The sequence below is a fragment of the Xenia sp. Carnegie-2017 genome, unplaced genomic scaffold (genome assembly GCF_021976095.1).
Source record: "Xenia sp. Carnegie-2017 unplaced genomic scaffold, XeniaSp_v1 HiC_scaffold_24, whole genome shotgun sequence".
Taxonomy (NCBI): Eukaryota; Metazoa; Cnidaria; class Anthozoa; order Malacalcyonacea; family Xeniidae; genus Xenia; species Xenia sp. Carnegie-2017.
The window spans coordinates 4029553-4092336 of NW_025813487.1; the positions used below are offsets into that span (position 1 = coordinate 4029553).

Genomic DNA, 62784 nt, shown 5'->3' on the forward strand with positions numbered 1-62784 from the left:
GTCTACAAAGAGTAAATTGACACCACTAAAATTCAAAGTCATCAGCAAGGAGCAATGGAACCTTCTTTACCCATCAACTGGCTCACCTGACATTGAACACTTTGATATTTCATTATTAACTGTCTTATTGCGTAACATATGTTGTCTAACAGCGCCACATAGTGGATGGAATAATCTTCCTTCCTCTTCAGATACTTCAATCTCAGCAAACATTGCAAGAATAAAGTTTTATCGAAACGAGTGTACGGTCACATAACTACAACTAGTTTAAAGGACAGTGAGTTTGAGTACTTGTGGCAGGAAATTTCAAAAGCATTGGTTGGTCTGGGTATTCAACAAACTGAAATAGATGAATTGAAAGAAGCTCGTCTCAGTCGCGATGAAGCAAATTATATTGAAATGTTAAAAACTATGAAAAATAAAGTAGAAGAAATTAAAGAAAAGATGGCTACAATAGCTGATGTTGTTGGAGTAAAAGACATGTTGCAAGTCAAAATATGTTCTGATCTCAAGAAACTTGGCAAGTGCAATTTCAATGGTGTTATAAATGATCTGAACAAGAAATACCTTGAAGGCACTAGAGAATGGTTATTTGAAAAACTCGACACTTGGCTTAACGATAGAAGAAAAAATGCTTCTAATGTCATGATTTTGATTGCTGGTCCTGGCGTTGGTAAAAGTGTGTTTGCTGCTGAGGTGTGTCGACGATATTCTGAAAAGAAGAAACTTGCTGCTTCTCATTTCTGCAGATATAATAGATCAGATTATAGAAATCCTCGAGTGTTGATAGAATCATTAGCTAGTAGCATGTGTGATACAATATCAGATTTCAAATGTAAACTGAATGAAGAATTACAGAGAAACCATTCTAAAGAATCAATCGCCGATGCATTCCGTGTTTTATTAAATAATCCATTGCATTCATTAGAAGATCATGAACCAATGCTTTTGGTTATTGATGCCTTAGATGAAAGCCAAGTTGATGGCAAAAGTGAATTATTGGAATTGATTACTGATGAATTTGCCCGACTACCTAAATGGATTAAAATCTTCCTCACCAGTCGTCCAGAACGTCCTGTTCAAAAGGAGTTGAAAGACATGAATCCTGTGGAAATTACAACTCGTCATCGTGATGAAAACAACGAAGAAGACCTGTACAAGTATTTGAGACATCAATTGAATAATCGGGTGCAGGGATATCGCCACGTCCTATTGTCATTAGTTAGAAAATGTGAGGGATCATTTCTTTATGCGTATAACGCAACTGAGCTTGAAAGACGAAAATATTGAGCTTACTTACGAAAACATTCAAGAATTGGTCCCTAGTGGGTTAAGTGGTGTTTACACAAAGCAATTCAAAAGAGTAAAAGAATTGTTGACGAAGGAAAGTCCCAGAAATTCTGTTATCTCAGAAACTACTTTCATGCAATTTCTTGAGTTGTTAGCTGCCTGTCGGGAGTTTTTACCATTAACTTTACTGTTTAGCTATTTAGGTTTTTCTGGTGACATCAAGTTTGAAGTCCGCAGTAAAGTTATTGAACTTTTATCTCAAATTTTGCCTGTTTACGATGATTGTTTAACCGTGTATCACAAATCTCTACTTGATTGGTTGAAATCAGATGGTTACGAACAGCATGAGTTTACAGTTAATCCAAAAAATGGTCATAAGTTCTTATGGCATGCTTGTGAGAAAGTGTTTGAACAAATTAAGTCGATGAACATTTTTAAAGAAACGATGAACACTGCTATGATTAAATATGCTTTGAAGAATGGAATCTATCATATGTTAAAATGTGGCGAAAATGTTGACTTTAGCTGGGCAGTGGATGTTAAAGTGGTTTGTGCAATGTTAATGGGTGTGGAAGACGATTACTTGAATATCATTAGGTTTGAATTGCGTGAAATCATTGAGAAACGACGTACTTTCTTAAAAAAAGATGTACTTGAGGAACAACTATATCATTTGTTAATTACGTTAAAGAGAGTACAGAATGAGTCATATAAGTCTGATAATAGCTCAATTTATTTACAAATTATTGCAAACACAATTGATAGCAGAAACGAAAGAAGATTTTTGGCAAGGGATTTATTGAAACAAGGAAACTTTGTTTGGTTTGAGGATTTAGACTCAACATATTTAACAAACCATCATCATTCGTCTGTCTCCTTGCGTGCTAACGTTACATCTCTTTGCGTGTCGTCCAATGAAGAACTTCTTGCTGTAGGATATGAAAATGGTCAAATATCTATTTTTGAACTTCCAGAATTCGAACAACGATGCACTCTAGGCACTGCACTCGATGATTCAAGGTTGGATAAGTGGCATGATGTAGACGAACTTATGTCCCTATATGACATATATCACGCTCCATTATTAATAGAATTTTATTCTGTACCTGGAAACATCATCTGTTGTTGCTCCTTTTCACCTACTGGAAATAGACTGGTAACAAGTGATGGATCTACTGCAGTAAAGTTGTGGGACGTTAATAATGGACGTTTGTTGTTATGTTTACAATCAGATGTTGTCGTTAATCGTTGCTCTTTCTCAGATTCTGGTTTGTTTATTACAGCAAGATATGATGGAATTTGTTTTAAAGAAGTGTTCACAGTATGGAATTCATTAACTTTGCAAAGAATTGATCGACGCTGCGTTGTTGAATACCAAAAACTGCAATACACCGATAAATATTCAGAGTTCTTTGGTGCAGTCATTAACAGGACTTCGTATGTTTTTCAATTCCCAAAGGCAATCGATATTTTTGCAAGAGAAAATAAGTATTCACTATCTTCAAATTCAAAGACAACCCATCATTATCGAGATTGTATTTGTTATCATACTAACCAGGTTGTAAAGCTTTCTGAAATCACTCAGTTGACAAAATACAACGATCAAGGCGAAATCGAGTTTTATTTACCATGTGTTAGGTGTCCATGTGTTCGTAGGAATCCTAAAAAAGTCCATCCCATCTCGTTTAAGGAATTTTACGTTGTGCCGTATTTTTCCAAGCTTAAAATTTTCAAAACTGATCATCTTTGGAGACCTTCATTTATTTTTGAGAAATTTGAAATTAAATGTTGTTGTTTTTCACCGGATGGATCTTTTTTTGCTGTTTTCGCTGTTGGTGACCACGTTAACATTCATATTTGGAGCATTGAATGTTGCACTATTATTCAAGCTGTACCAATGCAATTGAAGGATGCATTAGGATGTTGGTGGTCAGATGGTTTACTGTGGATATGGGATGGTTCTGACCATCTTATGAAGATATCAACTTCGTCTAAAAATTTTGTAGATTCTACTCAAGCAAAGCATGTTAACATTGGATTTAAACCTAAGAAAATCTTTACATTTGGTGATATCTTAGTTTGTATTGACGAACTAGATTTTGTTCAAGTTGTTAGAATTACCAAGGGTGAGATACAATACAACGAAAGACTTCCTGTCGATGGTTCAAAATTTACAACAGCAGCTGTATCACCTGATTATTCTGTTATTTTAACTGTAAACAAAACGAAATACACATTATGGAAATGGAGAAATACCAACAATGAACTATACTTAGAATATTGGCATACTGCAGAAATACCCATAACGTCTTTTATTACAAAATTTGTTCTGGGACAGATAACTGTAAATGATCTGAATTTCAACTGCTGTATAAATGATAGTAAACAAGCAGTCATATCATTTTCTTTTTACAAGGACGATTTCGACCAGAGAACTGGCATTTATGTAATTAATGTGCATAAAAACAATGACGTGAGTGCGATTTTGCATAGTATCTTTGGATTTTTATGGCCCAGCCCGATCGTACATAAATCATATTTCATTGGTAAATATCTTAATTGTTTGGTTGCCGTAGATTTAAAGAATGGTGAAAAACTTGCTGATTTTTACGGATCAGATTATGATAATATAACTGAATTTTACAGATTATATTCTGTATCTAATATAACTATGTATTCCAACACAGATACTATAGCTCAAGTGTCACGTGAGGGGTACGAAATTCAATTTTTAAAACTCAATGTACCTGAATGAATCCACTAATTCAACCTTTGTAGTTATATTAACCTATTGTATTTACTGACATTACATATCACTTAAAACGAACATAAAAGTTCTTCATATCACAAAAGGACAGTTATTTATGGTATCAACAACGAACTCGAAAAGATTGCAGAAAAAATTGTCCATATACTTTGTTTTAACGGTGGAAAAACTGTCAGTATTTAACTATGTAAAAATATCACAGTCAGAGAGAGAGATTAGTGTTTTGTAATGTGAAGTAAAGCTCTTTTTCATCCTATGATTCCCGCCAACTTTCAAATTTATATTTCGGAATTGAACACTGTAACATTGTCAAAGTTGTGATGAAATTGAGAATATCACACACGAAGATGTTGATTGTCGTAAGGATGGTCGCTTGTTTTACACGTGAAAATTACCAAAAGTGAGAAACCTTTAATCTCTGAACGAACTTTATGTTGATGGTTTACTTTTTAATCCAATTTATGGTCAGATAATTTGGTTATCTTCATTATATATTAAACGTTCACTACATAGAAATGAAATAATGTCGACAATATGGTGTTGTTGTAGATGAAGATTTTTTTGTTCAAATTATAGAGTAACTTTCTTTGAATATTCTTTCAAAACTGAAAATAAAATTTACCTTACGCATGTTAATATCGTGGAAACAACTTTAGTATGATGTTAAAGATTCACATTTATAAAACACCATCATGTCATGTCATGCATGTCAATGGGCTTTATGGTCAGTAGTTGAAAATTGTGAGAGATAATTTTTGTACGTTTAATATGTACATATGACCTTGAAGACAGAAAATGTTATATACTGTCAACAACTCCCGTATGTAAAACATCTTGTGACGTTATGGAGTTCACTGATACTTCCTTATAGTCATGTGACTAAATGGAATGGAACATAGAAAGATGGCGGAATTCCAGTGGAATAGTAATTCATAGAGATGCCTTAGTAAGGGTTTATTTTCATTCTTTTTGAACTTTTTAAATCGTTCAGTCATGCAGAAGAACGTGAAAACGAAGAACGTGTTCCTATCTGGTGCTTTACAAAGAATTCTACTCGATAAAGAAACAAAAAAGTCTCATCATTCACAACTAAAGAAAGCTTGCAAAACGGCTTTAGGTATAAATCCATACGTAATGCTCAATGTATGATTTGTACTTTTTTATACGTGGCAAACAGTTATTTTTTAGTGTCAATCGCTTGTTCATGTTCTTCTGCTTGAGTTATATGTATATATGTTTATGGAGAAATGCATGTCAACGTATGCAATGAATATAATGTACTGCTGTGTTCAGGAATGTTGCTTTACAAAATGATCGCTTTATGATTTTGATCTATTCTAGAGGAAATAAACGCTGTTCAAGGAAGTGAAAAATCTACAGGGTAAGTTTTATTATGTAAAGTTGTTCAATTTTTTTTCCAATTTTTCAATTTTAACATGACCAAAATGAGTTATTAACCTTGAATCTTAATTAATTCACAGTTATATCCAGACTACGCATGCTCACAAATTTGCTAAGTTTTATTGTTCAATAGTTAGATTTATAAACGAAAATGTTGGTTTGATTTATTTATAATAAAATCTTCAGGAATGTTTCTTCTGCAACTCTACCTCCAATACCTGGTCAGCAGACATTCATTACAGCAGATCAATATTTTCTTCCTATTGAGTTGGCTTGTCAAACAAAATGTGCCAGGATTGTCACCATTGCAGTTGAATGTATACAAGTAAGTTGTTTTTTGTTTGATGTTCAAAATAAACGATTTTAAAATTGCTGCATAAAGATATTATATCTTTTCATTTTTTTAATTTTAATTACTTTTCTTACACTGAAACAATCATTACTGACTGATAATCACTTAAATAAAAACAAGCCATCATAGGCCCCGTTCACACGTATCCAGATTCGTTCGTTTCCACAAATATTTTGTTGCGGTTACACTTATCGTCCACACGTATCCAGCGAAAACGCCTACTATAACTGCAAACTTTTGAACGGTCTCCAGATTGGAAACTTTTGAAAACGCATCAAATCCGGACACGTGATGACACACTGTGACCGAAATGATTTAAAAATGCTGACGTACACTAGGTGCCAAAAAAATGAGTCCACTAAATATCGAATGCATATTTTTAGTTTTGAACCATATCACCACTCTGTCACAACAATGTTAGGTTTTAAGTTCTCGAAAAAGCAAAGTCAGTACATGGTATGTCCTCCCTTAGCTTTCAAAATGGCTTCAGCTCTTTTTGGCATTGATTTAACAAGATTTTGAAGTGTAGATGGTTCAATATTATGCCAACATGTAGAGATTACATCTCATAGCCTGTCCTGGCTTATTACGTCATGTTTCACTTTTTCTCTTTTTAACTCATCCCATAAGTGTTCAATTGGATTAACATCGGGCGATTGAGGCGGAAATGCCATGAGCTTCAATTCACCCTGATTTTCTTTCTTCCTTAAATGATTTGTGCACAAATTGGAGCTGTGTTTCGGATCGTTATCCTGAAGTAATGTAAATCCTCTCCCCATAATATTTTGCCAGATGGTACAGCATGCCTTTGGAGATTAGAATGGCATTGCCTTTTGTCAAGATTGCCTTTTATTCTGTAAAGACTCCCAACACCATTAAAGCTGAAACAGCCCCAGACTTGAATGTTTCCACCCCCATGCTTCACGGTGGACTTGAGGCACTGACTTGACAATCTTTAACCACATCTTCGTCTCACATAAACACGGCGATTATTTCCATGTATTTCAAACTTTGATTCGTCAGTAAAAAGTACTTTTTTCCAATTGTCTACGCTGTAATGCTTGTACTTTTTGGCCCATAAGAATCTCTTCCGCTTATTTATCAGGCGAAGCAACGGCTTGGAAGCTGCAACTCTTCCATTCAGACCACTTTCAGCCAATCTCCTTCTTACTGTTGTTTTGCTGATTGCTTTCTCTCGGGTGGCGTAAATTGACGATTGAATGTTGCTAGCAGTTGCTCGTCTGTTACGCAAAGAACTTAGCTTTATGAACAGATCTTCTTTTTTTGTTGTTATACGTGGTCTCTCAGGTTTTGGTAAGCTGGAATAACATTGCGTCTTTTTAAATCTTTCCACGGTTCGCTGCACAGCTCCTTTGGACACTCCCAGCTTTGCAGCAACATTTCGTTGTAAGTAACCTTCGTTAGTGAGAGCAAATATTTGTCCTCTAACTCCTTCATTTAAATCTTTAGCCATTTCCCAATGTACTGCCCATGCGCTTAGATATTGTAAAATATCTTGGAAACAATTGTGGGAGACAATTTCAGGTCTCACTGCGCATTTTCAAGTGGCTACTGTAACTATTTATTTCAAAATACACATTTTTTCCCACAATTTTTCCAATATTGGAACTGGACTCATTTTTTGGCACCTAGTGTATATCGATGAAATGTAATATCTACCTACGCACCGCTGTCCTAATCCAATCCACATTTATCATGCGTTATCCTATGGATTAAAATGGCACCTAAAGTCATTCTTTTGATTTTAACTGTGCTATTTTCGAGCAATGTTGTGTTTATGCGATTTATTTTTGCCGTCTTAAATTATCTAACGTATTATGGAAAGAGGCAAGCAGTTTTGATACGGCTCCTTTCAATGCCAGTTGTCAGAAATGTGTCCTTAAACATTTTTGTTATTTTATATTCTAAAACGGATCTCAGTAAAAGGTCCACTTCATCATCTGTCCACATAAAAGCTTCATTCTTACTACTTTTTTTTTAAAATCGTGATGCACTAGCTTTTGTCGGATAATTCGACATTTTATAGCCAGTTCATTATTCGTAAAAGCGCATGCTCTGTAAGCAATAATTGAGTATTTGTATCGTTTTCGCAGCTACGTGTGGACACACAAAACGCATCAAATTTGCATACATGTGGACGTGTAAAGTCTTGAATCCAGAAAAAATGTTTGCAGGTACAAATGAATCCGGGTACGTGTAGATAGGGCCTTAAATTCACTACCATAAATAATCCCTCGTGGCTTTGACTATGTTCTAAGACGGTTAGAGCTTAATCACTTGTGTCCTATGGGATTAAGAGACCCTCACATTAGATAAAATTCACTCTATCTAATCCTTGGGACTCTTAATCTCATAGAACACACGTGATCATGCTCTAACTCTTACCACAGTGTAAGAATATACAGAAAAGTCACTCGTGTCGGAACCTTTGATGTTTTTGTCCTCGCGCATGTCGTGCCGCGCATGGTGGCCGCCATAATTCCAGCCAGATGATTAAGGTTTTTGACTTTTTCCAAACCTTTAAATTGATCCGAACTTATTTCTTACGTCAAAACATACTTGAATTCATTACTCAGTATTGACGTCATTTAATTTTAATGGTTGGAAACAAGTGAGAAATTCTAATTATCTGGCTAAAATAATGGCCAACATGAGGACGTGTTGTACACCTGGGTGACCCTTCTGTATAATCATTACTCTGTAGCATTGTGCTGTTAGTAGTCACACGAATGTAAGCATTGTGAACAGATTTGGCCACTCTGTGCCCAAATCTTTCAATCTTTAGTTGTCACTATAAGAGACCACGTCTTGACCACGTTCAATGCGTTTAAATATAAAAATCGTTTTGAATCTTACGATTTCTTTTGCGTTTTAATGTCGTTATACAAAGTAACGATGCATGATGTTGTGGAGTAGGTTAGGATTCATAACACCTTAATCAATTTAGAAACTAGACTTTAATTTTGACCAAATCTTCATACAATCTTGCAGTCATATCTTGATAAGTTAAGGTTCTGAGAATGGTTTATAGGCGTTCTGATTGACGTCACCAACATCTTCAAGCCCAAAATCAATATTAGCACAGAATCATGACTATACAGAAGGGTCACTCAGGTAGCCAACGTCTCCTTACAACGGCCATTATTTCAGCCTGTTGATTAGAGTTTGTTACTGGTTTCCAACCATTAAAATTACATGACATCAATACTTAATAATGAATTCGAGAATATTTTGACTTTAGAAATGACTTTGGATCATTTTGAAGGTTGGGAAAAAGTCAAAAACCCTAATCAACTGGCTGTAATAATGGCGGCTACCATGCGCGGCGCAACATGCCAAAGAATAAAAACATCAAAGGTTCCGACACGAGTGACCTGTATATTCTTATTCTGTGATAATATACTGTGAGAATGGTTTAACTGCGTTCTCATTAACGTCACCAACATCTTCAAGCCAAATTTATAATATTAGCGTTATTTAATAGGCTAAATATGTTTAATTAATAAATAATTGACGTAGTATCACAGGAAAATAGTCAATTGTTACTAGCATTTCATATATATTAGTGTAGGGAGAGCATAGTTCTTTTGTTTGACAACAATAAGTTTCGTTTTTAAAAATTGGATTTGATAGATACCCAGTAATTTGTTCAAGTACAAACAATGAGTTTTAACCCTCTAGAGGCAGTTGATGCTCACAGGTAACAATCACCAAACGAGATGAGTAAGAACTTTTGAAATGGCACGGCTCCCAGAGGGTTAAACAATCCTGTTGAACAAATACATATAATGACATGCTTAACACTATTTATAAAAATACCATCCACTTCAAGCCACATATAAACCACGAGGCGTCATGGAAAGTAAATGTTGTTCATATGAGATGGAACAAGACTTTGCACATTAACGACAAGTGTAAACATTTGTGATTGTGCAATCAAAATAAAATTGTTGCCTTCAACTCTCCTCGATGACAAGTTATTTGAAAGCCACGATGTACAGATATATGCTATCAGTATCACATCCTAAATGTTGATAGCAGCAGCAAAATAAATTTGAGAAAAGAAAACCTCTATGAAATGTGTTACACACGTAGCTACTTGTTTCGATATCATTTATGAAAATAGATCCTACGGCTGTAAACTACAAATGTAAGTGACTATCTTGTGAAAATCTTACTTTATTGATGCTACTGATTTCTGGTTTGTTTCTTCAATGTCACATAAGCTATAACTGAATATATGCAATGAATATAAATACACTAACTTTGCTATCTGTCTCCAATGCACTATGTGGTTGAGTGCATAGAAGTGCAGTTTTCATAGATTAAGGTGTAGACATGCAATGAACGAGAACCGTAATTGTTTTCTTGCTCGTTTTTCTACGACTCTCGACTATATTTTTAGTAGTAGAATCTTGGGGAAAACAGAACGCCCTTAAATTCTCTCCTAACATTAACAACATGTGACTTCAAGATTCAATGAATATTTGGACAAAATTAAAGTCTAGTTTATAAATTCATTATCGTCTCATGTATCTTACCCTACATCATGCATATTTGCTTTGCATAACGACATTAAAACGCAAAAAAAAGTTGATTCTAATGAATTTTTTGTTAAAATACATAGAAGGATTACTTATCGTCTTTTGTGAAATGTGAATAGTTCCTAAGGGGCCAATTACAAGAAAAAATTTTAGTCATGACGTGATTAACCAAATGTTAACAAACAGAAACTTAGTCACTTTAACGTTGTAGAAAGAAAGGTGAATTCTGTCTCTTTTCTAACGAAGTACTGAAGTATGAGTTGCATGGAATAATCAACTAGTCTTAATGGTAGGCCTCGTAATATGAAAGCTTTCAATGTAAAATGCTTTGATAACGATGTAAAGCCTTTGATCGTTTGATCGACTAAAGCTATTCGTTCAATGTTGGTGAATGTTCTACCATTTGGATAGTCAAACAGAAAACAGAAAACAGAAAACAATTTCCTCATTCTCAATATACCTGATTAAGAATTTAAAAACGCAAAGTAACGTCATACCTGGAGTTATTTATCATGAAATGTCGTACATATGTTTCATATTTTCTTATATTGTTAATATGGTTAGAGTTGTGAAAGACCGTTACCACCTGTGCCATTCACTTCATTTACTCTTACTAGTTTGTCATTACTTATGTGTCATGGTGATTCATGGCCAAAAATGTTCATTTGTAGTTTGGATTTTTTGTGGATGTCAGTTGTTTGTTCATATAATGATGATGGGCCCCATTGTTATATGAGCCCACCTAAAGGTGGTCAGCTGATATTCATAGAAAATCAAATCTGCACTAAGCATTCTTTGAGTGACGATATAACTGGGGTATTGAAGTGATCCCTTTTCCTTCACTTGAAGTTACCATAAGAGTGCATTGTATACAGTAATCTATCGAGATGGTGATTCATAATACCAGTAGCCCCTTTATTGGTTACGTCGATTACTTTGTGTATGAAATGGTATAAACGTAGTGAATGGACATTGCATAACGGCATTTGTACGTGTGAACATTAATATTGAAATGATTGGACTATAATCTACGAAAATGGAAAACAAGCGAGTGGAAAACAATATCTATGTCTTGTGGTTTGTAAGTTGAGTAGATAAGTATTAAAATTAACTTATAGCTATGAGTAATTGCATGAGATATTCAAAAAGGATCCTGATGGTCTATTTTATAAGTTGAGCCATAATCATGAAAATCACCCATATTAGCTAAAAATGTCAGTAAAAGATGTCAATTGCTGTGAGAAATTAGCTGGCTTTCACTCACTACTTTTTACTAATTTTATTAAAGGTTTAGAAACAAAATTGCAATGCTGCAAGTAGGGCTTATTGAATTAATAAGATAAAAATGTTACATAAAATTTCTACGATATACACGTAAAAACTGCGCTGTGAAAAAAGTGAAAGAGACCTACTAAGACGCCTGGATTAGACGGACCAGGACAATGCTTGAAAATCAGTTATTAAAGTTTTGTTCTTTTCAAAATATATAATTTCTGATTTTATTCATTCATTATGTTGACATTTATGATGTGTTTTATTATAGAGGAGCTATGTCTATAGGGGTAATAACTAGACATTTAACGAACAATCAAGTTGGACAGAAGCACGAAGAAACAAGCGTCCTTATTGAAAGATTCCCACTTGCGTCTCTCGTTATGCATACTATTAATCAGTATAACGCATTTTAAAATTCAACCGTTAAAAATTTCCGTAAAACTGAATTTTCACAATTGTCAAATTTTCGGACAAAACACACGAGTGAAATCCAGCTATTAATGAAGGTCTTAAAAAAGCAACATAGAAATTTTGATCAAATGAAATCTAGTAGATATCAAAAATAATTTGTATGCAAGTCTCGACGTCACTTTGGTCATTTCATTTTTCATTGTTATTGGTAGGTGAATGATCAGGTCGAACGTACTGAATGAATTTTTCATATGATTTATGTATGAGCTGCTATTAGTTTGTATTTTTTGTCTATTTATTAAAATTTTTGTTAACACTCTGCACTTTTTTATTTTTTGTTCTCTACTAAAGTTTTCGTTTCTTTTGTTCAAACACAAAATATTTGCGGTGTCAATAAATAGGGTAGTCAGTCAACTTTTTGTCGCCGTTTTTTGTCGCTTTGCGAATTTAAGATACGAACGACGTAGCTACGATCTGACTACGGTGCATGTTAAAGTAGATCATCGGTATTATTAAAAACAACAAAAATATGAAACATCTTAAAACAACAAAATTTTAGGAAATTTTTTAAATTTTGATGTTTTTATTTATTCGAGGGTTTTTTACCGGATCCACCGGTTTTCCCTCCCATTTCGTTTTGTTTTGGAAAAAAAACAGTGTCCACATATGGGGCCAAGCGAAGTCATTTGTCATAACATTATTTATTTTAGCTATCATTAATATTCACATTTCTTTTTTATTTCTCGGCCTTTGGGTATATTTCCCAAAACACTTCGTTTAACCCAGTAAAGCCCCATATGACATATGTGTAACATTCCTTTCAGAGGACTTCTGTATTCCAGCTATTCTAGTTTTTTGATAAAATTTTGCACCAATACTCATCGTGACATTCTTGTAACACAAAATGAGTGAATTTGATTGGTTATTCCATATAGGGCGATCAGCATGCAATATACAAAATGGCCATCATCGACAAGAAGTCCATAAACACGCATCAAATATGTTTGATATAGTGTCCTTAAGTGTGACGTCACGTTACCATGGAGCTTAAAAATGCAGTTCTAAACAAAATATCTTATGCGAGCGCTTTGGACACGCTTCCTTTGTTTTGAATGTCTTTTTAATATGCCAAAAGCATTTTCTACTATTCTGCGAGCTCGGCTTAACCTGTAATTGAATATGCGTTGTTTCATTGTCATGCTGCGTTGACCATATGGTTTCATCAGATAAGGTTTGAGTGGAAAAGCATCATCTGCCACAATTACATATGGGATTTGAGTTACATCACCTGGCAAGGATGTCGGACTTGGCAGGTTTAGGCTGTTTGTTTTCAGTGCATTGCTTAGTGATGATTCTCTGAACACTCCACCATTTTTACCAATGTCAATATACAGAAATTTGTAGTCAGCATCAACCAATGCTAGAAGTACAATACTAAAGTTGTTTTTATAGTTAAAATAAAAGGAACCACTATTGTTGGGTGCCTTCAATAATATGTGCTTCCCATCCAAAGCACCCACGCAGTTAGGGAAGTTCCATCTCTCTGAAAAGGCTTGTTCTACTTTCCTCCAATCCTCTTCAGTTGTTGGAACCTACATGTAAAACAATTAGAATACTGCTTTACTGCAACCAACAAGTATTTGCATTGCCAATTAAATTAGCGAGGATAATGTTAATATATGTATTTTTTTGGAGGAAACAATTACCTTAATGTAATCCTTGAGGACTTCTGATAAAGCATCACATGTTTCTGGGATTATTTGCCCCATAGTTTGTCTAGCTATCCTGTACAAGAATTGTAAGCTGCTGTACGATTCACCTAGAGAAACACAATGAATGTCTCGCTTCTATTCAAACAACGCCATTACATGTTTAGCCTAAAGTCCACACATGTCCCCACGCTCACTTTTCATCGATACTGATACATAAGTTAGCAATTACAAACCTGTTGCTAAGAAACGTAGGGTTACTGCCAAACGTTCACCTGCTGGAATAGAACGTCTCATGTTTGTATCTTTTTTTGTTATTAATGGCGTAATCAAGCTTTCTAGGACACCAAACGATTCCGGATCCATTCGTAGAAATTTTTTGTATCCATTCGAATCTGACAAGCGCAATTCTTTCACTAAATGCTGGTATGCCCCATACTGCTGTCTTTTTTTCATCCATTCTCTTATCCAAACAGTTCTTTTTTTCTGTCTTCTGCGTCGTTGTTTAATTGCTATGTATAAAACAATGGCAAGCACAAGTAGCAGCGGTCAGGTCGTCTCCCGCCATATTTCAAAAACAAACAAAATGACTCCGCAAAGTTTCAGAAACATTTAGTTCGTTTGTCATGTTAAGTTTCTGAAAGTTTTGTATCGGAGACCATGTCTCGGAAACAAAAGTCTCGGAGACCACGTCGTGTGTCACATGCTTAAAGCTTTAATTATCCAGTGTAATCCTACAAAAGACAATAAAAAAACAGGAATGGTTAAAAGGTAATTCAAGGGATCAACTTTTGTTTAAGAAGTGTAAAAGACGCGGGTCAAACGGGCAAAATGGTTTACTGTTTTGCTCCTACATGTGGCCATTCGTCGGAGGGCAACACTTGCAAGTTCTTTGCTTTTCCAAGCGCTACAATGCTGAACGACGAGTACAAGAAATGGTTCGACTCATAAGGTATGAACGGATATTCAAAAAGAATTCCTTATTCGTTGAAAATTTGATGAATTACGTGATTTTAAGTGAGATTTACGGACTCTATTCAGGTGAAGAGTTGACATCAGGACATGAGGGAGAATCATCGAATACTGAATGATAGAAGTTTCAGCTAGTTGTCTTTTTAACGGTCGCTTTGTATTTTCCGTAGCGAAAACCTTAAATCTTAGTGCTTTGGAAGGTATAATCCATCAATTTTGAGGATCAAATTTTTATCACTTTAATGAAAGTATGACAGAACTACACACAGTTCACCTAGCCCAATTGTTTCATTGTAATGTGGCCACAATTTCTAACATTGTTATAGCATTCACTCATGTTTTGCGTGAAATTTTGTTTGACGACCTAATGACGTCGATTCCATCCCAGAAACAAAAAAACAAAATCTCTGCACCCTCCTCTTTCAGGCAATTTGAATCCTGTCTGCGCAGATATTGAGCTTGCTGCACCGGGATTGATGTGTCAGCAAAATGCAACCTTTTTGTCATACAGAGGAATGAATTCCTTTAAGGTAATAGTTGGTGTTGCACCAAATGGAGTCATTACTAATGTCAGTCGGCTGTATCCAGGTTCTATTTCAGACAAGCTCATTGTGCAACAGTCTGGACTCCTTAATCACTTGACAGCTGGAGATATGATTCTGGCGGACAAGGGTTTCCTTATCCAGGATGTTGTACCACATGGTGTCTGTGTCAATATTCCACCTTTTCTGAATAATGGAACTTTCACTGAGAGTGAGGTCAAGAAAACAAAAGCCATAGCTAAAGCACAGATTCTTGTCGAAAGAGCTAATGCTAGGCTGAAAGACTTCAAAATTTTAGGTGTCATTCCTTTGTATTTGCACTGCTATGCTGACATTTTGTTTCAGTTATGTGCAACACCTGTAAATTTGCAATTTCTTCTCATCAAAGAGGGATGCGAAGATATTGTTTTTGAGTAGTTTTATGCTTGAAGACTACATTGGACAGTTTTTTAATAATTATTGTTGTTCAAATAGAAATAAAATAATTTGTAGACTGAGGCTTACTTAGAAGAAAATACAGCTAGAGGGGTGGGGTGGAGCATTCTAACATAACAGTAAAGGGATGATTTTACCTCCTAGGGATTACAATATTTATCATCTGGTACAGCCTGGGTGTACATAGGGTGTCAAATTACATCACTGCGAGAATTCTTTTATCATGTTTAGGAGAACAGAAGTTAAAAAAAGTTTTGACATATGTTTTACAATGGATGTCTTTTTTGGGGATAAAAATAATAGCAAGTACTGCCCACAGTTACCCTTAAGAAGTCTTTCTGAACATTTCCCATGAGCATCCCATCATTTTATATGGGAATTTTCCTTCCCCAGGAAAACAACATTAAATGATGTACCATATTTCCATGTCTTTTAAATACCATGTTATCCTTGTGTTTATTAATAAAAATGCAAATATATGTATAGCCTGTTACCACAACTCCCTCACACCAAACTAGTAGTGGTAGGTCAATTTGAGGACTGAAAACCGACGAGTATCATTATCTTTTAAAACAAATCGTTCATTAAAAAGCCTTTTTTTATTTCACTACAAGAGAAAATCACGCCCTCGTGTTCATTTGGGCAACAAAAACAGTGTAAAACTTAATCTTGACATTTGGCATTCACCGTCACTTTATAAACCTTTTCTTTCATTCTTGCGTGTACTTGTCCTCGTAAAACACTCTGCTGGTAAGTAAATGCTTCAATGTGATCTGACGTAAGTGGTCTTCCCCCCTTTTTATACATTTCTTTTCTTCTGAGAAGAAAAAAAAAGCGAAGCGATGGATAATGTCTCCATTTTGAATCGAATAGGCGCTTGTTTGGAACTGAGATTTTTAGCACCATGGAAACGTGACGTCACCACTTAAGGACTCTATTTTTGATTATATAAGATATGAAATTACTTTTTTTATATATTTGAGCTTTTTTAGTGTTTATTTTCATATTAAACCAATAATGTGCTCTAGATTCAAAAGGTATGTGTTATTTTACTTCGACAAAACTTTTGTGTACATTGGTGTCACATTGGGCTTTCTGCCTCATAGCATATAATATAGAATGTTGGAATAAAGGATGCAGTATCGCTCAAAAGCAACATGATAACCTAATTACTTTGTATTGAATAAGAATAAGAGAGTATAAAGGCCATGTAAATAACATTGGAGTCAAAAATCTGCTCACAATGCCCAATGCCTGATAGTCAATTTACTACTGGAAGTGTAGACTGACTTGCTAACACTAGAATGAAATCTCTAGGTGATGGAAGGACAACATTTTGATGCTCACAATGTTCTCGACATCCTTGATTGTGACAATAGTGATGCTGGTGATTCAGATAGCAGCAGTGACAATGAATGTTGTTAACAGATACAGGTAAAAAGCTTTGTTGATTGTATTGGTTTTTGTACAAATGAAATTTAGATTTCCTATTAGCTTGGCTAACTGACACTGGAATAAACCAAAATAGAAATGCTATAATAGCAATAAAGAAGATTGATTGTTATAAAATTTCAAAATACAAATAAACTTGTCAGCAATTTTCAGTAAGGCTGATTATTCAAGAAGCCAATCATGCTAACCAGTACTTTTTTCATTTGAAAATATTTTTTTCTGTAGGGAGAATACTCTGGCAGCAGTGATGATGATGGTGAGTTTGAAAATGTGAGTAGGGAAATCTATGATAGTGATGACAATGATGATAACATGCCCCTAGCTTCAATGCGAACAAGTAAGCCGAGTTGGAGAAAAACTTCATTTGTTGTGTCGGAAACTAGTGTAACATTTACTGGTCCAAACGTTGAAGCCCCAGTGAACATGGAAACAAAAACTCCTCTTCAATATTTTAAGCAATTTGTTAGTGATGATATGCTTCAAAATTTGGTGACAAGCACCAATGAATACAGTGTCCAAAAGTCTGGAAACTCAATGGTGGAAAACTCAACTTCTACTCTTCCGATCATTGGATCACATACCTCTTTTCCTTACCTATCTCAACCACCAACATCCTAACATCTCCTTTACATCTGAACTAGAAAAAGACAACACGCTCCCCTTTCTTGACGTAAAAATAACTCGCTTAAACGGCAAGTTTTCCACCTCCGTGTATCGTAAACCCATGTTCACTGGTCTCTTCACCAATTTCCATAGTTTCATTCCCATTCAATACAAACGCTCCTTGATCTCCTCTTTACTTCACAGAATTTTCAACCTCTGCTCCAGCTATGAACACTTTCATATCGAACTAGAAGTTGTTAGAAAATTGTTCACCTTAAACAACTTCCCTTCATACATATTTGACAATCATGTTAACCGCTTCCTCAACAATACATTTGAACCCAAAGATCTTGTTCACACTGCTCCTAAGAAAATCATGTACTTCTGTCTCCCTTTCACTGGCCTACACTTTCTTCAGATTCGCACTCAAATCACTCGACTTTGCAATGCTGCCTTTCCTCATATCTACGTTCGCTTTGTTTTTCGTTCTTCAAGGCGTCTCTCCTCTTTTTTTCCTTTTAAGGATAGGGTTCCCAAACTCCTGAGATCTGGTGTTGTATACTCATTTAAGTGCTGATGCTGCTCTGCATCGTATGTGGGTCAGCCTTCCTTATGTCCACCACCATCTGCAGTTCTTTCTCATATAAGAAATACATCTCACTCTGCTGATTTTAATGATTTCTCAATTCTCTCTTCCTCCTCCGACAATTATGACCTTATGATTCATGAAAGCCTTCTTATATCCAAACTTAAACCCTCTCTTAACACCCAAGGCAACTCAATCCCCCTTCATCTTCTTTAATATACCGCCATTCTCACTTAATTCCGTCATCTAAACTTCCTACTCCCCTCACATGTAAATTAACACCCCGTAATATATACTTGTATTTAAAACCTCGTGTATATAAATTAACTCAATTAATCTGAAGATGTCTTAAGTTAAAGACGAAACGTTATTAATAAATCCTTATCTATTTTATTACTGTGATGGCTTTTTTAAAAGTCTTATGTTGGGCTATTATGTTCATATTGAAATTTCGCTTTCCGCCTGGCAAATCTCTGGCCATCTATAATGAATTCTATAATCTCATGACATGTCATTGACACGGTATGATTGCATGACTAGTAGAAATGTAAAATTATTGTGACAGACAAGCCCTTAGCAATTTAGTATTTTCACCAAAAATAGTTTTCAGTGAAAATTTTGATGATGGCATTTCTAAAGTTTTGCGAAATCTTATATATGACGCAAATGTGAAGATGTTAGCTAGTCACGTCACATGTATTATTAGACAGAGACTTTGAGCAGTGACTGTGGGGAGTGTGACAATCCCTATCTTTTGACGAAGATGTGAAAAATTTGATCAAGTGAAAAAGAGATTTATCCTATTGATAAGAGTTATCCACCTTTCGTACAGCCGGCCTCTGGTGGCTTGTGCAATTGATTACATTAATATATAAGATCGTATTTAAGTAAGAATTTATCATATGAAGCTCAGTTGATATAACTTGTGAATTTTGATTTGAGATCAATTAATCCTTTTATGTTATTGTACGTTAATCATCCATGATGAATTCTTGTGATGACGTTATAATCTCATGACATGGTATAAGATTATAGGACAGGAAGAAAGACATATACTGAAATAGAAAAAGCTCTTGTCATTTTCTGTTTACAATACCTTTAAATTTAGGACTTAGGAGTGTTAAAGTGTAAGAGCAACCTTTAAGATAATAGTTAAAACTCTTTTCCTTATTTTATAAATAAACACTTCAAGAAATACATGAAAAAATTTGTAAATAGATTTACCAAACGGTGACAGATGTCAATTTGCGCATCAGTGCAAGCTTTGATTACATCCATTTGCAATTGACCGTGCAGTGTGCATAGATGAAATGTTTGTTACAGTTTTAAAAATTTAAATTATTGATGGCTAAGGCGTACAAGTTAAGTAATGGAAGCTGTAGTTTATATGCAATAAATTAAGCGAACGTAGAACATGAACAATGTGATGGATTTTAGTAGAGGTAATAACGTCAAGTTTTGAAACTATAACAAACGTTTAATTTATGCACGCAGCACGGTCAATTGAAAACGTGCAATGCACGTGATAGTTAGTAAATGTTTGTTTTAACGTCAGACGAAAAAATAAGAAGTATATTTCTTGCCACAAAATTTATATACGCGCACTCCAAGTATATATACAGCTCAGTGTCATAAAGAAAAGTAAAAATCAATGGAAAAGATACCATTTAAAGAGGTATATAAATTACTCAATAAATTTCATAAAACCAATAACATATTTTAAGATATATATTTCCTTAATTTTTTTGTTGTATATGAAAATCTAAATAAATGAAAAAATATCCATTCCAACCAGTCAAGATATAGAAATTCGTAATCATGGAAAAGATTATACATTATTTTATTCACACATGTGTTGAATTCCATCGGACAGAACACGATTTGCCAAACCCAAAACACCCAGAACCAGAACGACAACAACTCCCGTCAAAACAACAAATTCCATTCAACCAAGGACAACAACGGTAATTTTCAAATTCGATCTCAAAACTATGAACTGGACAACACTTTGTACCATCCGGACACCATTGTTGCACTCCATGAATTTTTCCACAAATTACACGATTTACATTCTAGAAGAAATTTGAGTAATGATTTGAGTACATTATTTAAGTCATTTTTGATATAATGACATTTCTTACATTTATAAATATTTCTATTTAGAACTAAGAATACTCAAAAGAACATTTTACTCTTATTGATATTTCAATAATGAAAAACTGTGTGTTCGATAATAAAGTCTTCGTTTTTTCCAAATGTTTTGAGCACATTATTTAAGTCGTTTTACAATTATAATGCGTGGCATATTTTACATTTAAAAATAATACACTTTGAGATATTCTCAACTGTGATTGGTAGATTGCTGTGCGTTTTTTGGTAATTACCAATTTACCATATGAAAATGTATAATTGCTCTGTAAAGCTTTGAAAACATTCTTTAAAGAGAGGATTTAAAACTATCTCTCGTATGCATGTCTATGTGAACTTGTTCTAGAAATTACATAATTGCCTTTACTAATGATTTCTATTTTAAACTGAAAAATATTTTAGCTGTCTATATTTTTTCTTCTATTAACATTGTGATAATTAAAACTTGTTTGTTTGACATTAAAACTTATCTTTTCTTAAAATGTGTGTCCGAGAATATGGTTTAAAGGTTTGATTCACACACAAAGGTTTGATTCACCACAAAGTCCCCATCAGCAGTCCCACGATCGATATGCCTTTCACCTCGTACTTTATTACACTGACTGGTTAACGTCTTGATTTAGCATCTCTATTTTTGAATGACATGTTGTTTGTAGTAGAATATCAAACGTTTGGGCTCATCATTGTAAGAAAATCATTGTTGAAAAAAACAACGTTTGTATATGACGCTTTAGCGGAAACATTATTAGTAAATATCACAACTTTTACCGTTTTTGAACGGCCTGGGGCCCACAAAAGGTTTATCAGAACCCAAACGTTTGTCTACTTTTCATTAAATTTCTTATGATTTGTTTATGATTATATGACAGAAAAAATACGTAGCAAGTAAAATATAAAGGTTTAGCTCTCTGACGCTGATTATCAAAATGTGTTTACTTTTTATTATAAGTTGTGTTTGTGTTAGGAAACCAGAATTATTAAGCCAGTGCAGTGAAGTCAGTGCAACAAAGCCAAAAAGCAGAACATCAAATTCATAAATAATTTTTGTGATCGACTGAGAAAATTTCTCTTGCTCTATAGAATAATTTTGATTGCTTTCATGTGACTCACGTTGATTAATTCATGGTTATGGACTTTGCCCCACTCCTTATTATTAAATGTTTATGTTTGATAAATATTAAGACGACCAACCTCTTTGTACGTATTTTCCAATAATGATTTCGTCGGTCTTTCCTTCATTTGCTTGTATCGCTCCATTTTGACCAAATCAATAAAAACCAGTAAACACAACAGTATGTAAGCTCTTTTCATAGCTAAAACAAAATGATCAAATGTATTTCTTTTTTTACATATTACATTTTGTAGCAATAATGTTGAAATTACCTTTTCTTGTACTTCTTTTTGTAACAAGTAAAAATGCAACAAAATAAATTAGCAATAATTCTGTCTACTTATATCGACCTACTTTGAAGCTGTGGTGACTTGTGCAATGAAGTGTTTATTGTGAGATCGTATTTAAGTAAGAATTGATCACATGAAAATCAAACGATATTCGTGTGAATGTTGGTTTGAGATCAATTAATATTTTTATGTTTTTGTATCTTAGTCATCCATGATGATTTCTTGTGATGATGTTGTAATCTCATGATATGGTATGATTACATGACTCGAACAATGTCATATAGTAAAGTAAAACTAGCTCTTGTCCTTTTCTGAAGTTAATGTGATAATACCTGCAAATTTAGGAGTTTGGAAGTGTAAGAACAACCTTAGTTAAAGAAATTAGTTAAAAGTCTTCTGCTTATTCAATAAATAAAACACTTGGAAAAATACATATAAAATTTTGTAAATAGATTTACCACACCGTGTACTTGCGACAGAAACGCATGTCTTTTTCACATTATTGTTAATGAATAAAAGAAATAAAAGATGTTTTCGTGTTTGCACTGCCTTATGCAAACCTTGGAGAGGTTTGTGAGAACCTCGAGCACGTGCAACCCTTGACCTTTGGTCTCGGGCTTGCACTGATCATCTCTTATGTTCTCCCAAAGGTCTCCTCGGTTTGCATAATCCTGTGCAAACACAGTAAACATCTTTTATTTCTTAATTGAAACATTGAAAAGTTTTTTAACAACGTGCAATGCACGAGATAGTTTGTAAATGTTTGTTTTGACGTCAAACTCAAACTAAGATTCTACGGATAATAATGTAGCACAGTTCTCATGCTTTGGATCAAATTTTTAAAAGAATTACATAATATATAATATAAATATATTTATTTTTCAAGTGTTTTTATCAGAAATCACCCGTAACTTGTTTACTAAATGTATGGAATTAAAGTGCTTTTACATGCTTAAGCTGCGAAAATTGTCGGTGTTAAAAATAACCAGGAATTTTTTATTGTAGCTGTGTGCCGTCGTTTTTTTATATATTCACCCTTCCATGAGCGAAACTAGAACGTTTATTTGGGGGGGGGGTATATATTCATATGTTCACCTCTGCCCTGCTGATTTCTTTTGTTTGCGATGTTAATTTCAACAGAAGTCAGCAGGGCAGAGCTGAATATATGAATATTTACCCCCCGCCTCCAATTACGTTCTAGTTTTGCTCCTGACGCTATTAATATGTTATTTGAGAACTTAAATGTCGTTGTTAAGAAATTTTCGTAAAAACAAGAAAATTGATTTTATTTTCATGCCTTACTACAATACAACATATCTGCATGCACTTTATCATTTAAATAAAGCAAACATGTTGGAATATTTAGACAAAAAATACATTTAATTGAGTAATTGTATATCGTTTATGATTAAGTTGAAAACAGCAAAAACCATTCATTTTATTGTGAATTTGCATTCTGAAATGAATGACTGAAGTATATAACCTACGATGTTCACTTTTGATTTTATTTTAATATCTTGTGTTATGTTTACATACTACGAGTCTGTGGCTTAAAGCAAGATCAATCAATGGCTTAGTCATCCTACTAGTTATGGTATTGCATAATGTATTGTGAATTTCAGACGATTTTTCTTGTTTAAAAAATCACTTCTTTTAACACTCGCAGCGAGTGCACATAGAAAACGGACAAACCATGAGTCTGATTCTGATGGCCAGAATGAGTTGGGCTGTCAATTCTCAATTCTCATCGTCAAAATGTTGTCAAAATAAAGACGACCACAACATTAGTTATTCAGAATTTTAAAGTTTTGGTTTTTCTCGACCCAATCCTCCACCATTCACAGTTGCTCCGCATACTTTCTTATAGTCACGTGATTAAATGGAATGAAACATGGAAAGATGGCGGAATTCCAGTGGAATAGTAATTCATAGAGATGCCTTAGTAAGGTTTTATTTTCATTCCTTTTGAACTTTTAAATCATTCAGTCATGCAGAAGAACGTGAAAACAAAGAACGTGTTCCTATCTGGTGCTTTACAAAGAATTCTACTCGATAAAGAAACAAAAAAGTCTCATCATTCACAACTAAAGAAAGCTTGCGAAACGGCTTTAGGTATAAATCCATAAGTAATGATTGTAGTTATTGCTGATGTATTTGGATTCTATTTGCTCTATGTTTTATGCATTTTCAACCAGTTTCTGCATTTGCTATCAACAAAACATTAAGTGTAGTAATCCCTCATTCAGGATGTCAACGAACGCTGTCGATAGTATCTTTAAAATTGCTCAATGTATGATTTGTACTTTTTTATACGTGGCAAACAGTTATTTTTAGTGTCAATCGCTGGTTCATATTCTTCTTGAGTTATATGTTTATATGTTTATGGAGAAATCTATGTCAACGTGTGCAATGAATATAATGTACTGCTGTGTTCAGGAATGTTGCTTTACAAAATGATCGCTTTATGATTTTGATCTATTCTAGAGGAAATAAACGCTGTTCAAGGAAATGAAAAATCTACAGGGTAAGTTTAATTATGTAAAGTTGTCCAATTTTCTTTCCAATTTTCCAATTTTAACATGACCAAAATGAGTTATTAACCTTGAATCTTAATAAATTCACAGTTATATCCAGACTACGCATGCTCACAGATTTGCTAAGTTTTATTGTTCAAAAGTTAGATTTATAAACCAGAATGTTGGTTTGATTTATTTATAATAAAATCTTCAGGAATGTTTCTTCTGCAACTCTACCTCCACTACCTGGTCAGCAAACATTCATTACAGCAGATCAATATTTTCTTCCTTTTGAGTTGGCTTGTCAAACAAAATGTGCCAGGATTGTCACCATTGCACTTGACTGTATACAAGTAAGTTGTTTTTGTTTGATGTGTTAGGACACTTGGAGTCTTTAGTTGTAAGAAATAGATTTAATATTGTAAACTCTTTCATTGCATTGTTATTAAGTTATTGCAATTTGGTAGCACAAAATAAGTTCTATGTATTTTCTTTTGTTAGTTACCTCCTAAATTTCTCCTAGAAATTGTCAATATTGCTATCCTTATCTATCAACAGTACTCATCCCCAAGCCTCACAACTTCACATGTGTCTTTTCACCACCATTTTGTATTCCTTCACAAATCTAGGTCATGTATTTTGCTTCTATAAATTGGAGTATTTCAAACATTCTTTTTTCTTAGAAACTCATTGCTTATGGTCATATTGTTGGTGATACACCAGACTCCATTGAACCAGAGAGGTTTAAGAATTATCGAGACTATTTGTACTTGCTTTACCGTATAAATACTGATGTAAATGTTCAAATACAAATTATAAAGGTATTTATAAAAAGTAATGTCAAACTGTTAAAGTATTTAATTAGAGAAATGATATATCCTTGAGGAATTTAAAGAGGGTAATGACATATGTATCCCTATGTTTTTTACGTTTTTTGTACCATGAGTTTTTTAAATATCACATTGAATAATTGGATTCCAACAAGATTTAAAAAGTCTATGTGTTAACTGTGGACAGTTGAAAATGATCTTATTTTTATAATGTGTATATTTTTATTATCTATATTTACAGGCTCTTCTAACAGCTGTTACATCAAGTACTTGTGAAGTTCATGAAGGAACTTTACTTCAAGCAGTTAGAACAGTTTACAACATTTACCTTGCCAGTAAAAGTCTTATTAGTCAAACAACAGCAAAGGCAACACTGACGCAAATGATAAGTCTTGTGTTTCAGAGAATGGAAAGTCAAGCTGTAAGTTTTGTTTTGATGAACATAATATTTTTGTATCATATTGTACATCAATAGACATGTCAATGTTGATAATATTGTATCATATTGTACATCAATAGACATGTCAATGTTGATAATATTGTATCATATTGTACATCAATAGACATGTCAATGTTGATAATATTGTATCATTTTGTACATCAATAGACATGTCAATGTTGTTAATATTGCATCATATTGTACATCAATAGACATGTCAATGTTGATAATATTGTATCATATTGTACATCATTAGACATGTCAATGTTGATAATATTGTATCATATTGTACATCAATAGAGATGTCAATGTTGATAATATTGTATCATATTGTACATCAATAGACATGTCAATATTGATAATATTGCATCATTTTGTATATCAATAGACTGAAAATGGAAATGAAGAAAAGGATGATAGCGATAATTTTAAATCAGAAGAAATCAGCAAAAAGGAGGAGAAAACTGACATCAATCCTTTACCAAATGGTAAAATCCATCATGGCGACGATAAAATTGAAGATGTGAACGGTAAGGAAGCATTTCTACTTGTTTTTGGAAGTTTGACCCGCCCCCCTGAAATTTTTTGACAAGATAATCAACCCCCTGTGCAAAAAACTGTTTACGTATTTGTTTTGTTTTCAAAAACTCGCTTTACAGACGATATTGCTGACCAATCCTTATTTTTCAATATTCTTTGATGGCTTTCATTTACAGATAGCAAAGTCTCCGTTCCTTCCACGGAGGTTAAAGATAAGGATGTTATTGATACAGTTATCATGAATGAAGAATCAATGGTTGAAGAGAAGGGTGTAAAAGATGTTGTTGATGGTGTCAGTGATGCTGTGAACGATGAAACAAAACAAGATTTAGTCGAAACAACAGTTGACACTAATGTCTCGGAGTCTGTTGATAAAGAACAGCATTTAAATGACTCAGACGAGTTAAACAATGTTGCTGTAGATGACTTGCCTTCTAAGACTTCTGCACGTGGCAATGCAAAAGACAATATAGATGAAGAAAGTGAAGAATCAGCGAAGATTGCCAAAGATAAACATCTCGATATAAGTTCAAATGTTAATGACGAGTCCGTTAATGGCGATTCCCCAAGTGTGGGCCAGGTACAAGATGTTAGTGATCCATCTGAATCCAACGTAATCCCACCAAATAGCGTTGATGTTAATTCAGAAGCAAAGACAAATGACTCGACAACTAGCGAAGTTTCAGAGCCCAAGGAGGATGATGGGAATGAAACTGCACGAAGTTCCGTCTCCGAGTCTCAGTCTGATATGCCCAGCGAGACGTCAAGTGAAGGCAAGCCACCTCAACAAAGATTTTCTCATATCACCCAGAAGGATGCATTCTTAGTGTTTAGGTCATTGTGTAAATTATCGATGAAACCGCTTGCGGAAGGACCGTTGGATCCCAAGTAAGTTAGCTACAGTTTTTTTAGATGTATCTTGATAATGTGTAAAACTCTCATTGATCATAAGTCACTTCAAAAAAGTGGTTTGATCTAATTTATATTGTACTATCAGCTCATGTCATCATGAATATCTTTACTACAGAAACTTCGACTTATTTTTGATACTAAGATACATGTATCAAACTGTTCGTTTATATCTTCTTGATCCAATATTACTACAGAAGGAAACCTAAACTAAACAAACTTTATTTATACTATAGATATCTCCAACTAAGATCATAACTGTTCTTAAAGATCATGCAGTAAAGGTTATCTCTTATTGATATAACTTTATGTACTACATGAACAAATTGAACTCAACTAAATTGACCTGACATATACAAGATAGCTCTATCAGTACTTTTTTAAAGTATGATTTTAGCATTAGCCTTTAAGATTTACTCACGATAAGAAAACCTTTCAATATTTTCAGATCGCATGAACTCAGATCTAAAATTCTCTCACTGGAGTTGCTGTTAACTTGTCTACAAAGTGCCGGACCTGTTTTCCGTACTCATCCAATGTTTATCAACGCTATAAAACAATATTTATGCGTCGCATTATCAAAGAATGGCGTCTCATCTGTTCCTGCTGTGTTTGAACTATCGTTGGCAATCTTTCTCACACTTTTGTCATACTTCAAGACACATTTAAAAATGCAGATTGAGGTGAGTTTTAGGAATTAAACTTTCACCAGACATTTTAGATTCTGTCGAAACTATGATTTAGATCAATCATGAATACTATATTATAGTGTAAACTTTCCGTGAAATGTTAATTGTTTCGTTTGTTTGATAATTTCGTTTGCTGCTGCAATAAGCGCTGATATTTTGAACATTTCCAAACTTTTCACTTTTTTGCTATGATTTCCGTGTCGTAACCAGACGACGTAGGTTAGTACTTTATGTTATATTGTATAATTTTGACCAGGTGTTCTTTAAAGATATTTTCTTAAACATTTTGGAAACGTCGACAAGTTCTTTTCAACATAAATGGATGGTGATGGGGACGTTAACTAGAATATGTTCAGGTAATTTCATCATTGTCATGTAAGTGTGTGTACATCACTTCAGTTCATCAAAATTTCGTCAATTTTTTCATGTATTCCTTATCCATTTACTCACCAATTTTTCAATCCATTGGTTACAATCATCCATTGAATGCCTTGCGTTTGTACCTCAATTCATCTTACGTGTTCACCTGTACATTTCGTCTATCCAATTCATCTTACGTGTACACCTGTACATTTCGTCTATCCAATTCATCTTACGTGTACACCTACATTTCGTCTATCAATTCATCTTACGTGTACACCTGTACATTTCGTCTATCCAATTGTCTTACGTGTACACCTTTACATTTCGTCTATCCAATTCGTGTGTACACCTGTACATTTCGTCTATCCAATTCATCTTACGTGTACACCTGTACATTTTGTCTATCCAATCCATCTTACGTGTACACCTGTACATTTCGTCTATCCAATTCATCTTACGTGTACACCTTTACATTTCGTCTATCCAATTCGTCTTACGTGTACACCTGTACATTTCGTCTATCCATTCGTCTTACGTGTACACCTTTACATTTCGTCTATCCAATTCGTCTTACGTGTACACCTGTACATTTCGTCTATCCAATCCATCTTACGTGTACACCTGTACATTTCGTCTATCCAATTCATCTTACGTGTACACCTGTACATTTCGTCTATGCAATCTCGTTCATCTGCACATTTATCCATTTACTAACAATAATATAACGCGTGAAATGATTGCTCTGTAGCTGTGTTTGCATTAGCCTGTACAAACGTGTGTATCTGAGCTACATCAATTATATCAATCAAAGATAATTTGCAAATGAATCATGAATAGATGTTAGAGAAAAATTTTTAAACTTTTTTCTTGAAGTTGTCTGTTTCGCATTACTATTATTTACAAAAGAACTAAAAGATGTTTTTTTGTGTTTGTACTGGCTTATGCAAACCTTGAGACTTTTGTGAGAACTCTCTAGCTGGTGCAAACCGTCAACTTTCGGTGTAAAGCTTGCACTGACATTGTCTCCAGTTCTACCAAATGTCTCCTCTGTTTGCTTAACCCTGTACAACAATTAAGCATCTTTTATTTCCAAATTCCATCCTATATTCAGTCTTCACAATCCTCTCGTTCGAATTTTCTTCATGGGTGTACAAGAGGTGAGGTGTGACCTTTCCCTTACTAATTATCAATATACCAAACAATCAAATTTTTGATTTTATCTTCCTGTCATCCATTAATATCCATTCATATTAGCCATTAATGTCCATTCGTGTCCTCTATTGCAGACGCACAGACGGTCGTTGATATATATTTAAATTACGACTGTGAATTGGCTTTGTCGAATATCTTTCAAAGATTGATCAATGATTTGTCTAAAGTTGCCCAAGGACGTCAAGCTATTGAATTAGGAGCGACACCAGTAAGTTGATGAATATGTTTCATAATGTTTACTTCTCTACATTCTCTTGTTCATATCTATGCCACTCGAAAAGGACTGGAACGTAGTCTATTATTATGAAAAGGACTGGGACATAGTCTATCAACATGAAAAACTGGAGCATAGTCTATCAACATGAAAAGGACTAGAACATGTCTCTAATATTTTGTGCTGACAATGTTGATTATAATACATCTTTTATCACGTTTTTATATGAATAGTATCAATGTTGTCTTATTTTTATATGTTTTTTCCAGGTTCAAGAACGCAGTATTCGTATCAAAGGTCTGGAATGTCTCGTTTCTATTCTTAAATGTATGGTAGAATGGAGCAGGGATCTTTACTTTAAACCTGATTCTCAGGTGGACGATAATTTTGGTGAGTTTTAACATCTTTATGAAATTGAAGAAACTCGCATGTAGCGAATATAAACTTAATATTGTTGTACATTTCGATAAGTTATCGCTTTATGATCCATTGTACCCCTCTTTTGATATCGGCTACACTGACGATTTTTGTCTCCATCAAGATTCCATCTTTCTATACTCTGTATCCCTATTTATCGAAGCTACTCCATTATTTTCTTATACACACGTTAATGTTCTTAATCGTAACTAGTTGTTCGACAATTGTAGTTAACCTCTCAGGATCTAAGTTATCCCTTAGTTATCTTACTTACCCTTGGTGGTCTCGCGGTGGATCAAGGCTATACCTTGATGTTTATAGTTACTCATTATTCACCCATGCTGCCCTCAATGTTTTAGTCTATCTCTCAATAATCTATACTATCTTCCCGATGATCTAGGCTATCTTTTGATGATCTATGCTAACTTCTTAATGATCCACGCGATCCCTTATTGATCTCCAAATCATCATAGTTATTCCTCAATACTTCTGTTTAATCTCTTCCATATAAATTTCCTGACAGATCTGGTTGATGGTGCACCAACAATTTCTCGAAAAGGAAGCACCGAGGAGAATGAAAACGGAGGGGAACCCGGTGATTTACAATCTCAAAAAACGGGGGTAGTCAGTCGTCTCTTAATAGTACAAAAGCCATCGATAATGCTCAAGAATTTGAGAGTCTTAAACAGAAGAAGGAGACGAAAGAAAAGGGAATTCAATTGTAAGTTTGGTCAACAATTTGTTTATCTTCTGTACTTTTATTCAATTTTACGATTTACTTTAAGATTTAACAAGAATCCATCAAAAGGTATAAAATTCCTTCAATCTGAAGGTCTCCTTGGTGAGACAGCAACCGAAGTCGCTCAGTTCTTACACACTGATGATACACTAGACAAGGTGATGATCATTTTAGTCCATTTATCCCTTGCAATCCTTTTGTTTAATTTCACATGATGTTGTCTTCTTTCACTAAAGTTTTCATTATGTCACATTTTCACGCTATCTTTGAGGAATTTGTAGAAACATTAAATTTTGCTTTGGATTTTGACCCAGTGTGGCCTTTTATTGTTTTAGACTATGATTGGTGAGCTGATTGGTGATCCAGGACAGTAAGTATGTTTTACATCTCCCTCGCGTGACAATCACGTGAAAATCACGTTAAGACGTTTGATTCTCATCTTAAGTATTTATTTCAACATTAATTGAGTGAAGAAAAGTTGATTGTTTTAATTTGCCCTTAAGCCCATGGATGGTTTGCTCATGATACAGGAAATAGTAAATCAGAAAATTTAGTCGTAAAATCAAGAATGTTTAAAATATGTTTAAGGTTGCATTAAACTCCATGTAAAAGGACAAAAGCTGTTTGAAACTAAGCATTATCTTCAAATCTCTTGGTTATTTTGTCCATAAAAAACAAAACAATTTTTAAATGCTCAAAATTTCTCTATCCAGTGGATAATATTGACAGAATTCAGTAAGATTTGCTACTGCTCAAAATAAGCAAACAGTAGTAGACTTAGATCTATTATTCGTCATGTCCTCAACTGTTCTTCATATCCTCAACTGTTCCTCGTGTCTTCCTATACTTTTTAGATATGAACGGGAGATAATGTACGCCTATATAGATCAGTTGGATTTCACTGGTACCAATCTTGTGCAAGCTCTGCGATTGTTCTTACATAACTTCCGGCTTCCCGGTGAAGCGCAAAAGATCGATCGACTCATGGAGAAGTTTGCGAGTAGGTTTTGTGAAACGAACCCAAAGTAAGGACATGATTTGTGTCTTGTTATCTGTTGTTTCACATCTCGCATTGAATGCTGGTCCGTTCATTTTATATTTATCATTTGTATTTTAGTGACGATGTGTTTGCTAGTGCAGACGCTGCCTACGTTCTGGCTTATTCTATCATCATGTTGACTACTGATCTACATAGTTCACAGGTTACACAGACTTACTTTATTTGCAATGGTTTTCTATAAAAGTGACTTTATGTCTAAGATCACGTGACTCCATTGTGGTCACGCGAGATTTTCATGGCTTTGATATGGAGCCTTCAATGGAATCACGTGAAAATTTAGCCTTTAGATGCGACATCGTAATCACGTGAACTTTTCTTTCAGGTTAAACGGAAGATAACGAAAGAGCAGTACATTCAAATGAATCGTGGTATAAATGACAGTAAAGATCTTCCATCTGAATATCTTGAAGCAATTTATGATGATATTGCACAGAATGAAATCAAGATGAAACATACACCAAAAGTGAACAGTAGATACGATGCTACATGTATGTATTGCAATATTAATACGAGAATCAAGGCTTAACTGAAAAAATTGTACAGATGCTAGGTAAAGGTCTTGACTGCGAAGTGTTGAGTCCTAGCTCTGAGATGAAGGTGAAGGTCTTGAGATGGAGGTGAAGGTCTTGAGATGGAGGTTTTGTTCTTGAGATGGGTGTAGGAAAGGGGCTTATAATGGATATTGTGATGTTAGGTGTTGGTCTTAAGAGAGCTCCAATGCATTTTCATGAAAGCAAAGAGATTTTTTATTGTGCTTCCACTTTACAGATTTACAAAGTGAGAAACATCGTCGTATGTTGTATTCTATGGAAATGGAGCAGATGGCGGAAAACGCCAAAACACAAATGGAAGACGTTAGTCATATTCAGACGGATTTTGTCACGGCGACACAGATTGGTCACGTGAAGACAATGTTCAAGGTACGGGGAGGTGGAGTCTGGAGGATAATGTTTGTGGTGTATGTAAGGATTGATTAACGAAGCGTTAATTGTGATGTCAACTTATACGGACAGTGCCAAGTACGGAGGGCGTAGATTTCAAAACATGATGACATTCATCTTAATCTTGTTAAAGAAAAGACTTAGATTTTATGTAATGAATGTTTGCTATGACTAAGAGTAAATCTGTTTGATAATCTAATATTTTAGCTGACCAATGAATGATTTGACTGGATTTTCTATTGAGATAATCCACTACTTTAAATCTGCTTCTTACAACCGGCCCCAGTCCCCATTGTTGACCATTTTGTTTTGTGTGTTTAAGGTTGCATGGAGTCCGTTTCTTGCCGCGTTCAGCGTCAATCTACAAGACAACGACGATCCTTCTGTTGCTTCATTTTGTCTTGATGGAATCCGCTGTGCAATACGAATATCTTGCATATTCAGCATGCCTGTAAGTTGATAAACACACAACATTCTGTTCATTTTATTATATTTGGGTATGAAATAATGACATTAATGTCTCTGCATACCTTTTCATCCCCTGGTGACCCTTTCACGGACATAAATATATATTCAAAAATATGTTGAATGTTGAATTGTTGAAATTTATGAATATATTTACGTAGTTACATACACGTCGTGTTCTTTGCGTGTTATATGTTCAAGGTTAGATGATACTCATATGTATACAATAAAACAGATGTTTGTTTACCTTTGAATTAATTGTCTGTTTGTGTACATATATGGATATATCAGGATGCATGTGAATGTGAAATAATCTTTTCTTAAAAGTTTTCAATGATTACAGTTAGTTATAATGATGTTAGGGAATATGAATGGAGATTCTTTACCATTAAGTTCATTTTTCGATACTCCTAATAACTCTTTTCACATTGTAGTTGGAAAGAGATGCTTTCGTACAAGCGCTATCCAGGTTCACTTTACTTACTGCGACCAGTGGCACGCATATTCATGAAATGAAAACGAAGAACATCGAGACGATCAAGACACTTCTTACCATCGCTCAAACGGATGGTAATTACATCGGGAAGTCTTGGCTCGAGGTAGAGAGAATCATCTTGCTATATATTATGGTTGGTGTCTACGACTGAAAATATGATCGATTGTTTTTTTCATCAAAGGAAAAAGTCTAGGTCTTGTCTGTAGTGGAAACTTCACGATATTGCTACAGTCTTTAACTTTCATTTTTCCAAGTGCTTTGTTGACCGTATTTCATACGCTTCATCAGAGAATCGTATCACAAATGTACATCAGTAATAAATATGCATAAGAAAAGGAATTTTTTCTCAAGATATTTTTTATTTGAAGGATATTTTCTACGTATGTATTTAACGTTTATGTTCGTCTTGTTGGACACTCGTTTTCGTTGCTCAATTGCTTGTTCAGCTCGGCGCATCTTTTTACGTTTCCCTAAAGTCATTGTTTTCATTCTAGATACTGAAATGCATTTCCCAACTTGAATTGGCTCAACTTATCGGTACTGGTGTGAAAACGCGATACCTTCACACGGCGTCCAGCGGTGTTACTAATTCACCCACAGCATTCACCGCAAACAACAAGACATCTTATGATATAACCTCAGGTTGCTTATAACATTGTTGTGACGCTCATAGAAAAATGTCAAATACTAACGTTGGGTGCTTTTCTTTGTTTGTATTTCTATGAAGGTCGGATGCCTGTTAACGCTGACTCGAAAAAAGCAGCTGGCTCACAGGAAGCCATTGGGGAGACCGCTGCACAAAGTGTTGTCGTTGCAGTTGACAGGTAACGTTTACTTTAATGATAGCTATGAGGATTGTGTTTTGTGACCTATCTCCCACCCCAGGGCGAAGCTAGATTGTTAATGCAGGGGGAGGGGTGAATATTCATATATATGGTCATATATTCCGCTGTGACCAACTAATTTCTTTTCAAATTAAATAAAGTCAAGCAAAACTAAATATATGAATATTCACCCCTCCCATTCAGCGTTCTGGCTTCACCCCTGCCCCCCTCCCAGGAATCTTTAAAATTGTCTTTAAGCTAGAGTGGGGCTTGTAACAGCAAGAAATATCGATGAATGATTCTCTATGTAGACATGTTCATTGTCCATGTTAGCAGAGTCCTGAGAAGGACTGTTATTGTTATTGTTGACTGACGTTTTGACATCCTTAGCGGTAGTCATCTTCAGGCTCAAGTGAACCAGAGAACCTTGAACATAAACATGAAACTATAATTTTGAAGAACTCGTGCACTGTCCATACGTTATGTTCTCTCAGCAGAATATCTTCATCTCAACTTCTTCATTGTGTTTTATTACGTTTAGAGTTTTCACGGGATCAGTGAAACTGGATGGTGATGCTATCGGTAGGTTTGCATGTATACATTAAACTGCATCTTAAATAAGATTTTTATACCTCTAACTTGACCATAATTCACTGACCATTCTTTATCTCAAGTATCCAAATCTCCAATACCCGAAATCTCCAATACCCGAAAACCCAAGTACCCAAATTTCTAGTACTTAAATCCCCTGTTCCCAAATACCAAATCCCAAGTATCAAAATCCTCAGTATCCAAATCCCCAGTAATTAAATCCCCATTTCTCAAATCTCAAGTATCGTTATCTCCTGTATCCAAATCTCAAAATGTTTTCGTTTTTCTCCTAAGTCGATTTCGTGGAAGGTTTACGTCAAGTCTCGGAAGTTGAGCTTTCCAATCCTACAATGATACGTATGTTTAGTCTGCAGAAGATCGTAGAGATTGCTTATTACAATATGGGTCGTATTCGGCTACAATGGTCACGAATATGGGCTGTGTTGGGAGATCATTTTAACAAGGTTAGCGATTATTAACGACTAAGATTGTATCTTGATGTTATGGATAATAACATCACGTTGCTATGATGTACTCAGGTATAGTAACAAGATGATTGTTGTCTTCAATGCTCTATCAACTAAACTATCAGATCAACTGTGAACTATGATGATATTTTAAAAGACAGCTCTAGTTTCTCTCATATCTCAAGTATAAATACAAGATAATCAATGCCTTCATCTCCAATGTTCTACCAACTATAGTACTTCTCCATCTTAGATAATTTATGTGCCATTTTAGTGTGGTTGTAACCCTAATGAAGAAGTTGCGTTCTTCTGTGTCGACTCTTTGCGACAATTATCCATGAAATTCTTGGAAAAGGGCGAATTGCCAAATTTCAGATTTCAAAAGGATTTTCTCCGACCCTTTGAGTACATAGTGAAGAAAAACAGGTACGTTTATGCAGGAGTGAATTCAGTCAGAAAATGTAAAATTTCTGGCAGCTTGAAAATCTTTCTCTCAAATAAACAAAATTTGTGGCAGACTTTGCAGATTCTTTTCCAAGTTGAAATTTTACGAATAATTTTACAAAGGAAGTCTTTCAATCAAACGCTGTGTTATAATTGGAAGGATTTGATTAAAGTTCTTTCTTCGATATCTTTATGAACTTGGCAACAAGGACTGCAATTTCCAGTCTACGATTTGCTTGAATCAACAACTCGATTGTTCAAAAGAAAATTGCTGCTTGCATTTTATGATTTAGTTTAACATGTAACTGATGGAATAAACTAAACTCTGTAAATATTTAAACTTCTCTTCTGTAGATAATTTATTTCTTAGTAAATTTTGTAATTGTTTTTGAACAAAAGCACGCCCCTTGTGGAAATCAACCCCAGTTGACAAGGCCAGCGTGTCAAAATAAAGATTTTCATTCATTCATTCACATTTTAGTTCTTCCACAATTCGTGATATGGTCGTACGATGTGTCACACAAATGGTGCATTCGCAAGCCGCAAACATCAAATCTGGTTGGAAAAATGTTTTCTCCGTTTTTCATTTGGCTGCGTCCGATCATGATGAAGGAATCGTGGAACTCGCTTTTCAAACAACAGGTTTGTAGTTTAAGAAAGGAGGTTTTTCTTCTAATCTTACCGCCGACCTGTCTGTTGTGCTCTTGGGTAAAGTTCTTGTATCGGTGCAAATTTTAAAATTTTAAAATAAAAATGGTTGCATATGTTTGAAGAAATCATGGTGAATCCGTTTCCAAGCTTGAACTACTTAGACATCTGTAAAATATTAAATTAAATTCAAATTGAATTTGAACATCGTTTAAGTAAATGTGTTTCTCGGATGTGACAGAGAACTTCGTTTATTTTGCAACAAAAATTTTATGTGTTCGTTCTTTTCCATGGTAATTCAGTCATATTCGTATAAGTTTTCGAGGTAAACTTTTCTTTACCATAAAGTCGATGGATGTTCGCCTCATGATGCATGAATGAAAATTAAACCAGATTTAATGGAGAAATGAAATAAATGTATGAAACATTTTTTAGCTGATGCAAATTACGAGTCAAAAGGCAGAGTTTTTAAACTTTTCTAGCCCTGTTTCTCTACTGTTTCAATGGCACTTGTAAATCAAAGCTTTGACAGATTCATTTTCTCTTTTAGCCACGATTTTTGAGAAATATTTCTCCGCGACCATCGACTCTTTCCAAGATGCCGTCAAGTGTCTCTCGGAATTCGCATGCAACGCAAGTTTCCCGGACACGAGTATGGAAGCAATAAGACTGATACGAAATTGCGCCAAATTTGTTTCCGAAAATCCTGTGGTACGACAATTGCAAATCTACTTTCTTTTCACCTTTGAAATGATTTAAAATTTTGCAAAATCACATCAAAGCTAACCACTTTGGATCAAATCAAATCCAAATCATCTATTTCAATCGCTTTTTCGTGTAGCATTTTCCAATGGCGTCTGTTTTCTTTTCTTTTATAAACAGATGTTTAAAGACTACGGAGTAGAGGATGCTGGGATATCAGAGCAGGACAGAATCTGGGTGAAAGGCTGGTTTCCAGTCCTTTTTGAGCTTTCGTGTATCATCAACCGATGTAAACTAGATGTCAGAACAAGGTATGGTGGAAATATTGAGTTGTATGTACTGTATAGATTAGTATGTATTGTATAATTTGATTATGAGCTATTTTCCATCCATCAACTAGAGGCCTAACCGTGATGTTTGAAATCATGAAAACATACGGGAACACGTTTCTCCAACATTGGTGGCGTGATGTGTTTAAAGTCGTGTTTCGAATTTTCGACAACATGAAACTACCAGACAGACAGATAGATTGGCAGGAGGTTAGAAAACTGTTTTTATTGTGCTCTTATTATATGGCAAGCGTCACTTCCGGCTAAATGGCGCGCTTTGATTGGCTAAGAAACAATTTTGCCGGTCCATTATTCTCCCGTAATCGACCACGGTTCAAAACACGTAGTTTATAATATGTCGTTATTGTAGTCTTATTGTCTATGATTGCCATAAACACACATATCGCAAAAAGTCAACTTACATACACGACTATCCAGTTCCACATGGAATAATATTCAGTTCATGTGTTCCCTTCTATCCACCTTCATTCCTCATTCACTCATCCATTTCAATTGTTTATCCACTCCATTGAACTAAAATACATGGAACGCTACCTGTAATAGATAACCGTAGTATTTTTTTGAAGCCAAATTTTACACCCAGACACGCATGTGTAGTTCAATCAATTTTCACTCCGCGAGAGAATCTTGAAACACTAAACACGCGTGTCTGGCTGTAAGATTTGGCTTCAATTATTTGCTTCATGTAGCGTTCCATGTATTTTAGTTCAATGATCCCCTCATATCTTCCTCTATTTCTTATTCACTTCTATCCACTTTCATTCTAGAGTCACTTCATTCTGTATATCTACTCGTATTCACTTCATTCTCTATCCATTCTTATCCTCTTGCATTCCCTATTCACACACCGATTGCATTTTGTGTAAACGATTTGTACCAGTATGGAAGGTTTGAAACACTCGTTTGTGAAAGTTACCCACCTGTAAAGAATGCTTTTCCCTTTAAATCAGGAGGGAGTAAAGTTAAACTGCGAGAAGGTAGTTTCCTTTACATAGAATAAAGTCTGTGTATAAGGTGTTGTATTTCCTCGTCATAAAATGAGACATCAGCTGTTTTAAAATTTGTGATGTTTCTTTATAGAAATCAGAATGGATGACAACAACTTGTAATCACGCTCTATATGCTATCATCGATGTTTTTACTCAGTATTTTGATATTCTTGCTGAAATTCTTCTTGATGATATGTATGGTCATCTAGAGTGGTGTGTCAAACAAGGTAAGCTTGAGATTACGCAACGTGTTTGTGCTTGGCAGATGCGTTGGTGATTGGTTCGTTGTGTCAGAGTTTGTGATTGGTTTGATATATCAGAGTTAGTGATTGGTTTGAACTATGAGAGTTTGTGATTGGTTTGGTTTGAGATACATTAGTATACAAGAAGTATCAGAGTTTCTTATAGGTTCGACTGTAAATGCTTTGTAACACCATGTCTTGCTTTGATCATTCATTCAATACATGTCTTTAGATAACGAGCAGTTAGCGAGGTCTGGTACCAATTGTTTGGAAAATCTCGTCATATCCAATGGCAACACGTTCTCCGAAGACGTCTGGGAAAAGACATGTCAATGTGTAAAGACGATATTTGAATCAACCGTACCTCACGAACTATTGAAATGGAGACCCGCTGACCAACAAGTAATGAGTCTACCCACACCTGATGTCACTCCTGCGTCATCACCACTCAAGGTAAGTTACATTTAGAGCCTTATTTTATGGAGGCGAGCTGGCACGATAGCGAGCTAGGCCGATGATTTCAAGGGATTGAAAAGAGCCAAAATTTCAAGGTTAAAAGTTACAAGTGTTTGCGAACCGCCACACCTCATTCAGGTTGTAATTATGAAATTATGGCAAATTGGTTGTTTTAATTTAAATGTTTTGCGTAGTTATTAAATCAGAATATTGTGAAATTGCTTGATAAGATTTATCTGATGATAAGTATTGAATCGTTTCCATTTGCCAAAATCATTTAACGCTTCGCTGAATCCCGGCTACCGGAATTATGTAATCCATCCGCCCCTTCGTATTTTTTATGAAGTTTTAAAGCCCGACACTCTAAAATTTTTGACAAACTTTCATAACTATTCTTTTTCTTTTATGTATTTATTACCCTTAAAATTGACGTATATTGTAGATAATGTCACCTGTCGACCTGGAGGATGATATCGTGCCTAAATATCCGGAAGGTAAATAAAACGTTTGTGAATTCTTTTAAAGGGAAATTTTTGCTTCAATTGTGTCCATAATTGTAAGATTGGAAAATATTTCATGGTAAGCTAAAGCTCGCATATTAAAAAAGCTCATTTGAACCAAAAGCTCATATGAAGCAAAAGTTCGCATATTGCAATATAGCTCCTGTGAATCTTTAACTCGTATGAACCAACAGCTAGCATTCTTTTGAGTAACAAGTGAAAAATTTTTCCGTATTATTTTTTAGACGAGGACGAACCAGATGGCCAGCAATCGTCAAAAGGTTTGAATGAAACGGAGGAGGAAATGCCTCAAGATACAGTTGAAGAAACCAAAGAACAAGACAGCATTAGTTTACATAGTACGCCTAGTTTACGATTTGAACCTGTCGAAGAACACGAACCAGGTAACTATGTGCTAGAAATCAATTGAGATTAATAATTTGTTGTCACAGCCTGCTGCCATTTACGTGTTTAATTTACTTTTGTTTATTGGAAAGGCGTAGCAAAACGTATAATTGATATATGCGTTTGAAAATCCTCTAATAAGATAAATTAGCCCTTTGTTTGGCATACTCAAAAGTTCGATTTTTACCGACAAATGAAAAAATCGTCTGAGCGTGAATGCGGAAATGTTCAACCAACACCAGAGTGACATTTTTAAATTTTTTCATGTATGTACTTTAACGTCGTAAAATCATCTGATTATTTCAGTTGTGCAGACGGAGAGGATGCTGTTCAATTCATTGATCATTAAGTGTGTCGTTCAATTGGAACTTATTCAAATGATCGACAATGTCGTCTTTTTCCCAAGCACCAGCAAGCGAGAAGATGAAGATACTATGGCTGAATTACAGGTCAGTTGTAATTACGGTCATTGTAGGTAATACTGAGATAAATTGCTTTGTCGTAATGTTGTTATACCAGAGTTCCCCTTGGTGGCATAACAAAGTTCTTAGCTGAAGCACAGAATATGTAATATACAGAAAAGTCACTTGTGTCGGAACCTTTGATGTTTTTGTCCTCAAGCATATTGTGACGCGCATATCGACTGCCATTATTCCAGCAAGATATTTAGGGCTTTTCACTTGTTTCCAAACACTAAAATGAAACGACGTCATTTCTCATGTTAAATATTTTTATTTTCATTACGAAGAAATGACGTCATGTAATTGTAGTGGTTGGAAACAAATGAAAAACCCTAAATATATCTTGCTAGAATAATGGCGGCCATGAGGACGCAGTGCACACTTGAGTGGCTCTTCTGTATAATTATTATTCTGTGGTTGTAGGGGTGGGGTGGTCAGAAAGTCATATATGCATCTCTTAATCTGTAGAGAACAATTGATTTCACTGGAAGTTAATACAGCAAAACATGAATATGTAAACCTCCCTATTTATCGAGTTCACAACTGGTTCCTCCTTCTTTAGACACGTAAAAATTTCAATAACTATCCTCATAGGACTTTATAGAATAAACGATTTCCTTGGGTTGAATTCCTTAAAGCTCCTTATGTGTTGTTTGCAGGCTTGTAAGATCCTCTTTGACCTGATTGGTCAAACTGATTCTCTAAATCACCTACAATGGTGTAGTAAATCTTCTTTCACCTGATTGGTCAAACTGATTCTCTAAATCACCTATAATGGTGTAGTAAATCCTCTTTCACCTGATTGGTCAAACTGATTCTCTAAATCACCTATAATGGTGTAGTAAATCCTCTTTCACCTGATTGGTGTAAAAATAGCCGAATTGCAAATTTTACGAATTTTACTTTCCTTCGCGAAATACCAAAAGAAATCATAGAACTGAACTATGTGATCACCGGAGTGCTATCGTGATGATTACACTATTATATACACAATGGAAGTCGAACTCTTTAGTTAAAAAATAGCCATTTGAATACCATATGTAGCTACAACCGTGTTTTTCCAGGGAGTGATTGTCAACCATAATCCAATCAAATGCGCTCTTTGAGGGTTTTGCATCTTGGTTTTTGATGTTTATTTACCCAGAGCTGAACTTTCATACAATTTCATGTTTTGACATTGTTCTAAGTAGCAACGATACACTGTAGTCAGAGTTGTTTACTTTCAATAATCGTACATGTCTCATTATGATTGGTGACTTAGTTTTTCATTATTTCAGGGTCTCAACACTCCTCGACGAACCGCTAAACGAAAACACGACGGAATGTTTCCACATCTTACCTCTAACCAGCTGTTTTTGTTTTGCGAAGTGCTGGAGAACTCGTATAAGTTTGCTAAAAGCTTCAATTGTAACAACGGGCTGAGGACGGCCCTTTGGAAAGCTGGTAAACGTTTCATTAATATATTGTACCATTTGACACGAGCGACACATTTTTGTACAGTTTCTATTTGAATTGAAAATTAATACACGAGTAAAAACATCACATTCAAAACGTTCAAGCAAAAAGGCGAATTTGTGGCTGTCCTTCCTATTAGGGCACTCACTCCAAAAGCTGTGCATGTCCCTATACCTAGACACCCACATGCAGGGTGGCCAAGTTTCTTTACCAGATTTGGTCGTATGAGGTTAAACTGTCCTCCCCCCCTTTTCTGAATGTTGAATCTACATAAAACAGGTGGGAAATTCTAAGGTCACTAGACCAAGTCTTGTGAAAGTAAAAAACATTTGCTTTTATGGTTATACTGCACGCATGGTTTTTTTCTGATAAATAAGATGGCGGACACACAAGTAAACTTTTCCTTTGCTTCATTCATTATACACTTCTCTGTATAATTTCTTTGATCATTTGAAGGTTTTAAAGGACAGTCAAAGCCCAATTTATTGAAACAAGAGACGTCCAGTTTGGCCTGCCTGTTGAGAATTCTCTTTCGCATGTACGATGACGTTGCGAGAAAGGAATCATGGGAAGGCGTCGAGGAAAAGGTGTTGAGGTACGCCTGGGGATTAGCAAGATCAACAAACGATGTGCATCCCCACTTTTAGAAACCATTTAAACTTTTCCTCGAAGGCTTGATTTGATTTTTTTCTTTTTCTTTCTTTTTAGGATCTGCGATGAAGCTTTGAGGCAGTTTATTGAATTACAGTCAGTTGGTCACAGGGATGCTTGGACGAGTTTACTATTGCTTATGTTTACCAGAATTCTTCGTTTGAACGATGAAAGAGTGAGTAGTGATTTTTCATATGGTTAAATGATGGAAATGATGTGCTGTGTCCCACTCCCCCTTGTCTTGTAAAGTACGAGCATGCGCTTTTCGAAAGCCAAAGACTGATTCCCATCAACCCCCGTACCATAGCTTGTGAACATGCTCCATAAAAGTTATGGTTTAATCTTGTGGAGACCTTAAGTGGTCGGTTTCATATGGAGCTTGTTGAACTTTCCAAGCACTCAAAAATTTGCTTATACGTAATTCCGTCTTCTACTTGACGTGAAATTAATCTCTAATCCAACATGTCATTGATATATCCAAGTGCTGTAAGATCAAGGATCGGGGTTGGGTTGCGGATTAATTTTGCGTATTTGTAGAACACAGAATTATTACTAAAAATTCGTTTTCATGATCTCACGCATGGACGGATTTTCTGGGGAGAGGTAGACACAGATTTCACCCCCCACCCCCACCCCACCCCCTCTAAATAAATTTTTACCTTCCTAAGAAGCATTTTACATTCACACACAAAATTTTTAACAAAACAAATCATTGGTACAGTTGAACTAAGTTTGAGCAATGTTTCAACTGTATACAATCTTTACTCACTTACTCTTACGTCACATCCTAACCCGTTCACCACCCCCCTCTAAAATTTTTAACACCACCTCCGTAAAAAAAAATATGAAAATTCGTCCGTGATGATGTGACTTTGGATGTTAAAGTCCGTTTTCATAAGTTTCTGTATTTTCTTTACATTTCAGTTCAAACTTCACGTATCTTTACACTATCCTCAGCTATGTGACATGGTCGTCTTGGATTGTAAACAAGAACTTAAACTTATACTACATAAAGTTCATCTTAGGATTGGTAAAGTGTTCCGTGTGGTCCCGGAAACTAGCTAGCCGAAATATTCATTGTTCAATGTAATTTTAATAATTAACGAGAAGCTCGCAAGACTTCTAACAGTTTCACGTCTATAAGGCGAACGAAAATTATACAATTCCTTTGATTTTAAATGACTTTTTTCCATTTTGCAATGATATTTAGTGTATGTTTTGTGAAACCAGTTTAGGTAAAACCAAAACCAGTTTTTTTTGTCATCTTTTCTTCAAAAATTATGAGGATAGGAATGCCCTAAAATGGAAAAAAGATTTCTGTTCAAAGTTAAAATACGGAGGAAAACATCACTATTCATTTAACATACATTTTTAGACTGCAATGTAAACTTAGTACCTCTCCACAATAATGTGTTTTGTAGTTAATTATTTATTGTATTACCGCTGAGCAAAGTGCTCGCAAATAATTATAATATTTTCTGCAATAATGTTAACCATCGGCCATGAAGGTCCCAAATAAATGTAGATGAAAAGAAGCATTCTCGTTTAGGATGTGTATTTGTTTTGTTTCAATTATTCTTCAACATGAAGGTAGACATAAAGGTTGCCACTTCGTCACTCAAGCCTTGCTGGATCTTGAGGATTTTTTACTGCATACCATCCCGTCCAAGCATTCATAAAACTAAAAGAAATTTAAAAAACTCAACCACTGCCAAGAAAATTTAGGCATACTTACCTAGTATTTAATAAAAACTTGTGCAGAGTTCTTTTCATTTTTGAATAATTTGTACATCTACTTCATCTTGGAAAGACCTTGGCAGGATCATTGATTGTTATTCAACTTTGAAAAAGACCGTTTTGGCTTCCAGCATCTAAGTGTCTATTTTCTTGGTTGTTTGTAAATATACTGTATATTCAATTATACCAATGACTTCAAGACTGGGGGGACTGGGGAGAATTAACGGTTTTCAAGATGGCCGTCAACGACTCGTCAAAGTCAAATATTGATGAGAATGTTTTATTTGAAATATCCCAGTTTAGCAGTCAAGAGAAAACCGAAAAGACAGAAGAAAAATACAGCGAGGATTTTAATTCAAGTTCGACTGCGAGTATTTTAGAGATTTCTCGTGAATCATTTTGCAGTAGCGTTTTTGGTGATGACGGCGATAACAGTGATGAAGTTTTAAAAACATTTGTTCGAGAGAAGTTGCGTATTTTGAAAGACTATCGTTGTAAATCGACAAAAACGTCTGGTGAGACTAAAGAAGATTGCAGTCTTGACGCATTTTGGCTGCAAAAGCTTCACAATTTGAAAGAAAGAAATAGACAAAACTTTAATCAGACATACGAATCAAGCGACAAGCTTCCACTTCGTCGGACATGCGTGAAATCAATAAACCATTTGGAGAGAAAGAAAGTTGAAAATACTGACAACGTCGACTATTTTCGTTCGGCTTATGATAGACTGAAATTTGAAAACTTAAGACACAAATATCAAAGCTTTTTGAAGTCAAACGTACACACAGTGAAGTCATGTGTACGTTGTCAGCATGTGCGTGAAATCATAGAAAAGAGGAAATTTTATGCAGATTGTGTGAATAAGATCAAGAAGAAAACAATTGAAGAGAGATTTGCTCAACATGTAACAGAAAAAACGTCGACCATGTTAATTGCACAAATAATCAGAGATGGGCCCCATCCAGAGTGGACTGTGGACAAGATTTGGACAAAGCTTTTGGAAGGAGGTTTTATGATGTAGCATTGATATTCAACTCATTCTTGTCTAAAGAAAAATCAAATGGTATGTAGTTCCCAGTCCTTTCTCATGGTGACATCTTCATGAATGGGGGGGGGGAGGAGAGGGGCTGGGCCTAGTTGTATTGTAGGTCAATGTAGTAAGATTATGGAGGAATACAAGTGCTACATGAGCATAAGCTCAAGATTATCAAAAATCTTCTTACGCTTATTTATCCTTATGCTTGTGCTTTTGTTTATGTTTCAAGGAAGGGCCAGGCCAGCCGCTCTTGATTGACAAAAAATGTAATATTATGTTATTATACATCAAAGTATCATTTCATCTTCTCTATCAGTAACTCTCATGGCATAAAACACAAAATCTACTTAATAAATATTCACATATTGTCCCACTCTTAATTTTTTTCCCCCCTTTGATGCCAAAGGCACCCGTCATTTTAGAATACAAATGCACTGCATATGCATTCTTCACCAATATCTCCATTTTTGCATTATAAACAGTCCCACGAGTCAGTTCAAAGCATTCTTTTGCAATCGTTCCATAAAAAAACATATAAAACACGTTGCTGTTTACTAACATCACGTCATTGTTACGGTTTACTGCTGACCATCTTCGATAAAGGCGGCTCAACAGCAAAGGACCGTTTTCTGCCCAGGCCTGGGAATAGTGTCGCGAAAATTGCTCAATGCACATCTGTAGAAAGGGATGATATGGTTTGTCGAATTTCAAAATCGCTCCATTCAGATTCTTTGAGCTTTCCCAGCCAATAACATTTGAGGGTAGGTCGTGCCAGTCTCTCACTATTATGACGTCAGTATCGATATAAATCCCGCCGTATTTATATAACAGAAGCAATCGGATTAGGTCCGTTTCATGGCTATACCAATTTTGTCCTTCCATGGCGTAAGGTAGCTCATCTCGTATGAATTCTACGGCTGACGTTCCTATGAACAAAATTCGAGACTTTAAGAAGATCAATTTATAATGTCACACTCGCTTTTCAAAAATATCATGTTAATAATAAGTTGACGAAGCTTTTTTGCGAGTAATGTTTGTAGTGAAACACCTTAATCATGTTTTTCATTTCTCCTTCGACGTTTGATGTTCGTGGCAGTTAGGAAGACAGTGAGCAGAAATTTACAGATACTATTTTATATCATATGCTTCTTAAATTGAGTCACGTTGTTGTGATGTACTCAGGTATTTTAACAAGATAATCATTGTCTTCAATGCTCTACCAACTAAACTACAAGATCATCTGTGGACTATGATGATATTTTAAAACACAGTTCTAGTTTCTTTCTTATCTTAATATCATAGATAATAACATCATGTTGTTGTGATGTACTCAGGTATAGTAACAAGATAATCATTGTCTTCAATGTCCTACCAACTAAACTACAAGATCATCTGTGGAGTATGATGATATTTTAAAACACAGTTCTAGTTTCTTTCATATCTTAATATCATAGATAATAACATCACGTTGTTGTAATGTACTCAGATATTGTAACAAGATAATCATTGTCTTCAATGTCCTACCAACTAAACTACAAGATCATCTGTGAACTATGATGATATTTTAAAACACAGTTCTAGTTTCTTTCATATCTTATTATCATACATAATAACATCACGTTGTTGTAATGTACTCAGATATTGTAACAAGATAATCATTGTCTTAAATGTTCTACCAACTGAACTAAAAGATCAACTGTGAACTATGATGATATTTTAAAACACAGTTCTAGTTTCTTTCATATCTTAATATCATAGATAATAACATCACGTTGTTGTGATGTACTCAGGTATAGTAAGAAGATAATCATTGTCTTCAATGTTCTACCAACTGAACTAAAAGATCAACTGTGAACTATGATGACATTTCAAAACGCAGTTCTAGTTTCTTCCATATGTTAACAAGATATGAAAGAAAATCCTTAGTCTCTTTAACAAAATACCAAACATAAACCTTGGACATTGATTGATGTATCTTACCTTGTGCCAGTTCTGATAGTTTGTAACGTTGTACGTGTGCATCATAGCCTTTCTTTCTCAAGACATCAAGTATGGACAAATGCAGGGTATTACTATGGATAATCATGGTCGCGTTGGGATGATGATAAAACACAGACTCCACACAACGCCAATGACGCCAATTGAACTCTCCTTGCACTTTTGACTTGCCGCCTCTTTCGTCCATTACTTTAATAAAACTTTGCGAGGAAGTTGTGAATATTGCATGAAAGGTAAGCTTTCCATTTCGTTGGTGAAGATGTCGAGAATTGTTTCCGAGAAGTAAGTTAGTAAATTGAGTTTGAGGATATAGTTTTTCTGTTTTGTTTGTAAAAATCCTCCATTTTCCATCCAAAATGATGTAAGCACCGAAGAAGACATTAACGAGAACAGAGTATTTTACTAAATATTTTTGAATCTCGTTCTTTTTCGAGTTTTCGTTCCATTTCATGAAAAATATACTAACACCAATAAGAAAAAGCGGAATTGTTATAATTGAAAAAAGAAAGCAACGATCTGACAGATTAAACGTTATCATTACAACAAAATATCTTATGAGCGACCCAAGAAATGATTGAAACAAAGGTGAAAATTTCTCCAGAAAAAACAACGAAATTGAATTGTTAAAAAAGTGAAACGATGTTTCTCGGAGAACCATTTCTAGTTTTAATGAAGGAAAAATCCAAGTATAAGCTAACTTTACTAGAACAAGTGGTAAGGTAATTAAAAAAGATATACAGGAAACCAAAAAGCATTTTTGTACAAATTGTTCTTCGCCATCGCTGAGTGCTTTAAAGTAGATATTCCTTAAAGGTCGCGTAATTAGTGAAATAATTCCTAGAATGATGGATGGTTTGGTGAATGAAAGATTGTCACTGCGCATGGCAAGTAAAAAAGGAGAAAGACTGAGAAGAGTTAAGCTAAAAAGGAGTGCTTTAGTGTTCTTCACTTGGTTGTCAAGAAAAAAGACTAAGATGTACACCATGATAGGCTCAAAACAGGCGAAAATATTTTGAATGCTCACACTGTGAATAAAAATAGCTGCATTTGAGCAGATTGTTCCCGCCAGATGGAACAAAGTTACCATTATTAAAATTTTACCATCAAATGAAAATATCTGTAAGGATTTACCACTAAGTTTCAAAGCGATTCCTGAGATGAAGGCTTCCAGGAGACTTTGAAGCATCGACATTTCAAAGAACCATAGATACTTGTAAAATATTCCCAAGGAGACAGTCCGAGGTTTCTGATCAGCATGAATATAGTGATGACCAAAACAGAACAGACACCAGAGAAGGAAGAGGAACATTAAACCAGAAACAGCAGTCATCCTAAAGAAGTTCATTCATGGCATGGTGTTTTAATATACAAAGGTAGGTTACCAACCTATATACATAGCTCATTTTCATGGGTCCATTGAAAGGGGTAGGAGGGGTGGGGGCACAGCCTTCTTGATACCCCTCCTTGATAAAGTCTATCTAAGGTTTGGTCATGGTAATAGAATTATATTAGAAAATCCCGCGGCGGTGGTGACAATTATGTGAAACCCCCCCTCCCCACCGGCCAACTTGTTACAATTTGGCAATACAATTACGCAAATGAATTAAGCTTTTGTTTGCAACGAAATACTCTCATAATTTTTTTAAAGATTAATGACGGTTGAAATACTTTAATTATGTCCACTGTCAGTCTGAGTGATTTCAAATGTCGACAACAGGATTATGAGCTGAACTAATCGCGATGATCGAGGCCGTAGAAATACTGTGTACTCGTGTGATGAAATGCTGTCGCTATGCACTGCCTTCAAGGCTCCAACAAATTTAATACGAAAGCAGAACTCACCTTTTATAGTAATATTTTAGAAACGTTCTCGTTCATCATGCTATATGTGATATGTTGTTTGAAATCAATCAAATTTATACACCATTGTCCGGTAGAAGTGCCGTGCTATGTAAACCGTGGGCTGTCTTGAATTTATTCATAAGTTTGTGCAATTAATGCAATATCGTAAAACTCGATGAAGCATTAAGTTAATTTTCATAGCCATTGCGTGAAAACATTTGGTAAAAGGTTTTAATTATAACATCTTCAGTTCGCCAGAAATACGAACAAACCATTGCTTGTGCGTTATCGGAAATATTTATGATGTTACTACCGACTGAGTGCAAAGAAAACATCTGTGTTGTCTCCAGCAGTGCCTTTACCTTAGGTAATTACATAACGAGGAAAGAATTAAGGCATTCGTTGTAATAATCTCGCTCATTTTGTTTCATGCAATTCATACAACGAATTAGTAGTGGTTAATAAAGATTGACAATATTAAGAGTTGCTGTCGAGCAAAGGCAAAAGTGATCAAATTTATTGGATCAATAAAAATGAAATTTATTAGGATTGGTAGTAAGAAATCCTTCAAACATACAAATACAATTAAACACAGGCCTAAACCATGGAGTCGGGGAATGAGCATGCAGCCCTTCCCTACACTTTTTTCATAAAAAACATTTTATTGGGTGTACTTCAGCATCCCATTTTTAAGGAGAAAATCAGGGACAAGCATAGTTTAAAAATGGAGGGTGCAGTGGGGGTGCAGTAAAGCTTTCAACAAACTCTGTGATGTTATAGCTGTTTAAATAATGTTCACTTCTGGCTCTAATTTGATACCAAATGTTTTTTCAACAGTCTTTTGGATATTGTTGGCAAGATTTTGGATTTCCATACCTGTACCACCACCATAGTTGACCAGGACAAGAGCATGCTTGCTGTAAACACCGACATTTCCATATCTTTTGCCTTTAAATCCACACTTTTCTATCAACCAGGCAGCCGGAACTTTGATCGATTCACCATCTTTGGTATTGGATCCGGGAAGTTTAGTCCATTCAATTTTCAATTTATCATAATGATTTAAAGGGATTATTGGGTTTTTGAAAAAGCTACCTGCATTGCCTATTTCATTAGGATCTGGTAACTTTGACTGTCTGATTTCAATAACAATCTCACTGATATCTCTGATAGTGGGATTTATAAGTCTTTTTTTAGCAAGCAGATCGGTTATTTGCCCATGGGAAACGTTCAGTATTGGTTTTTTAGAAAGTTTGAGTGTCACCCAAGTAATGACATATTTGTCCACAAGTGATGTCGTAAAAATGCTGCTTCTATAACCAAATTGAAAGGCTTCATTGTCAAATATATGCACCTTGCCAGTTTTTCGGTTTACTGCTTCAAGCTTGACAAAAATGTCTTTGATTTCTACCCCATAGGCACCAATATTCTGTACAGGGGCTGCCCCAACAGTTCCAGGAATCAGGGATAAATTTTCTAATCCACCAAAACCTTCGTCAATTGCATATTCCACAATTTCCTGCCATAATTCACCGGCTCCGATTTTTATGTCGATCGACTCGGGAGTTTCGGCGACAATCTCTCTTCCGAGAATACAATTTCTCACAACCAAACCGGAGAAATCTTGAGTAAGTAAAATATTACTTCCCCCACCCAGTAGAAGAACCTCTTGATCTACGAACATGGCTTGTTTACAAAGTTCCACGACCATTTGCGTGGAAGTGACTTCTGTATAAAACTTGGCGAATACTTCAACGCCAAAGGTGTTAAAATCTTTGAGAGAAACATTCGAGTATATTTTTGTTCCTGTCACCGGCATCTAAAGTTAACGAAAATTCAATTATTCGATAATTTTATAAATGTAGTGCATGTATGAACTCCTGTACCAAATACAGCAAATACTTCCGCACAAAAGGCATTCAGGTTTTCGAAAGAAATTTTAAAGTACCGAGTATTGCATAATTACTGAAATAATAAGTGTGAAGATATGGCATCATGCTGACTCATGATCGCTACATGAATTTGTAAACCTAAAGATACAAAAATTAATACTGAATTAAATATTTCGGATTCTCTGAATAATTGTTCTAAATTCTAGTCTAATTAGAAAGAAAAGACACTTACAATCGATAGTTACTGTATTAACTTTAATCAGCGTCCCTCGCCGTAAAATGCAGCGGTTAAAACGCTTAATTACCTTGAGGAACACTTCAGTGCAATTTACATATTTTTCCAGGAAATTTACAGTACGAGTGTTGCTGTGAAGTAGCTAAATAGCAACTCCTTTCTTGGTGCTAGAAAATCAGGATAATCTGGATTATTTCCTGTGGCACATAACATTTGGTTTCAAATTTTTGTAAATAACTGATTCAATAACAGCCTCCTGATGAAAACAACATTTCGTTTCTCGTGTGCGCGAGTTTGCATTTTAGACGCCTCTCTCTCATAAACGCCCAGTCTCTAATAGACGCCTCCTTCACATCAATTATAATAATATCAATATAATAGACTTACTGCAAACACTTCCAGTTCTCTGTTGTTCATTCATCACTACCTACACTGACACACGTTATCATATTTCTTATATATTTTACATAGTGTTAAGACTATTGTTGTTCTTTGTTGTTCATTCATCACTACCTACACTGACAAACGTTATCTTATTTCTTATATATTTTAGATAGTGTAAAGACTGTTCTTGTTCTCTGTTGTTCATTCATCACTACCTACACTGACACACGTTATCTTATTTCTTATATATTTTAGATAGTGTTAAGACTGTTCTTGTTCTCTGTTGTTCATTCATCACTACCTACACTGACACACGTTATCTTATTTCTTATATATTTTAGATAGTGTTAAGACTGTTCTCGTTCTCTGTTGTTCATTCATCACTACCTACACTGACACACGTTATCTTATTTCTTATATATTTTAGATAGTGTTAAGACTGTTCTCGTTCTTTGTTGTTCATTCATCATTACCTACACTGACACACGTTATCTTATTTCTTATATATTTTAGATAGTGCAAAGACTATTCTTGTTCTCTGTTGTTCATTTATCACCAACATGTTCACGGCAGAACCTGCCAGAAAAAGACAACTATCGGCGGACGATGATGATTTGATCACTCAAGATTGTAGTCAAGGATTAGATGCCGATCAACTGTTGAACCAGCAGACGAGTAAACGGCAAAATGTTGTAAGTAGCGACTACAAGAAAGGCCCCACAAATAACGGCAACAATGATTATGAAGGGAACGTCTTTGAACATATCGATCAACACGAAGATTTTCTGCAGGTGAAAATTAAATAGGTTATGAATGACGATGAAAAAACTACTGGGGAAAATTATAAATTCTCGTTGGTTGACTAATCTGGGAGATGAAAGTCTTAACTTAATACTTAATAACACCGGTTAAGTGCGATCGATTCATCACCCCAAAAGTCAATCCATTAGCTAACGTATATGGGGCGTCTCGACAGAGAAACACGTGACAAAGACTTATAGCTGTCTTATTTGCAGACTGACTCAACAAAGGCTGGTGTATTGTCTCTAAAACAACAGATATGTTGTTAACAACTTAGGCAGAGTACAACAAAGTACATTATAAAATAAACACAATGAAACGCGTGCGCTGATTGGTCTAGAGCTGTGTTTGCATTAGCCTGTGCCAAAGACATCAGAGCTCAACCAATCAAAACAATCAACCAGTCAAAGAGAATTTGATAATCGATCATGAATACGTTTTTGGAGGAAAAATTAAAATGTTTGTCTTTTTCGCATTATTTTATTTAATAAAAGAAATAAAAGATGTTTTTTATGTTTTGCTGTTAACATTGATCGAGGTCTGAATAATTCTTGATATCATATGAAACACGAATTCAATAATTGTTTTATTATTCACTGAAGAATTAACTAAACATATCAATATAAAACATTTTTCAAACCTTTGCTAATCTGTTTTTGTCACACGGTTTATTCAAGTTCGTCTCGTTTAAATATTTTGTAAATTAAGCTTCGCCGCTCTTTTAGTGTTTTCGCATCCTTTTGCTTCAAAAGCTTTCACATCGTTTTTAGAAACTGTGGCAAACATCGCTGTTGTTTGATTTGTTTTCAAAACCGGCTTTTAATGGCGGCCATATTTGTAGAAACTATTACCTGTAGATTATGACGTCATAACCTACAGATATCGAGAATTATCTGCAGGTAGTTGACCAATCACGGCCGAGAATGCTCACATAGTGAATAATAATATTTCTTAATTGAAAGCCTAATTTGCAAGAACATGGACGCACTTGCATATCAGTTATGATTTGGCTCAACGAAGACGAGATGGTATTCGCCCAACACTCAGCAAGGAGTATGCCACTGTGCTTCACATTTGCTGATGTGCGGTGCTGCCAAAAACTGTTGCACCAACTGTTCCCCATCGTGACGTAGTGATGCATTATCTTGCCACCGTGACGTCGTAATACAAATTTAGCTCAGTGTAGCTGGATGATGAAACAAATTTTTGCTAAAAATTTCGACACATAAAAACGCCATATTTAGCGACGCATTTTTTAGTAATGCGGCTATGATCAAAATGATACTCACATGCAAACAATCGACGAAGGCTTTAAAACAATATTTCTCAATCATCAATGTACATCTGTTGTCAATATTTTGTCAGCGTTAAGGTATTTAAAGCATTTAGAAACTATCAACTTTCCAATCTGATATATTTCTTGTATTTTGCTTGTATTGATTGTAAGTTATAATGTGGCGGAAATGTTATCTATTTAATTCTATGACTGATGCACTCGCTTCGGTTGCACCAGCCTGGACCGCTTCTGCCTTCAGCCATTGACAAGAAAACCTATCTCCAAGAAAAGGATATACGCACGAAATTTATAAGTTATACAGGTCTTCCTAAAGACCTGTATTAAGCATAAACCTGTATGAAACGGTCACACGAGAAAGACCCAAGGGATACCGCTTAATACAGGTTCTACTGTAGTACACTTTGCCGGAAGTAATAATTCAATATAGAAGACCATGGAGATTATAATAATACTATGCGTTGTATTGTATTACAATAGAGTTACTTGATGTAGAATTTTATATAAGTTGGTAACCTACCTAAGTTGTATGAATTGCATGAAACAAAATAAGCGAGATTATTACAACGAATGCCTTAATTCTTTCCTAGTTATGTAATTACCGAAGGTAAAAGCACTGCTACAGACAACACACATGTTTTCTTCCTACTCAGTCTGTAGTAACATCATAAATATTTCCGAAAACGCACAAGCAATGGTTTGTTCGTATTTCTGGCGATTTGAAGATGTTATAATTAAAACCTTTTACCAAATGTTTTCACGCAATGGCTATGAAAATTAACTTAATGCTTCATCGAGTTTTACGATATTGCATTAATTGCACAACCTTATGAATAAATTCAAGACAGCCCACGGTTTACATAACACGAGATTCTACCGGACAATGGTGTATAAATTTGATCGATTTCAAACAACATATCACATATAGCATGATGAACGAGAACGTTTCTAAAATATTACTATAAAAGGTGAGTTCTGCTTTCGTATTAAATTTGTTGGAGCCTTAAAGGCAGTGCATAGCGACAGCATTTCATCACACGAGTACACAGTATTTCTAAGGCCTCGATCATCGCGATTAGTTCAGCTCATAATCCTTTTGTCGACATTTGAAATCACTCAGACTGACAGTAGGCATAATTAAAGTATTTCAACCGTCATTAATCTTTAAAAAAATTATGAGAGTATTTCGTTGCAAACAAAAACGTAATTCATTTGAGTAATTGTATTGCCAAATTGTAACAAGTTTGCCGGGGGTTCAGATAATTGTCACCACCGCCGTGGGATTTTCTAATATAATTCCATTACCATGACCAAACCTTTGATTGAATTTATCAAGGAGGGGTATCAAGGAGGCTCTGCCCCCACCCCTCCTACCCCTTTCAATAGACCCATGAAAATGAGCTATGTATATAAGTTGGTAACCTACCTTTGTATATTAAAACAGCATGCCATGAACTTCTTTAGGATGACTGCTGTTTCTGGTTTAATGTTCCTCTTCCTTCTTTGGTGTCTGTTCTGTTTTGGTCATCACTATATTCATGCTGATCAGAAACCTGGAACTCTATCTTGGGGATTGATGTACAAGTATGATCTATGGTTCTTTGAAATGTCGATGCTTCAAAGTCTTCTGGAAGCCTTCATCTCAGGAATCGCTTTTAAACTTAGTGGTAAATCCTTACAGATATTTTCATTTGATGGTAAAATGTTGATGATGGTAACTTTGTCCCATCTGGCGGGAACAATCTGCTCAAATGCAGCTATTTTTATTCACAGTGTGAGCATTCAAAATATTTTCTCCTGTTTTGAGCCCATCATGGTGTACATCTTAGTCTTTTTTCTTGACAACCAAATGAAGAACACTAAAGCCATCCTTTTTAGCCTAACTCTTCTCAGTCTTTCTCCTTTTTTACATGCCATACGGCGCATGCGCTGTGACAATCTTTCATTCACCAACTCATCCATCATTCTAGGAATTATTCCACTAATTACGCGACCTTTAAGGAATATCTACTTTAAAGCACTCAGCGATGGCAAAGAACAATTTGTACAAAAATGCTTTTTGGTTTCCTTTATATCTTTTTTAATTACCTTACCACTTGTTCTAGTAAAGTTAGCTTATACTTGGACTTTTCCTTCGTTAAAACTAGAAATGGTTCTCAAAGAAACATCGTTTCACCTTTTTAACAACTCAATTTCGCTGTTTTTTCTGGAGAAATTTTCACCTTTGTTTCAATCATTTCTTGGGTCGCTCATAAGATATTTTGTTGTAATAATAACGTTTAATCCATCAGATCGTTGCTTTCTATTTTCAATTATAACAATTCCGCTGTTTCTTGTTGGTGTTAGTATATTTTTCATGAAATGGGAAGGCAACTCGAAAGCGAACGAGATACGAAAACATGTAGTGAAATATTCTGTTCTCCTTAATGTCGTCTTCGGTTTTTACACTGTTTGGAATGGGACATGGAAAGTGAACATTGATGCAACAAAACTATATCCTCAAAGTTACTTTAGTGGATTACTGCCCGCGAACAATTTTCGACATCTTGACCAACGAAATGGAAAGCTTACCTTTCATGCAATATTCACAACTTCCCCACAAAATTTTATTAAAGTAATGGACGAAAGAGGCGGCAAGTCAAAAGTGCCAGGAGAGTTCAATTGGCGTCATTGGCGCTGTGTGGAGTCTGTGTTTTATCATCATCCCAACGCGACCATGATTATCTATAGTAATACCCTGCATTTGTCCATGCTTGATGTCTTGAGAAAGAAAGGCTATGATGCATACGTACAACGTTACAAACTATCAGATCTGGCACAAGGTAAGATACATCAATCACTGTCCAAGGTTTATGTGTGGTATTTTGTTAAAGAGACTTAGGATTTTCTTTCATATCTTGTTAACATATGGAAGAAACTAGAACTGCGTTTGGAAATATTACCATAGTTCACAGTTGATCTTTTAGTTTAGTTGGTAGAACATTGGAGACAATCATTATCCTGTTACTATACCTGAGTACATCACAACAACGTGACTCAATTTAATAAGCATATCATATAAAACAGTATCTGTAAACCTTCCACTCACTGTCTTCCTAACTGCCACGAACATCAAACGTCGAAGCGAAACAAGGAGAAATAAAAAACATGATTAAGGTGTTTCACTACAAACATTACTCGCAAAAATGCTTAGTCAACTTGTTATTAACATGATATTTTTGAATAGCGAGTGTGCCATTATAAATTGATCTTCGTAATGTCTCGAATTTTGTTCATAGGAACGTCAGCCGTAGAATTCATACGAGACGAGCTACCTTACGCCATGGAAGGACAAAATTGGTATAGCCATGAAACGGACCTAATCCGATTACTTCTGTTATATAAATACGGCGGCATTTATATCGATACTGACGTCATAATAGTGAAAGACTGGCACGACCTACCCTCAAATGTTATTGGCTGGGAAAGCTCAGATACTCTGAATGGAGCAATTTTGAAATTCGACAAACCATATCATCCCTTTCTACAGATGTGCATTGAGCAATTTTCGCGACACTATTCCCAGGCCTGGGCAGAAAACGGTCCTTTATTGTTGAGCCGCGTTTATCAACAATGGTCAGCAGCAAACCGTAGCAATGACGTCATATTAGTAAACAGCAACGTGTTTTATATGTTTTTTTATGGAACGATTGCAAAAGAATGCTTTGAAGTGACTTTCGGAGCAATTTACAACGCAAAGATGAAGATATTGGAGGACGACGCTTACGCTGTGCATTTGTATTCTAAAATGACGGGTGACTATGGCATCAAAGGGGGGGAAATAATTAAGAATGGGACAATATGCGAATATTTATTGAGTAGATTTTGTGTTTTATGCCATGAAAGTTAGAAAAGCTGTTATTACACTGAAAATACTGTATCCTGATTGGCAGAAAAGCATTGAAGGCCAAACAATAAACTTCTTTTCAATTCAAAAATAGAAATGGCGGCAGTTGAAAGTCAACAAAGATTTCGTAAAATTGCAATCGTTTGAAATTCAAGAATCACAAAGAACGCAAAGAATAAAAACAAAGCAATATGCACTTTTTTAAGAGTGTATGATTTTAACATTTAGGCCGCGTGTCGATGCTTTTCTAACGCGATAGATAGCGAGACAAGGTTAGACAGTACAGTCAAGACAGATTTTAAACAGGAGCGTAACTAGAACGTTAATTGGAAGGGGGGTGTATTCATATAGTTAGTTGTGCCTTTATAATATGTAGGATTTCTAGTCCGTTGCCTATTGCCTCAAAACATTTACTTTCGTAGCCACCATCAGGATGCTAAATTTTATGAACGGCATTCTATAGTTTTTGACATGCTGAATTCGAATTTCTTTGTTCCCACTCAACAAAACCCGTAGTTTTTTAGAATTTTGACGATGAAGATCGTTCCCATTTTGCTGTTTAGGCGACCATCTTTTACATGAAGTACTTCACATACCGCTGTTATTTTGAGCAAAGTCATATTACCGTTCATAAAATTTAGCACCGCGATGGTGGCTACGAAACTTTATTTCTAAGGACATTTTTATTACACAGGCAACGGACTATTCTAAAGAAATAAGTCAGTTACACCTGAATATATCAATACACACCCTCCCCCCCTTCCCAATTAAAGTTCTATTAATGGCTCTGATCTCAAAGTTTATTATTAACTGAACCGATATAGATAACTTTACTTTTAAGAATGCTTATGTTTACTATGACAACAAAGACTTTGAATTATATTTATTCAATTTGTCTTATAGCAACAACTTATAATTACACTGGTCAACAAAAAGAAACTTTTTAAAAGGTGTCTGATATTTTTTGACAGATTTACTATATTTTTGCTATGCTAAATCTAGAAATAACATTCATTTTGCTCTCGGAGGTCAAATTTTTTTGCAAATTTGAATTTAAAATTATGCGACTTTAGTTATATTTTTTTAAAACAATGTTTTCAAGATGTACATGTTTTCAAGATGTTTCAAAACAAAATGTCAGTTTTTATGATAAAATTGCAGTATTCCAAGAAAGAATCATGTACACTTCATGTACAGTACATGTAACTAAAAATGAAAACTTAATGTTTGCATTATTACGGTCTAAATTTTCGTTTTTTTTGATTGTCGCGAATGTTTTGGTGCTTGCACATCTCTTTTTAAATTCCAACAGTAGTCTGCCATCATCACCATGTCCCACCTTTCTCTTAAGTCATGGTGAAAGCGTTCTCCTTGCTCATCGCTTAAAGAGCCAAGATTTTCGGGATCAATACCAGCTTTTAATTTTTCAGTTGACAAATTGGGGAAGGTTTTACAACGAAACTGAAAACACCGTCCATCTTTATCCAAAGTTTTAGTGAATTGCCTTATCAAACCGAACTTTATGTGCAGTGGAGGAAATAAAATACGTCCCCTGTCAACTAGAGGCTTGTTTATCACATTTTTTGCTCTACAACTTGCAAGCTCTTCACGTACTGGCCATTCTTTTTTCACGTAATGATGAGTACGATCCCTACTATCCCAGAGGCATAAAAGTATGGGTATTTGGCAAATCCAGACTGTTGACCAAGCAAGAAGTTGACCATTTTAAAGTCAACGCAAATCAGCCATTTATGTTGGTCATAAGAAATTTTTTCTAGGACGTACTTAATTGCTTCATGCTGTTCTTTTAATGTTGTCGAATCTGCCAATGGCACAGATGCAAATTGATTTCCATTGTGTAACAACACACATTTCAAGGACCTTTTGCTGCTGTCGATAAAAAGTCGCCAGTCCTCTGATTTGTATTCAGGTACGCCGAGATGTTTCAGTAGCTCTACTATGTCATTGCGATAGACTAATTCTTTTTCTTGAGCAAAATATCTTAAAAATTCCTGGTGCCTGGTACGGAAGAAACTTACCTTAACTTTACCATTTAGCATGTTCTTGTCCTTTAAACGAGATGCAAGAAGTTCGGCAGAGTCTTTTGGCAAATTTAAATCGCGAACAAGATCGTTTAGTTCGTTTTGGGAAACAATTTTGCCATCGGGAAAACAATTTAGTCATGTGGAAAGGATGCATCAACGGTAGTGGCAATGCTTTGAGTTTCATCCTGGCTACTACTGCTTTCTTCAATACTTGTATCTTCAAATACAAGTACGGGAATTTCTTCACTATAAGGAGTAGGGCGCATAGCTGACGGTAGATTGGGATACTCCAGTGTTGTGCGATTTTTTCTGTTAATTCCCATGACATTGATAGCACAAAAGTAGCAATCGGTTGCATGATTTAAGGCTCTCGCCAAATCATGGGGATGCCAAAGTTCATGGACTTTTGCGTGCCATCTTTTGCAAACCATGTGAGGTGCCCAACTTTTGTCTTGATCGCCGAGCTTCATGCCAAAATATGCATAGTAAACGCGCTTGATAAAGGTGGTGACAGTATTGCGATTTGGTGCAAGTGTGTATTCACCACAAACATAGCAAAAAACATCTGGCTTATTTTTCTTATTTCTACTTTTATTATTTTTACGTACATTAATATGTTGGTGTGTTTTAACAAGTTTTACCATTGAATTTCAGTATGGGCTAAATAAAGCCTTATTTTATCTTTAAATATCCCATAATAATCGCAAAACCTAAACTCCCTAATTGAAATTCAATCAAAAATTGCTTATTCAAATGCTTTCTTCTTTGTATTGCTAGTGCTAAAAAATTTAAATTTGTTCAGATAATAGAACTTTAAAAGGTAAATGGTTAGTGCTTCTGTTGTACCTTTCTCGGGTATTTAAAAGTTAAAAAATAGAAAATTAACGATAGTTTAAAATCTCGACCTGACCCAGCAAAAATAGTGTTATTTTTGGACTCAGCACATCAAAATTATCCAAAATCAGTTTACAAAACTGAGACACCAAATTTGCTGTTGACCAGTGTTATTTCTGTTATCCCAAAGTGTCATTTTACACATATTTTATCCATCTGTTTTCTATGTTGAGCATGAGGGTAAATGATTTTTTGATTGTACAAACAACAACATTATACTGCCATTGTTAACAGCGTCTGCTAATGCGTGGTTGCTTATTTTTCCTTCCTTTTAAGTGCTGTTTTGGGAGCAACTAATAGAGATGGTCCATTCGGAATGAACCATGTAGAGTAGAAATTAGAATCAGTAACGTAGCCAGCCTGCAGATTTACTTCCGCTGTGTAAATTACGAAGGATTACCATTATTCATTTCTTTGTAGAAATTTATTGTTCCCAGCTGGCTACGTTACTGATTGGAAAAGATGAGATTTATGTCAATGGGGTGAAAACATAAAAGTATAAGCAGTACAAGTAAGAAATCTGAACCTGTGAAAACCAAACCCTCTAATATAAATACTAAATTATTTAAATGTATTAAAATTATTACAACTTGTAGATCTAAAGATCGTTGTTTACGTGTAAGCGGCGACATGAATATCCTTCAACCTCCCTTATCAAAGTAAGCTACGCTACTGCGTTCGCGTGTTTGTTCAATGTGCCGTAACGTGACCTATATTTCACAAAAACTGATATTGTTTCCAAACTACATTTAACATGCAAGAGTTAAGTCTGACCTTGTGATTCCATCATTAATAAACCCAAGTGAAAACAATGTCTTCAGTAGGCATGAGATCTTAATAATGGGAAACGACATTTATCAAATATAAATTGAACGACAGTATCGTGAATCGTTAACAGACAGTGCATGATAAAATTAGTAAATGTAACGGCTATGTCAAGTAAGACTTCTATGTCCATTCTGTTCTATTCCGTTGTTTTCTGTTAACCACATTACGCCGAGTACATTAGTTTAGGCTGTTTTTCATATGCAGCATAAATCGTCAGAAACTCAGAATTCATTTGCTTTAATTGTTTTCAAAACTGGTTTCTCAATGACATAAGTCGTCTTTGTTTGACGTAATTCGTTTGTCTCAATTCGTTGTAATTGATGCTTGGTCTCACAAGTTTTGTTGTATTTTGTCGCAATTGAAGGGAATCACGATTTTCATTAAATTGAGGCTGTAGTAAAACTGTCGTAATTGTCGTGAAAAACGAAAGATAAGATAATTATGATTTCGGTTTTCATACGTCAGATTGTGCATAACAATGACATACAACAAATTACGACATTGAATTACGACGAATTATGTTGTATGAAAACCAGTCTTAAGCTAACACTTGCTTCCATAGTCTGTCATGCAATCCATTTATCACGTGTTTGCCATGGATTAGACATTGTAAGCCACGTGACAAGTGCAGATATAAGGAACACAGCAAGTAAAGGAAGCCAGACAGATACTATTAAACGACGTACTAAGGTCGAGAAGAAACGTTCAAACAAATTTCAACGAAAGCGTACCAAGCCTTTTGAGGTAAGCTATATATTTGGTTGATCTCATTGATTTTTAGATATTTTTACAATTGACTGTATTTCATTTCTTATTTCAAAGGTACGACAATGAAGATCCTGATAGCTGCCACAGAATAAGAATATACAGAAGAGTCACTCGTGTCGGAATCTTTGATGCTTTTGTCCTCGCGCATGTTGTGCCGCGCATAGTGGCCGCCATTATTCCAGTTGATTAAGGTTTTTGACTTTTTCCCAACCTTTAAAAA

At 35.1% G+C, this 62784-nt stretch overlaps 5 protein-coding genes, 2 long non-coding RNA genes and 1 pseudogene across 8 annotated transcripts; 5 read left to right on the forward strand and 3 right to left on the reverse strand.

Moving 5' to 3' along the window:
• Nucleotides 1-11074: 11074 nt before the first annotated feature.
• LOC124451887 lies at nucleotides 11075-12316 on the forward strand. Its single transcript, XR_006950730.1, has 2 exons — nucleotides 11075-11452; nucleotides 12274-12316. It is a non-coding gene; the product is annotated as an uncharacterized LOC124451887 (long non-coding RNA).
• Nucleotides 12317-15100: 2784 nt separating this feature from the next.
• LOC124451884 lies at nucleotides 15101-15775 on the forward strand. The gene is given in 2 exon segments (XM_047002475.1): nucleotides 15101-15183; nucleotides 15185-15775. Coding segments are annotated over 2 exon segments (591 nt in total). The 5' UTR covers nucleotides 15101-15109; the 3' UTR covers nucleotides 15702-15775.
• Nucleotides 15776-19903: 4128 nt separating this feature from the next.
• On the reverse strand, nucleotides 19904-22113 carry LOC124451886. The gene is made up of 3 exons (XR_006950729.1): nucleotides 21892-22113; nucleotides 21700-21821; nucleotides 19904-20432 (listed from the first exon to the last, which is right to left on the reverse strand). It is a non-coding gene; the product is annotated as an uncharacterized LOC124451886 (long non-coding RNA).
• A 1635-nt stretch (nucleotides 22114-23748) lies between these two features.
• Nucleotides 23749-44459, forward strand: LOC124451885 (annotated as a pseudogene).
• A 433-nt stretch (nucleotides 44460-44892) lies between these two features.
• LOC124451883 lies at nucleotides 44893-45717 on the forward strand. Its single transcript, XM_047002474.1, has one exon. It carries the CDS (start codon nucleotides 44897-44899, stop codon nucleotides 45680-45682), a length of 786 nt encoding a protein of 261 aa, XP_046858430.1. The 5' UTR covers nucleotides 44893-44896; the 3' UTR covers nucleotides 45683-45717.
• A 228-nt stretch (nucleotides 45718-45945) lies between these two features.
• Nucleotides 45946-49646, reverse strand: LOC124451880. Its single transcript, XM_047002472.1, has 3 exons — nucleotides 49538-49646; nucleotides 47678-49026; nucleotides 45946-46623 (listed from the first exon to the last, which is right to left on the reverse strand). Exons 2-3 carry the CDS (start codon nucleotides 49023-49025, stop codon nucleotides 46010-46012), a joined length of 1962 nt encoding a protein of 653 aa, XP_046858428.1. The 5' UTR covers nucleotide 49026; nucleotides 49538-49646; the 3' UTR covers nucleotides 45946-46009.
• A 406-nt stretch (nucleotides 49647-50052) lies between these two features.
• On the reverse strand, nucleotides 50053-52039 carry LOC124451881 (UDP-N-acetylenolpyruvoylglucosamine reductase-like). Its single transcript, XM_047002473.1, has 2 exons — nucleotides 51662-52039; nucleotides 50053-51356 (listed from the first exon to the last, which is right to left on the reverse strand). The coding sequence occupies exon 2, from the start codon at nucleotides 51354-51356 to the stop codon at nucleotides 50322-50324; it is 1035 nt and encodes a 344-aa protein (XP_046858429.1). The 5' UTR covers nucleotides 51662-52039; the 3' UTR covers nucleotides 50053-50321.
• A 2089-nt stretch (nucleotides 52040-54128) lies between these two features.
• Nucleotides 54129-58964, forward strand: LOC124451593. 2 transcript variants are annotated; one of them, XM_047002211.1, is made up of 3 exons: nucleotides 54129-54221; nucleotides 55608-56965; nucleotides 57422-58964. In XM_047002211.1, exons 1-3 carry the CDS (start codon nucleotides 54139-54141, stop codon nucleotides 58030-58032), a joined length of 2052 nt encoding a protein of 683 aa, XP_046858167.1. In that variant the 5' UTR covers nucleotides 54129-54138; the 3' UTR covers nucleotides 58033-58964. The 2 variants fall into 2 exon arrangements, with proteins under 2 accessions (XP_046858167.1, XP_046858168.1); XM_047002212.1 differs by lacking the exon at nucleotides 54129-54221 and adding an exon at nucleotides 54968-55111.
• Nucleotides 58965-62784: the final 3820 nt, after the last annotated feature.

Excerpts from the sequence above, each read along its gene's own strand:
- LOC124451883 (XM_047002474.1), top strand. The coding sequence starts at position 44,897 with ATGGCCGTCAACGACTCGTCAAAGTCAAATATTGATGAGAATGTTTTA.
- LOC124451880 (XM_047002472.1), bottom strand. The coding sequence starts at position 49,025 with ATGACTGCTGTTTCTGGTTTAATGTTCCTCTTCCTTCTCTGGTGTCTG. Across the intron at positions 46,624-47,677 it reads ACTATCAGAACTGGCACAAG|GAACGTCAGCCGTAGAATTC; the intron begins GTAAGATACATC and ends TTTTGTTCATAG.
- LOC124451881 (XM_047002473.1), bottom strand. The coding sequence starts at position 51,356 with ATGCCGGTGACAGGAACAAAAATATACTCGAATGTTTCTCTCAAAGAT.
- LOC124451593 (XM_047002211.1), top strand. The coding sequence starts at position 54,139 with ATGCAAACAATCGACGAAGGCTTTAAAACAATATTTCTCAATCATCAA. Across the intron at positions 54,222-55,607 it reads AATATTTTGTCAGCGTTAAG|GATGACTGCTGTTTCTGGTT; the intron begins GTATTTAAAGCA and ends GAACTTCTTTAG. Across the intron at positions 56,966-57,421 it reads ACTATCAGATCTGGCACAAG|GAACGTCAGCCGTAGAATTC; the intron begins GTAAGATACATC and ends TTTTGTTCATAG.